This window comes from Pinus tabuliformis, chromosome 9 (genome assembly GCF_031772625.1).
Source record: "Pinus tabuliformis cultivar Carrire ecotype Pingquan chromosome 9, CPIR1, whole genome shotgun sequence".
NCBI lineage: Eukaryota > Viridiplantae > Streptophyta > Pinopsida > Pinales > Pinaceae > Pinus > Pinus tabuliformis.
The window spans coordinates 1031565046-1031637134 of record NC_142307.1 but is presented as its reverse complement, the minus strand read 5'-3'; the positions used below and the strand labels follow the sequence as shown (position 1 = coordinate 1031637134).

The 72089-nt window shown below is 39.0% G+C and overlaps 1 pseudogene; it reads right to left on the bottom strand.

Moving 5' to 3' along the window:
- Nucleotides 1–30167: 30167 nt before the first annotated feature.
- On the bottom strand, nucleotides 30168–64928 carry LOC149152213 (chaperonin-like RbcX protein 2, chloroplastic; annotated as a pseudogene).
- Between the last annotated feature and the right edge of the window lie 7161 nt (nucleotides 64929–72089).

Genomic DNA, 72089 nt, shown 5'->3' with positions numbered 1-72089 from the left:
ATTCTAGACTTTCACTGGAATCATTAACCTTTAGGAACATGGCAATTCAATTCTATGTGGTGTGGCCTTGGTATGGTATTCCATATGATGCCAATAGAGACCCATGAGTTCACACACATAAATATAAATCCTTTGCATGTTAATAGTAGTGGGCACTATGTAACATAACCTATCATATTGTGTTGTGCCTTGTACATATGTATTTTAGTTTTGGTTTGGTTTGTGATGTGAACACCTTTTATTTTCTAGTGTGGGTTTCTTCAGTTCAATACTTATCATCCTTGGTGCTTGATTTCCATTTGCTAGGCACATGCTCTTGGCTTGTCATAGGCACTCCCACGGTGTGACCAACAAGTTACATATAATATTCCTCTAGTTATTTTGACATTTTCCATAATAATTGAACATTTCTATAATCATACATGTCCAAAAAATATGGATTTTGAATCACATATTTCAAACTCATAAGAGCCGAACCCAATGTAGATAGTACATCATATCTAAAAATACCAAAATAATAAAATACAAAAAACTAAAGAAAATATAGTTATGCTTTTACTTTATCCATGTTTTACTATTTTCATTATGTGAATTAAGCATGGATCTAGTATTTTTGGATGGTTTTTACAGGATATGGGTGATGACTTTATTGTGATATACATTTTATCTTAGGTTTGGTTTTCTTGATATTGACATATAGGTGTAGTTATTTCCCTATCATCATGAATGCATCATTTATTGTTGATGCCATATTCATTACACCTTAAGTTTGATCTCGTCAAGTTGCAACAGTAACCCTTCATTATTTTCACATTGTAACTGGTATGGTAGAGCCCTCCTCTTCTTGGATGCCCTAGTTTAGCACTTGTTTTCTATTTTCATGTCCATTATGCATCATTTTATACCCATAATCCCTCCTTTATACCCATAATGACTTTCAACTTGAGCCTCATTTTCTCTCTTCTCCATCGTATTCTGACCATACTCCAAGGAGGATTCCAAACAAACATTTATTACCTTTTTATTGCTGGTATGCATTGTCTCACTCTCTTATGCATGCTAATCTACCATAGTCTAACTTATCACCATTTAAATCACATTGCCATTGCCCCCATTATTATCTTTCATTTGATGCTTCTACCTTTCTTGGAGAGACTATTGTGATGAGTGGGTTTCCTTGGCTAGCCTCTCTTTTTCTATTTTCTTAGGGAAGTTCTATGATCTTAAAACAAATTTCTACCCTTTACACTACTTGTTTCTCTAGGACAGAATTTTTTGTAGTCTTCTTGTGCCCCTCAAACACTAAAGAGTATTGATCATCCTTTTAACTCTTTTCTGGGCTCAATAAAACCTCACAAAAAAGACACCTTTTATCGAGCACACTACTACCTCTTCTTTGAGCCCATTAAGCCATTAAGAAAACACCCTATTGATTATCCTTTTACCTATTTTTTGGGCTTGTTAAAAATGAATTAAAAAGACCCTATGACACTTACTTGTGTTTTCTTTTGTTCTTGTCAAACAATGAAGGAGATACCAAAACAAAACAAAATTGGGGGGGGGGGGGGGGGGGGGGGGAATATTTTGGTAATCTATCATTCAAAAATTGAACCGTTAATGGTTTTATGTTCCTATACCAATACGAGTCGTGATTTTTGAATGGCTGAGGTCAAATCTGTAATATGTACATACCTTTTCTTTCTGCAAATGTTTTCTATATTCAAAAAATCAAAAAAATTAAGAAATGTAAAGAGGGTATGCCCTAAAAGAAAAATCAAAGGACAAAAAGAATGAAAAGGTCAAAAAGATGAAAAAATGAACCCCAAGGAAAAATAAAAAGACCATGAAAGTGTGCAAGTCAAAATGCCACTACCATTTACTTTGATGTAGAATAAAAAGATTGTGTGCAGCTTGTTACTTTTGCCACAATCCATGGATAGTCAAAATGTTAAAACTTGGCTATTTCATGCTTATAGATAGAGAAATAAAATCAGACCAAACAATGTAATCTTGGCAGATAAGTAGATAGGTAGAGTTAATAAAAGGAGCTCAACTGTTTAATCTGAGCCCTTGGATGTAATAAGGTTAGACTTAGATAGCTTACTTTTGTAAAAGAAAAGGAAAAGTTTTGATAAAGGGTTTTCTAGCGTAAGCATAAGAAAGAGTAGAAAAAATCGTAGGATGAGTTGATGGGTAAGTAGTTGAATGGTTACAGAATTGTAATGATTGATTAGACAAGATCATATCATTTACCTTCATCATCAAATTTCTGAAGTATGGATGATAATTGAGCATTTACCAAAGTACACAAAGTAAATAGATTAACCTCCCTCATTCATTACATTTTTCACTTAACTAATTCCCAAGGAAAATATTAAAGTACCTAAAACCTTAAGTTAAAGGGTCTCAGAGCATTTCTCTGAATTCTGGAGGGACCGGACCCTCAGCCTAATAACTTATAGGTCCTATGTAGTAAATTCCCCTCACAAGCATTAACCCCCTCCATAATTCACTCATTTTCCCTAAAAAAACCCTTCTCCCTAAGGATAAAACCTTAGAAAAGCGATCACCCCCCAAGCAAACCCCTTTTCCCAAGAAAACCCATAAAAATGCACTTAGCCTACGTTATAATGTTCTATATGAAAAGAAAAATTACGAAAACACATTATGCTTAGTGCACTTTGTTTATTCCGCCTCCATTTCATATTAACTTTTAATTTTATTTATATATTTCCAAAAAATACCCCCTCTCGTATGTATTTATTAAATCCCTTTAATTTTAATATCCTGTCCCCAAAGTTTGAAAGATAAAATTTATTAATAAATAATTAATTGGTTAATTAAGTCGATCAACAGCTAATTAATAACCAAAACCCTTTGTCGAATAAAAGAGATTAATTAATCAATCAGTGGTTAATTAATAATCTATCCCCGCTAATGAAATCACCCCCGATGTCATTAAATCTCCATAATCCACAACTAATTAATCCCACCAGATTTAAACCTCTGCTGGGCCCCTCCATTAAATTTCATATCAAATCCCTACCCCAATCACCATACAATCTGGCCCCTTTTGATCCAACGGTCGATGATCATATTGGGTGGCCTCCGAAGGCCAACCTTTACCCACCCGATATGGGTGGTTTCACTATTCACTCTGTTGCTACATGGAGCCTGATGAATGGCATCGGACAACCTCCCCCCAAAACTGCTCTAGCCCAAAAGCAGTGCGATATGAACCCGCTTACTGCCTCCCGCTAGACGAAAAAACGTCTCATCCCCCGCTTAATGCCAAATGTACCTTTCCCCCTATGCCTACCAAAATAGTTGACTTTGTGAATAAAACTAAAAAACTCATTGTTTTTAGTTTGAGTGTGAAAAAGACTGTTGAAACCTCCATGCAAGCACCAAAGTACGTGCAACTGTCAACCGACGTCCAACTGCCAACCTACTGAAGCCACTGAAATTCCAGACCACCTTTCAGTCACGTGCACTTCCTGCAAACCGTGCATAGTGGCCCATTACTCTGTTCAAAGCTGAAACTAGGTATTTACCCAAATTTGCTGAGAAACCATGTTTTATTCCTAAACCTTGACTCAATTGCTTCAAATTACTAAGTAATTCAGTAAGAATAGTTGCCCAATGACTCCAAAATACTCTGAATTAGATTAGGTTTCCCCAATTTCACTGAAAACCCTTCGCCCCCATCCTTGAATCCACAAGAATCAAGGATGGTTGCTCCCATTACGTTGAATGTCCTACCAATTTCTACTCCCCACAGGGATTTAGACCATCTACCATTGGTAGATAAGGACTTTCAAATTAAAGATGCCTCTGTCCAAGAATCCCCATTGAAACTATACTGCAGCTACAAAGACCAGTACCTGAACCATGTAGACAAAATAGGCCTTTGGGAGTCAAGCTTACCCAAATACCAATTCCCCAAAGTTCACATCTTCCCAAAGATTATCTACTATTGCCATATGAATTATAGCCCTAGCCAAAGAGCAATGATGACTCCTGACTAGTCTGTATTATTTACCATCACTACTGATTCGATAAATGAAATGCTGCAGTTACAACCAGGACAAAACCTGACCCCTCTTTCTGTTGGAGATTTGCTTAACAGATTCCCCACACTCACCTCCATCAAACATGCTCAGTTATTCCAAACCTTCATCATGGAAGAGCAATACATTCCAAAGGATCCTCCACCATATATGTCTACCATATTCTTTGATCTTGGATGAGACATCATAGAAATGATATCTAGTTTGTTAGGCCAGACTACAAGTGAATTTGTTGAGGAAATTATTATAGCCTTTATGTCCATTTACACTCCTGGAAAACCCCCTGCCATCATGTTTTACTATGCCAAGCTCATTGCTGATAAGATGCATGATCAATTCATGAAGATGGACAATGAAAGAGTGTTCAAATATTCTTCAGTCTTATATCATCTTTTCCTGTACTATCAAGCTGATAAATTACCATTCACACTCCAAAAGCTTGATACCAGAGGCAACCCTAGATCAGTGGTCTTCTGGACTTCATTAATCCACCTATATGATTCTTCATATTCCTATACAGATTTCATAGATCTCTTTGTGCACCCAGTGGAAACTATGTTATTAGGACGTCCTCCCCCCAGAATCAGTGCATATATTAGGAGGGTCCTAGAGTTGTCCAAACAATATAGAGTGGGAGATTGGTACTTATACCAAAACCACACTGAGATCAGAATATATGGATGTGAGTTGGCTCCCTACAAATTGCCAAAATACCTCCCCATGAGATTGTTTGCTCTGGAGTACTACAGGCAAATGATTAATTTAGATGACGTGCATTTTGTGAAGAAATCTCAACTTAGGATAAAATATCAGCTTGGCCCCTTCATATGTAATAGTAGGGAAGCAGGAAAGGAAACAGAAGAAATCCTCCAAAGGCTGAAACTAAAACAATGTTTTATCAGGAGATACGACCCTTTAGAGTTCATTTGCAATAGGAGACAAAAGAACAAATTATCTCCTTATATCCACCATAGAATTCCTAAAATTGAAAAATATGCAAATCAGCTAGAATGGGTGGAAAACACTTTGGTAGACCAAGATAGCATAGAAGTTGCTGTCAATAATGTATTGATTGATTTAGAAAGAAGCCTTGATGAAGATTCATTTGTACAAGTGCTAGGAGAATCTCAATCTCAAAGGCAATCAAAAGAATGTAGTGGGAAAACAGTAGAAGAAATACCTCAAGAGCAAGAGGAATCAGAGCAACCAGAGATATCAGAACAACTTGCTGAGCCAGAACATATCATGAGTAATCCACCTATTTTATAGACTCCTCTAAATGAGGTTAAGAATCCTAAGAGAGATAGAGAGGATGCCACTCCTTCTAGCAGACCTATTGCCCAAACTTATGTCAAGAGGCAAAGGTTGAATCCATTTTCAAAACAAGAGTTTACCGAAGAAACAGATGGAACCATAGGTACAGAAAGAGTAGAAAGCAGGTAGACCACTCCTTCTGGAGGTACACAAGAACCTTCCACTTCACAGGCTCAAATGCTAGAGAGACAACAAAACATGGAAGTATCCTCATTCAGAGCTCCAACCATCCAGAGCCAAGATATTAGGGAGAACTACAAAGAAATGAAGGCTAGGAATGAAATATTGAAGGCCCATAGCTATGCACATTACCTAAAAATGGCTCCTACTAATCAGACAAGGCTAATATCAGCCTTTGATGTGAAAGAGGGTAAAATGCAGATGACTTTCATGAAGCCAACTACACAGCAGCCCAGTTCAATTGCAAATAACTTGAAAACAAACTTTGAATTATTGGCAAAGGATATTCATCCTATTGAACAAATAGAATTACACAAGCAGACTGGGGAAATGGTCTACTCCACCTTGACCAGCAAGGCAATTGCAGCTCACCAGCTCCAAAATTCGTTGAATAACATATCAGCACAATTCTAGTTAGAGAAGGCCTCTTCACAAGCCAAGGATACCAGAATAAAGTCCTTGGAGGACTTAGTCATAGAATTAGGGCATGATCCCAAGGATGTGAAAGTTGCAGAAAAGTTTATTAAAAAGAAAATGATGACATAGTTTCACTGAAAAAGTAGTTTAAAATTCCTCCTCTACGTCATCCTCAAACAACTGAAGTATTGGAAACTTAGAAGGAGGAAGAGCTTATGGACTTAGTCCTTAAGTTGAATGAACAACTGAAAGAAATAGAAAAAGAGATGGATAACACGATATAGTCTAGATAGAGTGAGTTGTCCACCACTCCTCAGACTGTAATTCCTACAGTCTCTACAACAGTATCCTCCACATTGGCTGCTTCCTTAGCACCAATAGTTCCAATTACATCAACAAGCGCAGGGACATCCATAGAAAAGATAGCTGAATTGGTAAAATCCATGCAGGAAATGAGCATCCAGGCTATTGAGCTTAAGAAGCTTAGAGAAAAAGTGTCAAGCTTGGAGACTAATTGCAAACTTGCATAGATACAACAAAAGGAAGAAGTTCAGAAGAATCAAAGAATGGGAGAAAGAATAAAAGTCCTTGAAAAGGACTTGACATTGCAATAGCCACTTGGAGACATGAAGGAAATTCTTTGGGCCAACATCGTTGATTCTATCAATGATGTTTGGCCATCTATTCAAGTAATTTTTGAACAAACTGAACTAGTAAATTTTTTGAAAAAACTGAACTAGTAAAGGTGGCAACAGAAGCAATTCACAAAACAAGAGAAGAGCTGGGAGACAAACCAGAAGAGGCCAACCAATTTATAGAACTTTTGAATAGTAAAAACAGGTATCATCTAGATGAACTAGGAATTGATGATAGAACAGGGACCATTATAGAAATTAAGAAGATTCTCACCAAAAGGAATCTGATGCTCAATCTGGAGAAAAGGTGCCAAAGCATCCAAATTATTATTGACAGATTTATGACAAAGTATGGTATTTTAAGGGAAAAAGGACTCCCCAGTCCTATGGTAATCCATGATAAGATGATGAATCAGGAAGATTACATTGAAAGACTAAACAAGTTAGTCAGCAGCCAAGCTAGTACTTCAGGGGTAAAAGCTCTGCCCACTGGAAAGGTACTATATGATAGTTTGGAAAATCTGTTTTTCATAGAGCATGAGGTAAAGCACTTGTTCGTCAACAGACCAAATTTTTCAAAATATATCGAAGCTGACGAAATATATAGAAAGATGATAAGGATGAAATTACCTGAAAGTGAATGGTGGATGAAACTAACAGATTTACTATAAAGTTACTACAGTAAATCTATATGGTAGCCAGGTAAAACAGATTAAACAGAGTCAAAGTATAGCAGGTAAAGAGTATCAGTAGATTGAAGACAGAAACTGATTCCAGCACACAACTCTAAAGCAACTGAAAGAGCCAAATCTGAATTACAACAGCCAACACAGTCACAATAAAAGGGACAACAAGAAGGCAATTCTCTATCTGTCTCTATCTTTGTGCTGAATATATTTTTGGTTTCCTAGAATAATTCTCATATTGTTATGAGATATTTTGTAACATTTTTTCTGTAAATACTTCATATTTTGAAGTAATTAGGGTGTATTAAAATACATTTCTATAGACATTTTATATTGAGCTAAGGATCTATTATATTCAAGATTGGACTGGTTTTGTTGGATCATGAAATAAAGCTAAGGACATTTCACTGGATTCTTATGCACAGTTGGAACCAAATAAGTATTATCTCTTCATGTTTAAATTTTGTTTTCTTATCATGTTATAAATATTCACGTGTCCCTTATGAAATCTGAAAAGTAAACAAGGAATGATATCTCAGAATTAGCTTTAATGCTCTCTATTTTAACTATTTACTTTCTATACATTTTCTGCTAAACTATCTTGGTCTGGGAATTCTTAATCGCTACCTTACTTCCGTAGTCCCCCCCCCTTTGGTCCATAGTAAAGGATTCTTAGTTTCTTTTGCTATTTATCATCCTTCTTTTCTCATCTTAATCCCAGTTAAGGATTCTTCATTTCCCTTTGCCCTGGTTAGGACTACCTCATCCATTTGAACTTTCAAATTTTCTTTTTGTTGTGCTAGCTTGCACTGTGAACTCTTACTTTAGTGATTGATCTGATCCAGTTAAGCCACTCATTGATTGACTCCATAGCCCAATGACTAAATACTTGTTCTGCCCATCTGTTTTCTTAAGTACACCACCCAATCAAAACCAAATCATCATAAGCACTAAGAACTAGCTTGAAATCCTACTGAAAAAACAAATTTAAATTATGAAGAGAGAGCCGTCTCTGGACTTAGGTTGGCTAGAACCTGAGTCTAAAAGACTAGGTTTGTGGTTACCTTGAACTATTCCTTCTTTGATAACTTCTAGGGAAAACATCTGAGTGATAACATAGTGGCAACCATACCGGGGAATCAAACCCCCACTCTTAATAAACCTTTGAGAAATTCAAATTTTTATTTTTAAGCCTCTTAAAGGGTTTATTAGAAGTTATTTCAAAAATTCATAAAAAAGAAAATAATTAGAAAAAGCTCAAAATTTGGCTTCCGAGAGAACTCACTATACCAAGGCCAACCCTGATCCACATCCTCCCCCTGTATTTGACAATCCCAACCTTATTCTAAGAATATTCAGAAGACAAGAAAGTTCAGTAAGCCCAAGATTTTATTTGGATCCAATTTCTATCCCAGTGTGTGGTTGTTCATACAAGACCTCCATTTTGACGATAATTTTGACCATTCCATATTTAGAACCAAGTATGAGAGTGAACTTGAGGACATAGTTCTAGATCCATAATTTACAGTAGAACTTGAAGTCAAAAGGGGCAAGCTTGTCAATTGATTAGTACCTTCTGAACTCCCCTCAGTCATCCCTTACTACTGATAGAATCCCTAAACTTTCTGAAACAACTTCAACTTCTTTTAGCTCACCATCATTTCCCCACACTTTTGAAGTTCATCCCTCATCTCCGTTCATACCTTTGCTTCCCCTTCAACCTATCATTACCCATCGAATACCCATTACCCCTATTACTCCAAATCCCCCTGTTGTCCCAAATCCTCCTGTTACCCCAACTCCTATTCTCAATCCTGTACAACTTAGAGCTATGGCACTCAGATATGCCCCTCTTGTGATGCCTGCTCCTCAAGGCGCCTTACCAGTAGATTATCAGAGTAAAATTGTCTTATTCGATGGCACTGGATCTTACAAAGCACAACAACACACAAAGAAAATGAAAGATTATTTTGAACTGCATGAACTTGACATAGGAGATGTCCAAATGAGAATTTTTACCGAAACTCTAATTAGAGATGTGAGAACATGGTTTAGATCTCTGCCTCCTAATTGTATAGATAGTTTAGAAGCTTTTTACCAACAATTTTTACATAGGTGGGAGAAGAAAAATAACCCTCTTCAAATTCTTTCTGAATATGAAAACCTCAAGATGGGACCGAATGAAACCATTCAGGACTACTGTACTAGTTTAACAATGTATATAACGCATTTCCACTTGACCTTAGGCCTCCACCTGGCTTAGCCCTGATTAAGTTTCCATACGGGTTCAACACTGACATGGCTTTTCAACTTAGAGAAAGGAATCCCCCTACAGTAGAAGATATGTAAAGTGTTGCAATTTGCGTAGAAGCTAATCTGCTATCCAAAAGAGCTAGGGTTAGAAACGAAAGAAGAACACCCCTGAAAGATGAAACTTCACCCTGTGATCAAAAAATGGATGCTTTAGCTAAAGGAATGGAAAAATTGATGGACATAATAGAAAACATTGAAAGGAAACCTCACTGGAATAGCCAACAGGTACCTCCAGTGAGGAATCTAAATTTAAGGAAGAACCAGAACCAAAACACTGGTAAAAATGGTCCTGATGAGAACATTAGACCTCATTTCCAAGAGAATTATGCTGAAACTTCCCATCAAGAAGACCTTGAGCTAGACACCCAAATCAACTTAATGGGATTAGATGATGAAGAAATTTTCTTTCTGACTCAAGATGATTGGGAATTATACATGCTTCAATAGTTACAAACCAAAATTGAAGAATATTTTGATTACAAGCAAGGGTATGACTCTGATATCTTCGAAGTGCATAAACAGTACAATTTGAGGAGCAAAAAGAAAATTGATGTTCGGACCTAAACAAGAAAGTAGTACCTAATCAACCTAAGAAAGTGAACGCTGCAAATCAGAATCCTCTAGTTACAAAAACTCTACAAATCCTTTCTAGATCAAACCAAAACCCTCTCAGACCCCCCATTGAAAATATAACCGATGACCAACCTTCTAATGAGGAACCTTCCACTTTTGTTCCCCTCAAGGAAACAGTGGAATGATCTCCAGAGATTATATTAGAAAATCCAATTAAGAAGACTCCGAACACTGAAAAAGAAGAACAAACTACTCCAAACCCTGTTGTTAAGATTTCAAATGTTCAAATAGAAAAATCCCCTTTGCCTTTCAATTTGGGAGCAGAGGTGGCAAACTCAAAATCTTGGTTCCTTTAATATAACTTGTTAAACATGAAACTTACAGATCTCAAATAAGAAAATCTTTAAATTTCATTGAAAATAAAGACACTGTTACCTTATTTGATGATCAACCTGAGTTAATTTTTGGTCCTAATGTTAATGGAAAACCAGTGGAAGGAGGGAAACCACCCTTCTACATTAGCCTTAACATCCACGATAAAATCTTATATAATGCCATACTAGACTCTGGGGCTTCACACAATCTTATGCCTAAATCTCTTATGGAGAAGCTAAACTTGGATATCGCTAGACCTTATAAGGACCTGTTTTCATTTGATTCAAGCCAAGTTAAGTGCCTAGGACTTATAAAATACCTGTGTGTTTCCCTAGTGCAGTACCCTGCTAAGATCATTCTTATGGACATAGTTGTTGCTGATATACCATCCAAGTATGGTATGCTGTTGTCTAGATCGTGGGGTGCCAAACTATAGGGATATCTGCAACTTGACATGTCATATGCTACCATATCAGTCTTTGGACATCCTAAGAAATTGTATAGAGAGACTCTGATGAAGTATGTAGTGAGTACCCAGGAGAGGCCTCAAAACTTTCCTATATATTCAATGCATTCTGATATTGATTCTTTTATTCTCTACAATTTTAAATCTAACCAAGAAAATACTTTATATAGCATCATGGCAGAACCAAAAGAAATTACAGTAATAGAAGAAAATCGAAGTGTCCAAATTCATGAGATTTCAGATAATAAAGATGACCTAGATACTTTAGTAAAAGAATATTTTATTCCCCTACACAGTAAGAATTATGAACATGAAATTCTATGGCATCTTGAATTCAATGGGTCAGTAAACAAACTAGGTGCAGGAGCAGGAGTATGGATTTACAACTTAGAAAATGATCATTCAGAGGGTCATGCCTACAGATTGAACTTTAAATGTACAAACAACATGGCCGAATATGAAGCACTTCTGTTAGGTCTGAAATTGGTCAAAAGGTTAGGAGCCATAAGAGTCTCTATTATGGGAGATTCAGAGTTGGTAATAAAACAAATTAACGCTATTTATATGACTACAGATCCTAGGTTAGTACTTTATAGCGAAATAGTTGTAGAAATACTAAATACTTTTCTAGAAACCAAGCTTGTTGTTATTCCAAGAAAACACCATATGCAAGCTTACAGTTTAGCGATGTTTTCCAGTACTTGCAAGTTTCCATTTCAGCCCAACCATCAGTACACTGCTGAGGTTAGGCATAGACCTGCTATTCCTGACAACTTAAAGAACTGGCAAGTGTTCTGTTGAGCCTCGAACCTGCACCTTCCTATACACCCTCTCAGCCTTCTTTTTCCACTCATTTCATCCACCAAGTTGATTAAATCATTGCATTTTAGTTTAAAAAAGATCTTTTGACATGGTTTTCTAACTACGCTGATGACTGTTGTTTGGTTTAGAATTTTGTTCAGATAGCTGCGGAAGCTTCTCAGTTTCCGAAGCCGACACAGGTTTTCGCAGCCGACCCAGGTTTCGGCAGCCAGCACAGGATTCCACAGCCGTTTTGTCAAACACCATGCTATAGGTGTCCTCTGAAGAAACGAGCCACATGGGCACGTTACAAGAGTCAAGGACATGGAACGTGTCCCTCCAGATCATCCAGCACGCCCATAAAAGCCCGCGGTCAAACAAGGGGCAAAGGATAGTCAACGGAAGTGTTCAGCGGTGGCACGGCTCTGCGTAGCTCTGTTTTTGAGCACGTGAAGCTACGTGGCACAGTCCTTAGCCACGAAGACATCCTGATAGCGTGAATCCAACAGCCATACCTCTCAGATTTAATAAACATCATGACAGTTACCTAGATCCGGGCTGAAAGAGGATTTACGTGTCTCTAGCAGCGTGGTTAATAACGTAGATTTAGTTAATTTGTTTAGCTTTCTTTCCTTATAAATAACGCATCCATGAACGCTGTAAAAGTTAATCTCGGGTAATGTAATTCGAATTTGTTGTATTTCCCCACTGCACTTTTACGTTGCTGTTTAATATATGAGAAGACTGGTTTAAACTTAAGCTTGTAGTTGTTCGTTGAATTGGCTGAAGTGGTAGAGGGCCCCTGCTCACTAAAGCCTTGTACAGTTGTCCTTTAACTCTTGCATTACTTTTTTCCTGTTCATGTATATTCGCTGTACAGTTGTCATTTAAATGTTGCGTTTTATTTCATCATGTATATTAGTTGTACATAACAAAGCTTTTTGATTTCTGTTGATTTACATTTTCATTGCTGCTCTTTTATGGTTACAACTGATCAGTGTTTTCTGCAGGTTTTCTTAGGTAGCCCGGGGCAATTTTTCACCTTTTCTTTTTATAACTATTGGCATACGAGATCATCTTGTCTTTGTCGCTGACTCTTGTTTTCTGAAGTTTGATTTCCAGTACTGTCATTTCCATAAGTTGTACATTTATTTTTTGCTCTTAGATATCATGCTATTCATCTGTCAACGGTTTCTTTATATAATCAAATAACTTTATTATGAACCAGAATATCACTCATTATAGCTTGATTTAGTTTGCTTTAGATCTCACATTGCTTGACTTGTTCATGATTGTTTCTCACAGGGTAAATTAAGCTGAAAGGCAAAAGGTCAAGAGAGTTAAAGTAGTGTGATTAGTGTCTTTTATGCAGTTTAACTTCTTTTAGATTTCACATTGCTTAACATTTCATGATATCTTTTCACAAGGAAGATTGAGTTGAAGAGTTGAAATAGTGTGGATTAGTTGTTCTTATTTTTAATTGAGTTTAGTGTAGATTTCACTTTCATTTTCATTCAGAAACAAAGATACTGGGCCGATGTCATTAGTTCATTGTTTGATGTCTTTATTTCTTTTTAAGAATTGATTTCATTGCAGTTATTTTAAAAGATTTCTTTCTTTTAAGTTTTGAAAAACCACTTAGAGATCACCATAATCATCCATATTTCACTTGCTCTATCACCTTTTCATCATCTCACATTAGGGAAAGATAAATCCAAAAACAAACTTAAAAAAAACTAAAAACGACAAAAGACTAAGGAAATGGTTATCTAGTACATATAGTACACTTCACTTCGTCAGTTTACGAACCCCGGGTTGACATTATAAATAGAAATTTAGATCACACTAAATTGACCAAACATGTTCGATAATGATCAACAAATTAACAATTTTCTAACTTTAGATGATGAATTTGTAAATAGCAACATAAACACAGACATAACATTATATTTTGATTACACTGATAAAGTAGAAATTAACGAAGTAGAATATGAAAAGATAGATAATTTCCATCCAACAAAGTTTACAAAATCAGATATTCGAAACCTAAAACAAATGGAAATTGATGAAGTAATCGATGAAGAATCTGAAGTCATCAATCTTAAAGATAATTTTTTGCCCAAAGGATTAACTTCTTTGGAGGACTTATTTGATTCAAACGATGTCCCTAAAAAGCCGAAAATGGAACCTTTAAAATCAGACATTGAGGAATGTAACATAGGCTTTGAAGAAGATCCCATACTGATAAAACTTTTAAAGTCTTTACCTCCCAATGAAAAAGTGAAATACATAGAACTGCTAAAGGAATTCCAGGACGTTTTTGCTTGGAATTATGAGGACCTTAAGTCCTATGATACCAGCATAATAAAGCACACCATTCCCTTAAAAGAAAAGCAGAAGCCTTTTAGACAGAAGCTTAGAAGGATTAACCTAGTTCTATTTCCTTCCATTGAAAAAGAGATCAAAAGAATGTATGAAGCTAAGATTATTGCACCAATTAGATTCTCAGATTGGGTCTCTAATTTGGTACCTACAAGAATGAAAACTGGTGAAATTAGATTGTGTGGTGACCGTAGGAATTTAAATAAAGTTTCACTCAAGGATAACTACCATCTTCCTAAATGGATCATATATTACAGAGGGTAGTAGTTTCAACCAGAATCTCACTACTAGATGGGTTTTCTGGTTATAACCAGATCCTAGTCCACCCAGATGATCAGGCAAAAAATGTATTCACTACTCCATGGGGCACTTTCATGTATGTGAAAATGCCTTTTCGGTTAAAAAACGCATGGGCCACCCTTCAAAGAGCAATGGACATAGCCTTTGCTAAGGAAATCCATGACTTTCTGGTAATATACCTAGATGATATCATAGTATTCTCTAAATTAGATCAACAACACTTGGATCATCTCAAGCAGGTCTTCACCAAGTGTAGGAAGTATGGAATTTCTCTGAATCCTAAAAAATATTTATTTGGGTTGGAAGAGGGAAAATTACTAGGCCACATAATCTCCAAAGATGGTATCCAGATCAACCCAACGAGAATTGAAGCCATTTTGCAGATACGACAATGTAGGAACATCAGAGAACTACAAGCATTTTTAGGTAAAATAAACTTTTTGAGAAGATTTATCTCTAACTTAGCTGAACTAATTAGATTACTAAACAACATGTTAAAGAAAGATTTGACTATTAAATGGACTCTAGAGGCTAAAAGGTCTTTTGAAGATATAAAGTGAGCCTTAACACAAACACCAGTTCTCATCAGTCCAATGTTTGATAGGGATTTCATCATTTTTTCTTTCGCCTCAGAACATACAATTGCTGCAGTCCTACTGCAAAAAAATGATCAGGGTTTTGAACAACCAATAGCCTTCTTTAGTAAAGCCCTAAGAGATGCACCTTTAAAATATAATATAATGGAAAGGCAAGCTTTTTCTCTAGTTAAAGCTATTAAAGATTTTAGAGTTTATATCTTGTATTCTCAGATAGTAGCTTATGTTCCCAATGTTGTAGTCAAAGACATTCTAACACAGGATGGACCAAATGGAAAGAGAGGGAAGTGGATAGCTACCGTATTAGAATATGACTTATAAATTAAACCTACAAAATTGATCAAAGGCCAAGGTTTAGCCACACTCATGGTTGAATCGAACTGCCAGGCCCTAGACATAAATTTCATTGCAGAATTGGATAACGAAGAGGAGATGGTGACTCCACAAATCAGCCAGGCCTTTACTGATTCACCATGGCATGCTGACATTATATACGTTTTACAAAATCTTCAAGCTCCTCCTAAGTTGTCCAGAACTAAAAGTAGTTTCTTAAAAATGAAATCTTTGAAGTTTTGCATAATTGACAATGCTTTATTTTCGAAAAATCATGAAGGCATCATTCTTAATTTTTTTTTAAAGGAAGAATATGAAAAAGTATTATAGGAGTTTCATGTAGGTGACTGTGGGGGACATCTTTACTGGAAGACCATAGCTGATAAGATCTTAAGCGCTGGTTTTTAATGGCCCACTCTTTTTTCTTATGTAAAGAAATTTGTAACCTCATGTCACAAATGTCAAATTTTTGAAGGAGAAAGAAAACTATTAACATTACCTTTGAAGCCAATATCGAATAAAACAACATTTCAATAGTGTGGTCTTAACTTCATTGGTGAAATTCATCCCCCTTCCTCTGCACAACATAGATGGATCTTGACTGCCACAGATTATTTTACAAAGTGGATAGAAGCCATACCCTCAAGAAAAGCTACAGATACTGTCATAATAGGTTTCCTTGAGGCCAACATTCTGTCTAGATTCGGTTGTCCAGCCAAAATCATCACAGGCAATGCAGTAGCTTTTAAATCAAGGAGGATGATTGATTTCTGTAAAAAATATCAAATAACCCTGGGTTACTCTACAGCTTCCTATCCCCAAGGAAATGGACTAGCAAATTCTTCCAACAAGAGCTTAGTGAATATCATCAAAAAAGTGTTGAAAGACAACAAGAAAACCTGGAGCAAGAAGCTAGTAAATGTCTTGTGTGCAGATAGGCTGACCACAAAGAAATCCATTGGAACTAGTCCTTATCGGCTAGTCTATGGAATGGAGGTTGTTATCCCATCTTCCTTGGGAACACCAGTGATGAAATTGCTCCAAGAAGCACAGGTTGAGCCAAAAGATACTAAAAGGAGGATCAACCAGACAATTGACTTGCAACAAACTAGGGAAGAAGTGTATATCATATCCCAATTTGTGCAGGACAGAATCAAGAAAGCTTTTGACAAAAGGACTAAGGCAGAAGATTTCTATCTAGGAGATAAAGTTTTTAAAAGGGACTCAAGAAGGGAGGAAAAAGGTAAACATGGGAAATTTGACTCCTATGGAAAGGCCCTTACATCATCTATGCTTTCAGAGGTAATAATGCTTATTTCCTCAAAGAATTGGATGGTGCAGAAGTAGAAGGAGGACCATTTAATGGTCGAATTCTTAAGCACTATATAGATCCGAGTCACTAATTTAACTAATCACTTGTAAATTTTTTATATTTCACAAAGTTTAGTGGTAATTGGATGGTAATTTTGGAGTTGAAGCCCGGAGAGAAGGTCCTAAGATTCAAAAGTTTCACTGACATAAATATCAATGAAGAAACAAAGTAAAAGGGAAAAAAGTTGCAGAGTAAAGTCATAGTAATTCAGAAGGCCATTGATCTACTTGTTCTTAACATTTCACCAAGAAATGCCATCCCCAAGTGGAGCCACTGTTATGTTCCTATAACAATAGGAGTCATAATTTTTGAATGGTTGAGGTCAAATTTGTAATATGTACATACCTTTGCTTTTTACAAATGTTTTCTATATTCAAAAAATCAAAAAATTAAAAAATGTAAAGAGGGTATGTCCTAAAAGAAAAATCAAATGACAAAAAGAATGAAAGGGTTGAAAATATGAAAAAATGAACCCCAAGGAAAAAGAAAAAGACCATGAAAGTGTGCAAGTCAAAATGCCACTACCATTTACTTTGATGTAGAATAAGAAGATTGTGTGCAGCTTGTTACTTTTGCCATAATCCATGGATAGTCAAAATGTTAAAACTTGGCTATTTCATGCTTTCAATTTCATGCTTATAGATAGAGAAATAAAACTGTACGAAACAATGTAATCTTGGCAGAAAAGTAGATAGGTAGAGTTAATAAAAGGAGCTCAACTATTTAATCTGAGCCCTTGGATGTAGTAAGGTTGGAATTAGATAGATTACTTTTGTAAAAGAAAAGGAAAAGTTTTGATAAAGGCTTTTCCAGCTTAAGTGCACCGCAATAAAGAGTAGAAAAAATCGTAGGATGAGGAGATGGGTAAGTAGTTGAATGGTTGCAGAATTGTGATGATTGATTACACAAGATCATATCATTTACCTTCATTATCAAATTTCTGAAGTATGGATGATAATTGAGAATTTACCAAAGTACACAAAGTAAATTGATTAACCTCCCTCATTCATTACATTTTTCACTTAACTAATTCGTAAGGAAAATCGTAAAGTACCTAAAACCTTAAGTTAAAGGGGATCAGAGCATTTCTCTGACTTCTGTAGGGACTGAACTCTCGGCCCAATAACTTATAGGTCCTAAGTACTAAAATTCCCCTCACAAGCATTCACCCCCTCCATAATTCACTCATTTTCCCTAAAAACCCCTTTTTACCTAAAGGATAAAACCTTAGAAAAGTGATCACCCCCCAAGCAAACCCCTTTTCCTAAGAAAACCCACAAAAATGCACTTAGCCTAAGTTATAATGTTCTATGTAAAAAGAAAAATTACAAAAACACATTATGCTTAGCGCACTTCGTTTATTCCACCTCCATTTCATATTAAATTTTAATTTTATTTATATATTTCCCAAAAATACCCCCTCTCTTATGTATTTATTAAATCCCTTCAATTTTAATATCCCGTCCTCGAATTTTGAAACATAAACTTTATTAATAAATAATTAATTGCTTAATTAATTCGATCGGTGGCTAATTAATAACCAAAACCCTCCACCGAATAAAAGAGATTAATTAATCAATTAGTGGTTGATTAATAATCTATCCTCGCTAATGAAATCACCCCCGATGTCATTAAACCTCCATAATCCACAACCAATTAATCCCACCAGGTTTAAACCTCTGTCGAGCCCCTCCATTAAATTTCATATCAAATCCCCGCCCTGATCACCATACAATCTGGCTCCTTTTGATCCAACGGTCGACGATCATATTGGGAGGCCTCCGAAGGCCGACCTTTACCCACCTAATATGGGTGGTTTCACTATTCACTCTGCTGCTACGTGGCACCTGATGAATGGCATCGGGTGCCCTCCCCCCAAAACCGCTCTAGCCCAAAAGTAGTGAGATATGAACCTGCTTACCACTTCTCGCTTGACGACAAAATGTCTCATCCCCCGCACAATGTGAAATGTACCTTTCCCCGTGTACCTGCCAAAATGGTTGACTTTGTGAATAAAACTAAAAAACTCATTGTTTTTAGTTTTATCATGAAAAAGACTGGTCAGACCTCCATGCAAGCACCAGAGTACGTGCAATCGTCAACCCACATCCAGCTGCCAACCTGCTGAAGCTGTTGAAACTCCATACCACCTTTGAGTCATGTGGGTTTCCTGCAAACCATGCACAGTCGTCCATTACTTTGTTCAAAGTTGAAACCAGGTATTTACCCAAATTCGCTGAGAAACCCTGTTTTATTCCCAAACCTTGACTCAGTTGCTTCAAATTACTAAGTAATTCAGTAAGAATAGTTGCCCAGTGACTCAAAGATACTATGAATTAGACCAGTTTTCCCCAATTTCACTGAAAACCCTTTGCTCCCGCCCTTGAATCCATAAGAACCAAGTATGGCTGCTTCCATTGCATTGAACGTCCTACCAATTTCTACTCCCCATAGGGATTTAGACCATCTACCATTGGTAGATAAAGACTTTGAAATTAAAGATAGCTCTGTCCAAGAATCCCCATTGAAATTATACTATAGGTACAGAGACCACTACCTGAACCATGCAGACAAAATAGGCCTTTGGGAGTCAGGTTTACCCAAATACCAATTCCCTTGAGTTCACATCTTCCCAGAGATTATCCACTATTGCCATATGAACTATAGCCCTAGACAAAGAGTAGTGATGACTCCTGACCAGTCTATATTATTTACCATCACTACTGATTCCATAAATGAAATGTTGCAGTTACAACCATGCCAAAACCTGACCCCTCTTTTTGTTGGAGATTTTCTTAACAGATTCCCCACACTCACCTCCATCAAACATGCTCAGTTATTCCAAACCTTCATCAGGGAAGAGAAATACATTCCAAAGGATCCTCCACCATATATGTCTACCATATTCTTTGATCTTGGCCGAGACATCATAGAAATGATATCTAGTTTGTTAGGCCAGACTACAAGTGAATTTGTTGAGGAAATTATTATAGCCTTTATGTCCATTTACACTCCTGGACAACCCCCTGCCATCATGTTTTACTATGCCAAGTTCATTGTTGATAAGATGCATGATCAATTCATGAAGATGGAAAATGAAAGAGTGTTCAAATATTCTTCAGTATTATATCATCTTTTCCTATACTATCAGGTTGATAAATTCCCATTCACACTCCAAAAGCTTGATATCTGAGGCAACCCTAGATCAGTGGTCTTCTGGACTTCATTAATCCACCTGTATGATTCTTCATATTCCTATACAGATTTCATAGATCTCTTTGTGAACCTAATGGCAATATGTTATTATGATGTCCTCCCCCCAGAACTAGTGCAGATATCAAGAGGGTCCTATAGTTGTCCAAACAATATAGAGTGGGAGATTGGTACTTATACCAAAACCACACTGAAATCAGAATATATGGATGTGAGTTGGCTCCCTACAAATTGCCAAAATACCTCCCCATGAGATTGTTTGCTCTAGATTACTATAGGCAAATGATTAATTCAGATGAGGTGCATTTTGTGAAAGCCAAGAAGAAAGCTCAACTTAGGATAAAAGATCAGCTTGGTCCCTTCATATTTAACAGTAGGGAAGTAGGAAAGGAAGTAGAAGAAATCCTCCAAAGGCTGAAACTGAAGCAAAGTCTTATCTGGAGATATGACCCTTTAGATTTCATTTGCAATAGGATACAAAAGAACAAATTATCTACTTATATCCACCATAGAATTCCTGAAATTTATTAGTATGCAAATCAACTAGAATGGGTGGAAAACACTTTGGTAGACCAAGATAGCACAAAAGTTGATGTCAATAATGTATTGGTTGATTTAGGAAAGAAGACTTGATGAAGATTCATTTGTACAAGTGCCAAGATAATCACAATCTCAAAGGCAATCACAGGAACATAGTGGGCAAATAGCAGAAGAAAGACCTCAAGAGCAAGAGGAATCAGAGTAGCCAGAGATATCAAAAGAACTTGCTCAACGAGAACATATCATGAGTAATCCACCTATTTTACAGAATCCTCTAAATGAGGAGAAGAATCCTAAGAGAGATAGAGAGGAGGACACTCCTTCTACCAGACCTGTTGCCCAGACTTATGTCAAGAAGTAAAGGTTGAATCAATTTCAGAACAAGAGTTTACTGAAGAAACGGTTGGAATTGCAGGTACAGAAATAGTATAAAGTAGGCAAAACACTCCTTCTAGAGGTACATAAGAACCTTCCACTTCATAGGCTCAAATTCTAGAGAGACAACAGAGCGTGGAAGTATCCTCATTCAGATCTCCAACTAGCCAGAGCCAAGATATTAGAGAGAAATACAAAGAAACAAAGGCATGAATGAAAGATTGAAGGCCCAAAGCTATGCGCATTACCTAAAAATGGCTCCTATTGATCAGACAAGGCTAATGCTAGCCTTTGATGTGAAAGAGGGTAAAATGCAAATGACTTTCATGAAGCCAACTACACAACAGCCCAGGTCAATTACAGATTACTTGAAAATAGACTTTGAACTATTCGAAAAGGATATTCATCCTATTGACCAAATATAATTACGCAAGCAGACTGGGGAAATGGTCTACTCCACCTTGACCAACAAGGAAATTGTAGCTCACCAACTCAAGAATTCACTGAATAACATATCAACACAATTCTAGTTATAGAAGGCCCCTTCACAGGCCAAGGATACCAAAATAAAGTCCTTAGAGGACTTAGTCATAGAACTAGGGCATGATCCCAAGGATGTGAAAGCTGCAGAAAAGCTTATTAAAAAGAAAAATGATGACATAGTTGCACTGAAAAAGAAGCATAAAATTCCTCCTCTGCATCATCCTCAAACAACTGAAGTATTAGAAACTCAGAAGGAGGAAGAGCTTATGGACTTAATCCTTAAGTTGAATGAACAACTTAAAGAAATAGAAAAAGAGCTGGATAACATGATACAGTCTAGACAGAGTGAGTTGGCCACCACTCCTCAGACTATAATTCCTACAATCTCTAGAGCAGTACTCTCCACATTGGCTGCTTCCTTAGCACCAACAGTTCCACTAGCTACAACTATGCTAATCACAGTTACAGTCACAGGTACATCAACAAGCGCAAGTACATCAACATAAAAGACAACTGAATTGGGAAAATCCATGGAGGAAATGAGCATCCAGGCTACTGAGCTTAAGAAGCTTAGAGAAAAAGTGTCAAGTTTGGAGACTGATTGCAAACTTGCACATATACAACAGAAGGAAGAAGTTTTGAAGAATCAAAGAATGGGAGAAAGAACAAATGTCCTTGAAAAGGACTTGATATTGAAATAGCCACTTGGAGACACGAAGGAAATTCTTTGGGCCAACATCATTGATTCTATCGATGATGTTTGGCCATCTATTCAGGCAATTTTTTAGCAAACTAAACTAGTAAATTTTTTTAACAAATTGAACTAGTAAAGGTGGCAACAGAAGAAATTCACAAAACAAGAGAAGAACTGGGAGACAAAACAAAAGAGGCCAACTAGTTAATAGAACTTTTGAACAGTAAAAATAGGTATCAACTAGATGAACTAGGCATTGAAGATAGAACATGGACCATTATAGAAATTAAGAAGATTCTCACCAAAAGGAATCTGATGCTCAATCTGGAGAAAAGGTGCCAAAGCATCCAAGTTGATATTGACAAATATGACAAAGTATGGTATTTTAAGGGAAAAAGGACTCCCTAGTCCTATGGTAATCCATGACAAGCTGATGACTCAGGAGGATTACATTGAAAGACTAAACAAGTTAGCCAGCAACGAAGCTAGTACTTTGGGGTAAAAGCTCTGGCCACTGGAAAGGTACTCTATAATAGTTTGGAAAATCTATTTTTCATAGAGCATGAGGTAAAGCACTTGTTCGTCAGCAGACCAATTTTTTCCAAATATGTCAAATCTGACGAAATATATAGAAAGATGATAAGGATGAAATTACCTGAAAGTGGATGGTGGATGAAACTAACAGATTTACTATAAAGTTACTGCAGTAAATCTATATGGTAGCCAGGTAAAATAGATTAAACAGAGTCAAAGTATAGCAGGTAAAGAGTATCAGTAGATTGAAGACAGAAACTGATTCTAGCACAAAACTATAAAGCAACTGAAAGAGCCAAATCCGAATTACAACAGCCATCACAGTCACAATAAAAGGGACAACAAGAAGGCAGTTCTCCATCCGTCTCTATCTTCGTGCTGAAGATATTTTTGGTTTCCTAGAATAATTAACTTATTGTTATGAGATATTTTGAAACATTTTTTGTATAAATACTTCATATTTTGAAGTAATTAGGGTAGATTAAAATACATTTATGTAGACATTTTATATTGAGCGAAGGAGCTATTGTATTCGAGACTGGATTGGTTTTGTTGGATCATGAAATAAAGTTAAGGACATTTCACTGGATTCTTGTGCACAGTTGGAACCAAATAAGTTTTATCTCTTCATGTTTAAATATTGTTTTCTTGTCATGTTATAAATATTCACATGTGTCTCTTATGAAATATGAAAAGTAAACAAGGAATGATATCTCATAATTAGCTTTAATGCTCTCTATTTTAACTGTTTACTTTCTATATGTTTTCTGCTAAACTATATTGGTCTGGGAATTCTTAATTTCTCCCTTACTTCCATAGTTTCCCCCCCCCATTGGTCCATAGTAAAGGATTCTTAGTTTCTCTTTGCTACTTATCATCCTTCTTTTCTGCATCTTAATCCCGGTTAAGGATTCTTCATTGCCCTTTGCCCTGTTTAGGACTACCACATCCATTTGAACTTGCAGATTTGATTTTTTCTATGCTAGCCTACCCTGTGAACTCTTACTTTAGTGATTGATCAAATCCAATTAAGCCACTCTTTGATTGACTCCATAGCCCAATGGCCTGAATACTTGTTCTTCCCATCTGTTTTCTTAAGTCCACCACCCAATCAAAACCAAAACATCATAAGCACTAAGAACTAGCCTAAAATCCTACTTAAAAGGCAAAGTTAAATTATAAAGAGAGAGCCCTCTCTGGATTTAGGTTGGCTAGAACCTGAGTCTAAAAGATTAGGTTTGTGGTTACCTTAGATTATTCCTTCTTTGATAACTTCTAGGGAAAACATCTAAGTGATAACAAATGGTATCACCCTTGAACATGGAATTTGTTTGTGTCAATATATTATAGGTTGGTTTTATCTTTCTTAGGAATTGTACCATACATATTTATTTTTACTCCTTTGGGTGGTTACTATTCCAGGCATTATGGAGCGTACTTCATGCCTCCTAGATTGTTGCATGATATCACATGATGCTCATTAGTCAATCCTACAAAGTCACATTTTTATCATGCTGCCATATGTTCAAGAGAAGTTAAACCCTAGTCAACCATATTTAGTCCTTGTTTACCTTTTACATCATCTATCCATGTGTTATTTTTACTTGGTGACTTCATGTATTCACATCATCTATTAATCTATTCTATGTCAGTTCATGGGGGATACATTAAGTTCCTCCTTTGATAGATCTTCTCCTATCAACTTCAGCTCATTATCAAAGAGGAAAATATAGGAACCACTAGTAACTTGGAGCTCATTGTCCTTAGTAGAAAGATTTCTTGTGATCAGAAATGCATTTACCACATTGACTCCATTCTCCCACTCATTCGAGTCCATGAATGTTCCAAGTCAACTTATTTATTCATACTTAATGGATGTTTCTAGGTATCTTTGGGTCCATTTTCATCATTGGTGGGTCCCCTCATGTTTTTAGATGGTATGCCTTAATAAAAAATAATCATATGGTTCCTAAGATTCTCAACATAAAAACATATATTCACATGGCATAGATTCGTACCATAGGCGGTAGTATGAAGACCTTGGATTTGTAGCCACATCGTTCCTATATCACACCCCTCCAAAGTTGTGATGGAGTATATACCATATAATTTACTTTGAGTACTACTCTGGGGCACCTATTTTTTATGTGTCCATGGTCCTACTGATATATACCATGACATAGATCCACATTGTATTTATTGGTGGATATGATCTCTTGAGTTTATTACATGGAGCCATTCTATATTTCCTCATGACCATCTACTAGAATTCCATGTCATGTATATATGGTATATAATTTTGATAACCATGTCCAGTTCTTATTTATGTCAAGCATGAGCATGCCCACCTCAAGGATTATTATTTATGATCTAGACTCGGTTGATAGGGTTTCTGTTGGAAACGAGCTCACTACTAAGGGGGGGGGAGGGTGGTGAATTAGTAGTGCTAGGGTAACTTTTTAAATATTTTTCTCAAGAAAACAAATAGTCAGTTCCCATCATTTAACATGTGAAACCAGCATAAAGTCAATGCATAGAAACACCATGAATAAAATAAAAAACATGCACATAAAAGGACACAAGTGTTCTAATGGAAAACACCCTCCAGGGAAAAAAACCACCCGTTGTTGTTGTTTTTGCTAAAACCTCATATTAAGTTTTGATTTTTTTTTTACATAAAGGAGCTATCACCCACTAACTGGAAGACTCGACTACTATGATAGGCTACTAGAAATCATTGGTTAGAAAGACTCTTCCCTCATGACTCTACAAACAACCATTTGTTCGAATCAACCATGACCAACGAGCCTCACCCAATTCTCCTAGACTCTAGAGAAACTACTTCCCATACTGATATGTTTGCTAGAAGGCCCCTACCTTATCTACACACTACCTTTTATGAAGCCTCAACACCTTCAACACCTCCATGTGAACCACATTTCATGCATTTTCAAACTATGCTCTCAAACCTGCTCAACATGGGAAACCCAACAGCCTCATTGTTTTGAATCTGAAAGTAATATCTAATAAGCACACACTAAACTCATATACAGATGTATAATATGTTATACACAACATTATAGCACGCTCTCACACTCACACACCATCAATCCAACAACTCCCTATTCTCACCCAAGTATATGCCAAAATAATCCCCATAAATCTCCAAACCAATACCATGGTTAGCCAATACCCAAGACACTTGTACCATGGTAATATGCAAGCCAATACCATAGGAAAATACCATAGTTATGTCAATACCTAGCACACATGTAACATGGTAATATCCAAACCAATATGATGAGTAAATACCATGGTTATGCCAATACCCAGAAGACTTTTACCATACTAATATCCAAACCAATACCACATGCCAACCTTCTCCTCACACATACAAATTTCAATGTAATGATATACTCATAATTGAACCCACAACCGAATGCAAAAAACATCAAAAACTGGACTACAATTGCACTCATACAACTGCATATGTGTGGTTAAAATCCTACAACTGCACACATAACACTGACTTCATGGAGTTGGGGTAAAGTATAGGGAAAAGCAAAGAATTCTCAACCCATACCTCTACCAACCTGCTCCACAACCCTTCTAGAACTTGCACAATAGTCAAAACACCCTGCAATTAACAAGCCAAGATACATAACCACAAGCAACATAATCATAACACTGCACGTAAGCCAAGCACTCTCTCATCTACCATAACCACACACAAGCCAAGTTGCGAAAAAATATATCACACACTCAAGCCACCTACAACACAATCATCTACAAAACATGATGCCAACCATTAATCACTATAACTAACAACAACATCATCAATGCACTTGCAACACACACATCTCCATACAAGCTATCATCTTGCTACCAGGTTGACATTAATTCCAACCAACAACACTACATCCAAAAACTACATCATTAACACCAACAATCTTCCCATTTGGCATTGATGAGAACCCTTATTGAACCATCCACCTAATGTTCACCTATGAACAATTGATCTCCTCATGCACTGCCCCTTTGACATCAATAGCAAATGACTAGAAATCATTAATAACATCATAACTCTATTGATTATCAATAAATCCCCCTAGACATGAGCTATATCTAAACACAATACAACTCTATCGCTCCTCATAGCAACATAAAACATATAGTAGCAACAATAAATAAGGAGAACGCGCTCTCTCTCTCTCTCTCTCTCTCTCTCCTGAATCAAAAACAACAAAATCTCCATGACATGGATGTAGCAACAAATTTGAGCACCATCACATAACAACACAATACCAAACTCACTTAGTAGCTCCATCTACCCCAAACATCACTCTCAAGCCAAAGCAACAACAGCATACATATAAGCATCAACAACAAAACCATACCATATCGATCAGCAACAATATAATGTGGGCATCAACACTCTCTCCCTTAACTCAAAAAGTGGCAACACATCCATGGTGACAATGCCAAGGTAAGCAACATGGAAATCAAATATGAGAATCAACCAAGTACTAGACATGCCCCCCTGAGCAACATTATCATTGTCAACCTGTAATGAAATCCTTCTTGTTGAAAGCTACATCTCGTGGACTAGAGGATTGACATTTGGCTTCATTATGAAATACAAGAGTATGAAAATTACATCCAAGCCTACATACATTCTGACTCAACAATTCTCAATGCTAGTACAATCTCCAATACAACAAGAAAAACTTAGTTCAGATGAAAAATACATTAGTCAAGGTAATACATGCAATAGATAGCAACAACCAATGATCAAGACCTCTAATCCTCTCACTCAACCCACTGCAATATATAAATGTAAAAATTCTACAACAGTGTTACAACAAGAATATGAGAATGTGGGTCTCTTTGTTATACACTCAGACTAGTAGGTAAAACTCACTCTCCAAACTGGACAACCATTTAAAAAATATGACCATACAACAACAAATAACAATATATCCATAATCCCTTATCATTACATCAATGAAACGCTTACCTAACAAGCATTCAAACCACTTTCTCAATTTACACAAGCTCTAACAACATGCGATCAATAGTGGCATGTAGACTATGATCAGTTATAAGGCCTAAATGCAACCAACATTAATTACAGGATTCCATGTTCTATCCATTGCAAAGGTAAGAAAATATGACTCAGATCTATCGATGTGTTACTTCAATGTACACTTTATCCATTGCTTTTCATCTCTATGAAATTTCATGAATATATTATATTTCTCACAGGAGCTTCACATTTAAAATTTGATCTAGAGATTAAAATTTTGCTCAAAAATGAAAGTTCCCAGAATATTTTGAAGCTTGAATCAAGTCATAGTGTTCATCATTTTGATTCCAGCGACACTTGAATCGCCTTAATCCAATGTTGTATGCCAAACTTATGATGTTCTGATAGTTTGGCTCAACAGCTAAAAAATTTGTATTTGTGCTAACTGGGTAGTCTATACTGCTGATGTCAGCATGCCTACTGGGTGTATGGTAGGCCAAACAAAACTCCACATTGGATAAAAATTTGTTTATGGGTTTGATGGCCTCGATAGGAATCTAACTCGCGACCTACCGATACACATTCTAGTGTTATGCCAACTCTCCTACAAGGGGGTTCTTAACCATAGGTGGCACCACATCCATTGAAGGCTTATACAATGGCGCATTGGAGGAAGGGGATGGATAGAGAGCCTCGGTCGTTGGTCATTTGCACATCCACATGACCTTGGTGCAATCATAAATAGTGGAGAGGATTTTTGGGACCAGGCCCTGGTCGCTGGTCACAAAATACTCCATGATACAGAGAGCATAAGGGAAAGGTGCTTGGATGAGGGGGCGGGTTGTAGGCCCTAACCCTGGGTCTTATTGCAGTCCACGCCACCAGAGGCAGAGAGGTAAAGACTTAAATGATGAGGGTGGTATTTAAGGCCCAACCCTGTGTCACTTTTCAGGAACGTAACCTTTGACAGAGAATTTTATGGCTATCATGGTAGGGGTGGGTGGTTAGCCTCGAACCATGGCCACATCAACCACATGTGAGCACCATCCCGATAAGAAAGATGCTAAGGCCGACGGGGGCAGACTGTTGGCCCAACACCTGACCTTATGGCATGCCATGTTACCATATTTTTATGCTCATGGGGTTATTGGGAATTTAAACTAAGCAATAATTTACACTAGATGTAGGCAAAATTGTCATGGTTTAAACAATGTATTTGTCGCTCAGTTTGTAGGTTGATCTAATTTGGAGGACACATAGTAGGAGAAACTTGGGAGAGCCATAACTTGATGCTTTTTGGTCTTTTTAATCCCAAGAAAATCCAAGATAGGGGTTTTTGGACTTTATGAATCCAATGGAAGCCATTTTTTACTAATTGGAGCACTTATGGAAGGACTTTTTACAGGGTTGAGTCTTAGGGTGCCAGGTAAAATCAGTGGTTTGAAGTAGTTTTTGAATGCCTTTTAGGATGGAGAGGACCTTTTATGGGTTTTATAGCCTTCATATGTTATCTGTAACAACTGTGACTTCTACGATGCACCTCTTCTTTATCTTTTCTCACTATGTCTTTTTGAGGAAATCTCTTTTTAGTACTTCAATGTGGATTTGTTGTACATGCTATGCTCATTTTCAGATAGATTACAGGGTCTTGATGTGAGAGCCCTTTTCATGATGACTATTTCATAACTGACTGTAGGTGGTCATGGTTTTTAGAGTGATATTTCTTTGCAGGAGAATTTTTCCTTGAAGGGGAAACTAGCCACTCATTTGTCAACACATATCATGTACTATTTTATCATTGAAATCTATGGAGCAGTCTAGCTGTGTTAGCAGGCCCAGAGATGTAGCCTAAGAGGGGTGAACTCTATCACCAAATTTTGTTTTGTCTCTCTTCTTGTTTGCCTTTATGAGTTTCATGATTATATGTTGCTTGTTTAAAGTCCGCATGATAACTAACTCATTATCCTTGAAGAGACCATAAAACTTTTTTTTTTTCCATAAGACCCATTTTTACTTGTAAAGCATCAGAGAATTTCCATAAGACCCATTTTTAGGAATGAGAATTTCTCCTTCAATTTCAGATCAAAATATTTTCCTTGGTTCTTAAGAAAGCACTGCCAAGAAGAACGCGTCCTCGTTGATGTTCATGTTCATGTTTATATCATTTTCTAAGTTAGGTAGACACGTCCAAAAGTATTTATATTTGTTTTTATGCACTACTCTTAATGCATGCCTCATAAGCACCATCTTCGACAAATACAATACACTATGTCACTCTTTAGGAAAGAACACCTTACATTATCAAAGGGATAATGCAGATTCTCAACAATTGAACCTCACTAAATTTTCATATTTCACACTACATTGTTTGGCATTCAAAGATAATTTTTCAATCTATACCTTAATAGTCCCTTAAAGATACATTAAATGGTACCTCCATCTCATAATGTAAAACCGAAATACAAGGAAACACATAAGAATCTCAAGTTTCAACCACTCTTCAAGGAATCGGGATCATTATTATAAGATGGCCATTTCACTATTTCAACAAGTATTTCTCGCATTAACTCCAAGTTCTGGTCAGTAAATGCCCTATGCATTTCCACTTGATTGTACTGATTGACCCATTTGTTGAACAAATGAAGTCAGGTTACAATCACCCTTTCATCCAATTCTTGCCTCTCCTTTATAGGATTATGAAGGAATATTTTTCCATCGTCGGGCTTGCTGTCAACCACATAGTTGTAAAACCACATGTACTGAGTAAAATTCATTTCATAGAGTTGTCCAAGGACAATCTTGAATGCTTTGAATGTAAAATTAGATTCTTGCCAATATCATCAAAATTATCTTCATATTTCCATACAATCTCATCGACCGCTACAAGGGGCCGACAATATCATTGTCTCCTAGAAGAAGCATACACAACTCGTGTGGACACTCTCACACTCAAACACCAAAATTGTCATGCATATGTCAACAAGGGAGCTACTATTATATTGGTAGTCCCTGTTGGGGTTGAGAAACTCCAGTTGTTTAAGTTGCCAGTGTATTCAGCAGCCTCACTCAGGAATTGACCTGTCCAGTGTATTCAGCAACCTCAACAAGCTGTAGCAGGTAGTTCCACAAAAACCAGGACTAACTAAAATAGGTTATGAGTAATGATTGTCATGTATGATGCGTATACATTGTAATAAGAGATTGAAATTAATTTAGTTTAACAACTTTTGAAGTCATCATTTTTAAAATTACTGTACAAATTTCAAAAGAAAAAATATATGTAAACCCATGTCTAAAGAGTTTAAGTAGACCATCATTTTTATATTGTTGTGTGAGCAATTTGTGTTATTTTTCACCAAAAGGAGGTGTTGTTTTCTTTTCAATATACTCGAAAAGAATATACAATTATAATCGATCTTGTCTCATTCTATGTTTTCTCTCGTAAATAAATATTTTGCCAAGAATCTAAAGAACAGTCATACTTGCCCATTGTGATAATATATTGATTTGAAATGCAGAGTCATGGATGCAGTTAAAATAAACTAATATGCATGCAACCAAAGACAAATACATTGGAAATCCACTTGAACCTGCACGTCAAGGCCCTAACAGAATATAAAGTTGATAGTGGAATATTTAACCACTTAGGTTGATAGTGGAATATTTAACCACTCAATCAACGAAAAACTTGTTGGTAAGCATGCAGGGGCTTGCATGAAGCCCACATGCCCCCTCTAGCCAGTGTAGAGTGCAGGTATTTCTAGCATGCACAGTGAATATCTCAATGCCAACTCCATCGTTTTTATATTGTTGTGTGAGCAATTTGTGTTATTTTTCACCAAAACGGAGGTGTTGTTTTCTTTTCAAAATACCCGAAAAGAATATACAATTATGATCGATATTGTCCCATTCTATGATTCTCTTGTAAAAAAATATTGCATCGAGAAACTAAAGAACAGTCATCCTTGCCCATTGTGATAATATATTGCTTTGAAATGTAGAGTCATGGATGCAGTTAAAATACACTAGTATGCATGCAACCAAAGACAAATACCTTCTCTGCAGAAACATTGTAAACATTCATTGTCTTTGCATCGAAAATTGTGACTTGGGCACATGGTGGTTGCTTGGCACACACCATGGGTGACCTGATTGGAATGTAAAATTGGAATCTTAAAAATATTTACTACTAAATCTTAAAGAAATCAAATGAATCAATAATGCAACCGACAACCATATACCTATAAACATCATGATTTGGAGACCATCAACTCTGAAGGGGGCAACAAAGACATATCTAAATTGGGTCGTTGGAAAATACCCTTTTAATAGCCACGATACTCTGTTGGAATTAATCATACCTACTAAACTTAATGCCTGATAGTGCAGCCATACTTGAAGTACATAACAAATCAAACAACAAATTTTTGTTTCAGGCTGAAGGACATAAATGTAAATGAGTTTTTTAACTAGGGTACAAGTTCCTCCATTCGTACACTACAACAAAACAATTAAGATCAAATAAATAACTACATAGAGGAGGTAAATAGTAAATGTCAGGATTTTATTGTGGTTGGAGTATATACCACACAGTATGAAAGTTCAGAAAATTATTTTTTTAGTGTGTGCCCCTATTAAGTTTTGATGTATAACTTGTTATAAAATTAATGTAACAATGAATGATATTTTAGTTATGTCATTAAATATGAAGTTATAATTTTTGTAGCGAACAAGATCGAATGTCTGGAGTTAGATTTCAACAGCAAAAATAGGTAGGTGCATAAAAGAAATTGTCTTTGATTGTGTAAAACAGAGAAACTGTAAATCTCTGTAAAATTTCTAGTTTTATCATGGTGTATGGAGCTAAACCCTATAGTTTATGTTTTGTAAATGTTATCTACCTTCATGAATATATAAACAATAGAATTTCTTTTTGCCATGTTCTGTAAATTCATTTCTCATTTTTACCACACAAACACTATGTTTCACTTCATTTCATACTGCACATGATTTCTAAAATTTTTACAGTGTTTTACTGTCAAGTTAAAATTATTTTTCCTTTGTATAGCACGACGATCTCTATTGTTTTGTCGATTACCTTTTCTGTCAAAACCTGCACGTTAAGGCCCTAACAAAGTATAAATTTGATAGTGGAATATTTAACCACTTAACTTATCTAAAATATTAAAATAACACTACATCAACATGTGGCGTCAATCAATGAAAAACTTGTTGGTAAGCATGCAGGGGCTTGGATGAAACCCACATGCCCCCTCTAGCTGGTGTCGAGGGAGATTCCATATTCCACAGTAGCCCCTGGTGATGAAGCGAAAAGGCACCAGAGAATTCAGTTTGGGATCTACCCGAGCCATAGTTGGGTAAGAATCACACTATGATATCACCTACCGCTTGAGGTTGTCTCATGGCTGGTACGCAGTGTTATAGACATTTTTGTACCTTACAGCATGAAGCATGAAATGTCAATAATCTAAGGGATCCAAAGTCCCTAAACATGTTGTTCCTACCCCTAGAGGAACAAGGTCAGCAAACCACAGCACTGAAAATCAGTTCTCCACCTGAAAACACTCAAAAACAAGCTAATTCTGGATCATGTCAACTGCTCCACTGAGCATCTGCGCTGAATGTCAACTGCTCCACTTTGTACCTGCGCTGAATGTCAAAAGCAATGAAGGCTACCTGCGCTGGACGAGATTGGCCAAGTGGCACAGTCATTCTGCAAGGTGTCAAATGCCCAGGAAGCTTCCAAAATGACACTTGGATCAGGGAATTCGCCTTGTGATGAGTAAGAGGATCTAGATCTCCAAGTGGAAGCAAGAAACTCCAAGTGGACTCAAGAACTGAAGAATAACTGAAGTGGGAGAGGACACTAGTCAGCTTCATGCCAGCCTCAAGCTGACTCATCCTTTCTCCAAAACTCCTATATATAGAGCTCTCTCATGAGGTCTAGGGAGGCTGGAATCTTGTGAATGTAAGGAAGTGTTGTTGGTTTGAGTATAGAACTATTGGGTGATTTGCTTGAAGGAGGTGAAGAGGAGATTTATTTCTGCTGGGAGGTGATGCTGGATTGGGCCTCTTATGGTTGTATCACTTCCTGAACTTTACTTCTTCCATTAATAAAGCATTTGAGGTTCTTCTATATGCATGTGTCTCAATGATGTGTTGTTATACTTGTGTATTTGATTTATTCTAATCCTTGAATCAATTATGAATGTATGCTTCTTGTAGTTTCCCTCTCTTGTTATTTTGCAGGATCTTGGTGTAGCTGGGCCAGTGAAAGAGCAAGGAACTAGGAGCAAGCAGCAAAGAGAGAAGATTGGATCAATCATTAGCGGAAGACATCTGTTAGTGGATCTATTTCTCCCCTCTCTTACATCTCATAAAGAAGTAATCTCAAATAGCTTTGCTTTGATTGTTGCTAAGGTACTATCACCCTTAGAGTGGGATAGGGTCATTCCGTATTGGATACTTTTCCCAACAACAAATTGGTGACTCCGCTGGGGATCGTATCTTGTTGGTTGTTTGTGTTTTTGCTATTCATTTCATAAACAAAGGGAGTACCGAATCGAACTGCGTTTGGATCTTTCAAATGCGAAGTAGAGGGCAGATACTCTAGCTCAGTTTCTCGGCAAGTTTATGATTTGAATAGCTGATCCGCAAGGACTCTAATAAGCTCTTAGTGATAGCTTTTCATCCTCCTTTTCATCCCTTAGTGTGTACTTAACTGATAGCTTCTGATTTGGCCAAAACCTGTGAATTTTTGAGCAATCTGTGACCCGGAAACCAAGAGAAGCGAAAGTTTCGTTCTTCAGTGCAGGCTGTGTGAAGGCTGTCTGCATTTCAGTGCAGTTCCCGAAGGGGCTACCTGCGCTGAAGGTCAAACTGCCTGTGTACCACCTGCGCTGGACCAGTCTTGCCTTGTGCTACTGGGGTTTCCTGCTGTTTCTTGCCCTGTTTTCACTCTTGTTTTTGCTGCCTGTTACCAGTCAATGTGCCTATCTGAAACCAACTTTCCTTGCCACTATTCCGCCTCGGTTGTATAAAGAAACTGTGTTTTTTCTTTGTGTATTTCTTGTATCATTTACAGTTTCCCATAACGAAAGTGAACTAGTCTTGCTGTGGCCTCTTAGATCTAGACCTGTGATTAAGTGTCGTTTTGATCTTAAGAGTTAGTTTGTTTGCTGTTCATAGCTGATTGAGCTTTTGATTTCGTCATTTGGTTTGAATTTATATATTTCTAGTGTCGAAACAAGTAAATCTTAAGGTGTCTTTTGATTTTGGACAAGCTTGTTTGCTTTCACTTGAAATTGAATTCGAAATTATACAACAGCTTTCTTTTTGTGTCGCACAAACATTAAGAAAGAGAAAAGAAATACCTGCATTTTTTGCATTTTGCATATAAGTTTGTATGTTGATTTAGGGAAAAAGTGCATTAGCGAGTGCTCTTTGATCTGTGTGAAAAGATTTTGTCTCTCTTTTCCCTCAGTAGTTAAGATTTTCATAAGTCGAAAAGATTGAAAAAGCTTGCTTCTCATCTTAGACTGCATTTAGGAATTTGTATCAATACATCTCGTGGTGAACCTTGAAAGGCAAACTTTAAAAAAGATCAACTTAAAATATATTGAATGAACCTAACAACGCTTTGAAACATAACGCAAACACATAGAGGTCTAAGCTAGAGACGTGTTCCGGCGTCGTTAAACGTAGTGACTGTCGATCTCGACGAAGGTGGGTGATTCCTCCTGAGAGTCGGTGGCACTAATACGGACTTGTGCTCCCACGTACCGTCGCGTATATATTGGGAGACCCCTATAGGCATACATCTTTTATCCATAGGAAGCCGTGTCGGCCGCCCTACTGATCACAATGCAGTGAACACAGCATTCACGAAGATCGACCACCCGTACCGTAAAACGTATTCTGTGGTTTTGCGAAAGGTTTGGCACACCCTCTGCCTAGATCTCCAGAGCAGTTTCTTTTGGCCTTTTTCAAACTCTATAACTGAAAAAGTCCAACCGAGCATTTGTCACTTCGGGCTCGTTAATACATCGAAGGAGACTAGAGTCATCTTTAGCTTTTTCTCGACTCTTAAAAAGTGAAAAAGCAAGTTGTGTCTAAAAGCGTCTAATAAAATTCATTCAATTCGGAAACACAAATTTCCCTTTTTAATATTTTAGTTGATTGAGTAATCTGCAATCGTGGAAGAAAGTCAATTGAAACCCCGTCGTTCGCGGAGGCTTACGAGTCAACCGTCTTTGTCTCCGGAATCGAAAACAGTACGGACAAAGCGAACTCATTTAACCGGTTCAAAATCTCCTATAAAAGTTAGAACAAGTGTTCCAACTGCATCTGAGGTTCCGGTTACTCCAAACATTTCTGGAAACCCCGCCTCTATAGAAGAAGTTCAACAGCCACAGAAGGACAGTAATACTGATCCTAGTCTGGGGGCAAATACTTGTGTAACTGAACCAGTTCCATCTGTAACCGGTCCAGAGAGTTTTGTTCCTCAAACAACTGTCGCTGTCGAAACAACCACTTCTTCGCCACCAGAAATATTTTACGGACCTGAGGGTCTTCCTCTTCCACCGGGTTTGATTGCGATAGAGGAAATTGCAGAGGACCCACAAGCAAGTACTCCAACTCATTTCGGAGTCGGGGTCACTCTATTTCCTTCGTCAGAAGTTAATCCACCACAAGTGGAAGTTCCTGTAGAATCACTAGGCAATCTATTGGATAGACTTAAGATGTCTGAACAACCGTCATCATCTAGGACTGTGTCAAATGACACAGCGACAGCAGAAGCCCCTGCCGTCACTCCGACGATGTTTGCCGGCATACCAGCTGTCCCAACTAGCTCGCAACAGCTAGAAGGAGTCCACCAAGGGACTATTTCGACAGTATGGTCTGTTCCAGTTTGTTCATCCGGAATAATACCCGGCAACTCTTATGTTGAAACTCGAAAGATTGGTCCTCAGGGAGGTCAATTTGGGCCATCCAGTCCTCAAGGACTAACAATCCCTATGAGTTCCAGGTTGCTACCGTATGGGGGGCAGTATGCCCTTTCATTACCTCCTCCGGGAGGATATCCATATGGCAGTTCTCAACAGTATTCAGGTTATACTGGAATTGCATCAAGTAGTTGGGTACCTATGCTACCTCAACAACCAAGTGTTGTATATTCTATGCAACAGTGTGTACCTATGATGAACATCCCAACCACACCGGCTATTGTAACAGTGTCACAAGTTCAAGCGATGCCTGTTGCATGTCAACCTCAGATTTCTTAGGTTGTAATGCAAAAGCCCCTTGACCATGGGTCACAACCACAATCGCCAACTGGTGGGGCGACACAGGTCCAAATGGGTACAATTACCCCACACCTCGGACCAACGGTTAGCATAGCACAACAGAACATGGCTTCGCAACCATGGCTGGTACAATACCAACAACCGCAATTCCAGCAAGTGTACCAAGATTCTGAGCAGCAGATTTTTGCGAACAGTGGACAACCGTATATCCAAAACGGTCAAAACCAACCACTTTACAGTGGTCAAGTCCACCAACCGTATCAGTCATACCAACATCAATTACATTATGCTGGTATGCAAAGACCCACTGCTCAAGCGATTCCATCGTACCCTGGTTATGCTTCGCCTAACCTGAATCAACAGTTACCACTCGTGGCAACTTTAGAGTTACCAGATTTACACCAGTTAACCAACGATCCGATTGCTTATGCCCCTTGGTGGCCAGCGATTCCTCATAAACTTCCATCTGACATTCCTAAATTCAATGGAAATCCAGGTGAAGACCCATCGAATCACGTGATGACTTTTCATCTGTGGTGTTCGTCGAACACCCTAAACGACGATTCGATAAGGCTTCGCCTTTTTCAGAGGACATTGACAGGTCTAGCGGCTAAATGGTATATTGAATTGCCAAGAGCCTCTTTCGACAATTTTAGTTCCCTAGCCACGACTTTCTTGACCCATTTTCAATTACCGATAAGGTATGAAACGGGAACAGAAATATTAACCAACTTCAAACAGACAACTGCCACCCATATATCTGATCATATACATGAGTGGCGTCGTCATCGTAGGATGGTGAAAACATATGTTCTCGATCAGCTATTAGCTGAATGGTTTATAAAGTCGTTACTTCCTGCTATTACGGAAGATGTGGCCAAGGGGGGAGTCGTAACAGAGGAGCAAGTCATTGCTCGTGCACAGTATTTGGACTTAGTTTATACTCAGTCTGGCACGCTCTACGACAAAATACCTGACGCCCCTAGACCGGAATTTTCAATTCCTCCTCCTCCTAAATCAAATAGTGACTCTCATGCCGGTGATGGCGTGATTGGCACAGCAAACGCGAAATCGATAAAGGCTTCGTCAAATAAAGCCCGTAAGAATTCGGATCAAAATGCAAAAGAAGAAATTCTTGCTTCGGAAGTAAATGCCATATCAGCAGATAAGGGAAAAGAAACCAATCAACCAGGAAGCAAGAAAAAGCAAAACAAAGGGAAGAAGAAGAAACAGGGTGAATCATCTCCTAAGAAAAATTCTTCGAACCCTCCTGGAAAAGGGAAACCAAATAGTCCATGTATGATATGTGACGAGGATCACTGGACAAGGGATTGTCCCTACAAAGCTGAGTTAAAGAGGTTCTTTAAAAGTTCCCAAACCTCAGCTGTGTTAACTGATCCATTTCCCAACCCAGGTCAAAATCTGGTTGATAGTGGAAATGCTTCCCCGTCGCAAGTGCTTATGTTGTCGGTTTCAAAACAGCAGAATGATGCTTTGATTTCGACAAGGAACAAAGATTACGGGAATCCTCAGCTGTCAAACGAAAAAGGTAAAGATCAACCAAGTAGTTCGACAACAACTTAGACAGAAGTTGTACCGCCCATCATTCCTGAATTAACAATAAAACCGCCAAAGGGTGTAGTACACAAGTCGACATTTAATCCTCGCGCCAGAGCGGCGCAGCATTATAACATAGTGGAAGATTTGGCACAATCGCCATCCGCTATGTCGACTCTTGAAGTATTACAAAATTGTCCATCCCAAAGGCAGGCATTGTTATCAGCAATTGGTGGGGTTGATCCTAAGGATTCCAATCTTGTATCCTTTGATCATAAGGGATACGATCCTCAATTACTAGCTCAACTAGCTTTCCTTATTCAAGTGAAAGCCCTCAACAAAACTGTTCACAGAACAATAATTGATGAGGGAGCATCAACATGTATTATGTCGATGAGTTGCTGGAAAACTTTAGGATCTCCAACCTTGTCGCGATCTTCGACGACATTAAAAGCTTTCGACGGAAGGACTTATACCCCTTACGGTATCCTTAATAACTTGAAAGTTGAACTAGGAGGAAAGACAGTAGAAATTGATGTTGAGGTCATTGATGGAAATCTTGACTATAACATCCTACTGGGTAGACCATGGATTTATGCCATGGCAGCTGTTGTGTCGACTTATTTTAGGAAGATCGCATTCCCGTTTGAAGGAGGGATTACGATCGTCGACCAACAGAATTTCCTCCCTAATGGTTCACAAGTTACAGGAAGCATTCCCATGATCCATGAGAGCAACCATTCAATTCAAGATATCGGAGTAGGATTATTGAAAGACCCCACATTGATGGGAACTTTCGCGCTGCCACCTCCTATTTATATGGGAAATATACCATTTGTAGCGACCTGCAACATGATATCTTCCACGAAGGTCGACATGGATCGTTCAATGGTTTTGCCCCCAAGCCCTTTAGAAATATTGTAGCAATCAATGTTTCAAGCATGGGAGGCGAACCCAAATCAACGCTCGTCAAGCGTTTGGGTAGACAGGTCTAGAGAATATGGAACCCCATTAGATCCTTGGTCGAAAGTACATGGGACTGACGAAAGAATCTTACAATCAATGTTGATTGAGGGGGCACCATGGAATGATCACCACCATCGTTCCCTTCTTCCTGAATATGAAGAAGATACTCAGAGTGACCTTTATCACCCTTCAGTTTTTGAATTCCTAACAAATACTGTAAATACGGTGGATTCCGAGCGAAACCTATCCAATATTGAAGAGACTATAGCCATAAATATCTCGACTAACACAGATGTTGTAGAGAATATTTATGTCGGCAAAGGTTGTTCCCCTTCAGAACTGGCATGGAAAATTTTAGGGGCTAATGTTCGCCCAGTGGGCTAATTTTCCATGATTTTTCCACAAAAAAGATTCGCCAATTTCCAATTTTATAAAAGACGATTCGCCCAAATTTTAGAATATAAAATTATTTTACCTTAAAAATCGCCAACATTATATAGAGACTATATATAAAATAATTATAAATTTGAATAATTTTACAAATATATCAATAAACATTTATAATTTGCATATTAGGGATTAATGAGATTCGCCAATGTTTTAAACTTCAAAAAATTTTTCCATCCTTAAAATTTTCCTTGAACTGGAAATATATAATGCTCTTTTTTGCGAATTTAGAGATGTCTTTGCTTGGTCATATGATGAAATGCCAGGCATTGAATCAAGTATCGTTGAACATGAAATTAAAATGTATCCTGATGTCAAACCAGTAAGACAACGACTTTGGCAGGTGCACCCCAAGAAAGCCGCTGCCATTAAGGCAGAAGTCAAAAAACTTCTCCATGCTGGATTCATCTACCCGGTTCCTCTAACCGATTGGGTATCGAATATTGTCCCTGTTATGAAGAAACAAGGGACGATTAGAGTGTGTGTCGATTATAGGGATGTAAACCAAGCTTGTCCAAAGGACAACTACCCTACACCCTTCATCGACCAAATAATTGATGAATGCGCCGGATGTGAAATCTTTTCATTTATGGATGGATTTTTCGGGTATAATCAAATAAATATCCGCCCACAGGACCAGTCAAAGACTGCATTTATTTGTCCGTGGGGCACATTTGCTTATCGAAAATTACCCTTTGGTTTAAAGAACGCAGGGGCGACGTTTCAGAGGGCAATGAATTATGCCTTCCATGACATCAAGAACATTGTTCAACCTTATCTCGACGATCTTCCGGCTCATTCGTGAAAGCGGACTGATCATCCGCAGCATTTAAGAGCAATATTTCTACGTTGCCGACACTACAAGATAAGACTCAATCCGCACAAATGTGTGTTTTGCGTCGGTTCTGGTCGTCTACTTGGCTTTATAGTCTCTAAGGATGGGATTCGTCTCGACCTCTGCAAGGTTCAGGCAATCATTAATTTGCCTCCACCTTCAAATTTGCTTCAGATTCAGAAACTCCAAGGGAAAGCAAACTTTCTGAGGAGGTTCATTCCAAATTACGAAGAACTAGCTAAAGGTTATACTCGTCTTTTGAAAAAGGATGTACCTTTTGTCTGGGACCAGGTGGCGCAAGCTTCCTTTGATGCTCTAAAAGATTGTCTAGTAAAAGCATCATTAATGTACGCCCCGGACTATCAAAGAGATTTTAACCTGTATCTGGCTGCAGCGGATACGACCATTGCAATGGTTTTAGTTCAAGAAGTTGATGGAATTGAACATCTTATTTATTATTTAAGTAAAAACTTAAACGATACAGAAAGTAAATATTCTTATGTTGAAAAACTAGCGCTTGCAGCTGTTCAAGCGATTCAAAGGTTTCGACATTATGTCCTCTTTCGGAAAACTACCATCTTGTCGGATTGCAACCCCATGACTTATATACTGTCGCGACAGTTGCTGGGGGGCAAATATTCAAAATGGATAGCGATCCTTCAAGAGTTTGATCTGGAATTTGTAAAATCCAAATCAAAGAAAGCTCTAGTTTTCGCAGAATTGTTATGCGATCTCCCATCGTTGTCCAACGATGAAACATCGAAAGAGTCAATCGTGGACAAAAGTTTGTTTCTGATATCTGTAAGCGATGAGTGGTATGGAGATATCATAGTTTATCTCTAAACCCAAAAATTCAGGCCAAACACCTCTCGCTCCGAACAAAAACGTATACGATACCAAGCAAAAGACTACATGATCGTCGGTGACACGCTTTACCGTCGTGGTGTCGATACAGTTCTGAGGAGGTGCCTTACCCATGAGGAGGCCAAAAAAGCCCTGAATGATTGTCATTCAGGCGCGTGTGGGGGGCATCAGTCTGGATATGCAACAGCACAAAAAATCTTATGAGCAGGATACTTCTGGCCAACCATGTTCAAAGATTGCATAACCGCAGTCAGAAGTTGCCATGCTTGTCAAATTTTTGATAGCAAAACCAGACGACCACCCGCACCTTTGCAGCCAATAGTTGCTGTTGGGCCCTTCGCCAAGTGGGGCATCGATTTCATGCAATGTAACCCCACCTCAACTGGGGGGCATGGGTATATTATAGTCGTTGTTGACTATTTTACCATTATAGTCGCTGTTGACTATTTTACCAAATGGGCCGAGGCGATGCCTACATTAGCTAACACTGGTGAAACAGCTGCCCTTTTCTTTTGCAATCATGTAGTCGCCAGGTTCGGCGTACCACAGGCTATAGTTACAGATCATGGGTCGCATTTTCGCAATCACATGATGGTCGAATTAGCTGCCAAGCTAGGGCTATCTCACGACAGCTCTACCCCATATTATCCGTAAGCCAACGGACAAGTTGAGGCAATCAACAAGGTCCTGAAGCGTATGTTGCAAAGGATGATTGGGGTTCATAAAAGAAGGTGGCACCTAATCCTTTACTAAGCCTTGTGGGCTTACCGAACGTCGGTAAAGAACGCAACCGGGTTCACACCTTTTCAACTGGTGTATGGCCTGGAAGCAGTCTTGCCAATCCAGTGCGAAATTTCGTCGCTTAAACTCGCAATCGATCTTCTCCCCAGAACTTCAGAAGAAGAGGCTCATTTCTTGGAACTAATCCAATTGGATGAAACCCGTCGTGATGCCGCTTTGGCTAACGAAGCTCATAAGAAACGAGTCAAGGCTCAGTTCGACAAAAATGTCAAACCCCGTGTCTTCTCAGAAGGTGATTTGGTCTTGCTTTATGACCAAGAATCCGATAAATTGGGAGCAGGAAAATTCAAGTCCTTATGGATGGGCCCCTATATTTTTAAAAGGGTGTTAGCGAAAGGAGCCTACGAGTTAATGGATTACGATGGAATTCCACTGGCGCAGCCCCGCAACGGGTTGTACCTCAAGCGTTACTATGCTTAAATAGTAACCTGCATGCTTTTGTTGTATTTTGTTTTCGCTAAAGTGTTTGTTCTGGTCGAGTGATCCACCTTTTCATTCGTTGCAGATGTCGAACCTTCTGGAGACATGTGTTGGATATGCCGACGGAGCGAGTCGTAGTTCGCGGAACCTATCCTCCGCAGCCTGGGCCATTTTTGATCCAAGCTGCGAGTTAGTAAGTTTCAGAGGTGTATGTATTGGGCAATCGACGAATAACATCGCTGAGTATAGCGCGTCGATAGAACTACTCTCTGATGCCATCACACGTGGCATACGCCGACTAATTGTCAGGCTAGACTCACAGCTTGTAATACTACAACTCAATGGTATATATTCTGTTCGCAATCCAGCTATTTATACCATGTTCCTAAGGGTTAAGATCTTGGAAAGATGATTTGATTCAATTCAATATCAACATATTTCAAGAAACTTAAACACATTAACTGACTCATTAGCAAACTATGTGTTAGATAGACATTTGCAACATTTATAAAAAGGACACATCATTAAAGATTGTACATATGGATCACATAAGTCAACCAGAATAAAACTCGAAAATCAAAATACATATAAGCTGTTTATATAAGTTCATACATAATGTTCTGTAACCAAGACAAAATTGGTCATATGACCTAAAAACTCAAAAAGATGCTAGGGGGCACCCTAGCCTAGTGGTGCTCATGATAGTACGTCACGGCCTGTGCAATCATGCGCAAGAGACGAGTCCATCGTCTAGGCACACCAATAGTATGCCGCTGCAGCTGTAAAGGTAACTCGTCAATCTGTACATCCGGAAGACCACGAGTAAGGCTCTCAACCTGCTCCTGCACAGCTGTAAGGGTCTCAGTATCGTCAAGATCGCAAATAACAACTCTCCTAGCAGGCTCCACTGCCGGGGCAGCAGCTGGCGATCTCGGACGAACTGCTGGACGGACAGGACCAATATCTGCATGCACCCAAGAGTACAATTAAAAGTCTTGATAGAATAAAGCACAACAACATTATGAATAAGAATAGTAAACAGTAATATGGTCAAGGAGTTTACCAATGGCGCCCCACTGCTCGCCATCCGGTAGCACCAAATCCGGATCGCCTCGGAAATCCATAGCCACATATGGATACTTGGAAAACGCCATCTCCTGACGCTCGAACCACCTAAAGAAGGCCTCAGTAAAAGTAATCTGAGGTTGACCAGCATGCCTAGACATGTGGTCGACCCACCTCTGCATGCGTGGCTCGGTCGGAGAAGGCAAGTCAAGTATGATGTACTGAGGCTGCATCAGTGGGATTTTCTCCAAGGCAAAGGCAGTCAGAATAGAACCAAATCCAAAGTTCTTCAGCTTCCCGTCCTTTACCTTGGTCAATTGACTTTTCATCTGAACAAGTACTGCATCACACCAGTTGAATACTTTCGGTTGGAGACACTCCAAAGCGTGCTGCATATAAGACCTGTTGGCAACATGTAGAGCTGCACTGCCGGCCATCCTACCAATAGTGAACAGAATGGACCTGAGAGCCCGATCAGTAATCTCACGGATAACAATCTTGCCGTCTCTGCTTGGCTGAGAACCTTCCCTGCAATACTGGCGGACATAATCTCTGGTGGAATCAGTCCCCCGGGCCGTACCTGACAAGGAAATGGGGGCACCTCGTCTTGACAGTCCAGTCAAGAAGTACATGTCCTCTATGGTCAAGGGGATGGCCTTTCCCCTAATCTAGAACACTTGGTTAACAGGATCCCAAGCATCAAGCATGTACTGCAGTAAAGAAATCTGTGCTCTCATGCTAGAGATACGGAAGAACTTCAGCAGGCCACAGTTCCGCAACGCGTTCACCGTGACAGGGTCATGGAGGGCAATCATGTCCTCCTCTTCATGTTCTCGTTCTCGCCACGTAAGAGACATTTTGTTCAAAGTTCCCTGCAAGGCAAACAAGAGAAGGAGTAAGTTCCTGATTTTGATGAGAAACTGGCGAAAAAATCATCAAAAAATGACCTAAAAAACTCAGTTTTTGAGCCCAGCGCAGGCAGAGAGCCTCCCACCTGCATTGAGGGTCAGGCTGCCTTAAGGCAGCTTGACCTTCAGCGTAGGTTTCGAAAGAGGAACCTGCGCTGGAACTAGGGCGATTTTGCAAAACCCCTGGGGCTCAGAAATGCTGGAAAACAGGCATGAAATAGGAAGAAGAAACCATGAAAAGAAAGAGCTAGGGTTTAGATCCTACCTGGTCTAGACGGCGCCGAAAATCGTCCGCAGAATCTCCCGGAATCAGCTAGTGAAAATCAAGGGGGAAGAGGCACCTCCAGAGCTCCAACAAACCAAATGCAAATGAAATGGTAAATGAGAGGTAAAAACACCTTTTAATGGCTTTTTACACAGTTTAAAGTGAAATATTAGGGTTATAATCTCATTTTCATGCAAATATTATTCATTTCTAACAAAGTTTGTTGCAGCAATTGAAAATGCAGTACTATACTTGAAAAGAGAAAAGCTAGTAATGGTAAAAAATCAAAATTTGACCATATAATCGAGCAGTTTTACCGTGGAATTTATGCTCGTTAAAAAATAGAAAAGCGAAGATCGAGCAGTTTTACCGTGGAATTTATGCTCGTTAAAAAATAGAAAAGCGTGAGCAATAGTTTCCTCCAGAGTTTAAGCTCATTAAAAAATGAACCTATTCCGGTAAATAACCATTGTGATCGTAAATTTATTAGCCATAAAAGCCTTGGTCGTGTTTGCACCTGCCACCTCCATTCCATTTGGCCGATCGTTCACCCCCATATGATTGTTTACCCATTTTGAGGAACAACTGCGAAGAGTGATTTCACTTAGCCATCCTTGTGACACTGCCGTGATTGGAAAATTCCAACCTGTACCTGGAATCTGCTGCTATCCCTGTTTATCACTCGTTCCTCAAAAGACGAGTCTTCTTTGAGATATTTTCTCCTGACTCGTAAAATATGAAAAGTTTGCCGAGTTTTGGCCTTCCAGCTCGTTAAAGGGACCGGAAGAGCTATCCCTCCTCTAGATTTTAATCTTTTTGGACCTGAGGGATTATTACACAAAAAGGTCGAGCGCTTGTTTTATTCGGCTCGTTAAAGTTATCGAAAACTCATCCCTTTTATATTGTTTTATACTTTTTCAGACTCAAGGGATTAGATGACGAAAAAGGAATTTTGGAGTTAACTTTATGTACCTTTTCGGACTCTCTAAAAATGAAAAGGACCGAGTTTTCCTTGTCGTTAGACTCGTTAAAATGATTAAATAGCGACAAACTTGTCTTTAGACGAGAACGAGTTTCCCTATCGCTAAGCTCGTTAAAACATAGCGATGGGCTTGCCCGAAGGGCAGGTTATAGAACAAGCATATGTTATCCTCCTCAAGCTTGACAAAAATAAAGAGGTACTGGTCAGAAATGACTGGGGAAAAATTGGGAGAACCTCAAAGCTTTAATGGTAGCAAGTCGCTCTTGAACATGACACTTTTTCCTCCGTATCACATTGGGTTGGGTTGTTTCATTCACCGGTCTCATCACCATGGTCTTCGTCAAACCATCCACATTTGGGGTAATGCTACCAATCCATCACATCAGTGTCGTTATATGTTCAAGAGATGTTGTTCAAAAAGAGTCAACCGTGTCCCATCCACTGCCATACATTATCCTTCATCCACCCATGATCGCCACCCTGAATCATATTTCACAGATTGTTTTCACCTCCACTAAAATTATTAGCTCCGTTCCATGTCACTAATGTGGGATTCATTAAGGCCCTCCTTTGATGGATCGCTTCTTGTCGACTTCAGCTCATTATCCAAGAAGTTGATCTAGGAACAACCCCCCCAGTACTTTGAAGCTTGCATGCCTCAATGGCAAGTTTCTCACTTCCGGCGACAGGTATACATTAATGACCTTCGACCAGAAGATTTTGCGTGGTGTTCGACGCCAAGTCCTTTATTCACACCACGTGAATTGTACTGCAGTACCTTGAGGGTCATTGTCATTATTGGTGATTCCTCTCGCGCTTGTTAACGGTTTACATTATTGACCGGTAATCAAGCGATGTCTTTCCATGTTCGACTTCAGCGCAATTCTCACATGGATCGACTTGTACTTAGAGTGAAGATCGAATGAGTTTTGAAGACCCCGGATCTAGTTTCATCCATCCGGGCTGCGATATATATTCAGGAAATATAAAGACATTTGATATGTACATCATTGCAGCAGATGATCATCCTACTCAAAGGATGATAATTTCAGCAGAGAATTATCAGTCTACCATCAGACGATCGTCTGTCCTATGTACCAAAATGAATTTATAAAGCTGAGCATGGGAATGCCCGCCTCAGCTAGATCATGAAAGCAGAATGAATAATAATGTATTGTATTGTATTTTATTACAGGTCACCTCTCAGCGATTGAATGAACTTCGGATCCTCCTGATAAAGCATTTCACCCGATAAACGACCTCATACTTTAGGGGGCAACTGTTATAGACATTTTTGTGCCTTACAGCATGAAGCATGAAATGTCAATAATATAAGGGATCCAAAGTCCCTAAACATGTTGTTCCTACCCCTAGAGGAACAAGGTCAGCAAACCACAGCACTGAAAATCAGTTCTCCACCTGAAAACACTCAAAAACAAGCTAATTCTGGATCATGTCAACTGCTCCACTGAGCATCTGCGCTGAATGTCAACTGCTCCACTCTGTACCTGTGCTGAATGTCAAAAGCAATGAAGGCTACCTGCGCTGGGCGAGATTGGCCAAGTGGCACAGTCATTCTGCTAGGTGTCAAATGCCCAGGAAGCTTCCAAAATGACACTTGGATCAGGGAATTCGCCTTGTGATGAGTAAGAGGATCTAGATGTCCAAGTGGAAGCAAGAAACTCCAAGTGGACTCAAGAACTGAAGAATAACTGAAGTGGGAGAGGACACTAGTCAGCTTCATGCCAGCCTCAAGCTGACTCATCCTTTCTCCAAAACTCCTATATATAGAGCTCTCTCATGAGGTCTAGGGAGGCTGGAATCTTGTGAATGTAAGGAAGTGCTGTTGGTTTGAGTATAGAACTATTGGGTGATTTGCTTGAAGGAGGTGAAGAGGAGATTTCTTTCTGCTGGGAGGTGATGCTGGATTGGGCCTCTTATGGTTGTATCACTTCCTGAACTTTACTTCTTCCATTAATAAAGCATTTGAGGTTCTTCTATATGCATGTGTCTCAATGATGTGTTGTTATACTTGTGTATTTGATTTATTCTAATCCTTGAATCAATTATGAATGTATGCTTCTTGTAGTTTCCCTCTCTTGTTATTTTGCAGGATCTTGGTGTAGCTGGGCCAGTGAAAGAGGAAGGAACTGGGAGCAAGCAGCAAAGAGAGAAGATTGGATCAATCATTAGCGGAAGACATCGGTCAGTGGATCTCTTTCTCCCCTCTCTTACATCTCATAAAGAAGTAATCTCAAATAGCTTTGCTTTGATTGTTGCTAAGGTACTATCACCCTTAGAGTGGGATAGGGTCATTCCGTATTGGATACTTTTCCCAACAACACGCAGTGAAATACATCCACATTTATAGGTCAATTTTATGGCAGAACTAGACCAATCCACGAGTTTCTATCGAGCGAAACTTCTTTTGGAAAACTAGCTTTAAGAACTTTGTTTTGCCATCATTTTTTATGGTAAAAACTAGTCCCTAGGTTCCAATCTTGATCTGTTGTAGTTCTGAGACATTTATAGAAAATATCCATGATTGCAGGTTCTAGTAATGTTTGCGAAAGAAATTCAAACATCCATCCTAACGTTTTTCGAGTTGGATGCTGACGTAGTGGATTGCTGTAAGAGCTTCTCATTTCTGAGAAAGCCGAAGAAGGAGCTGAAGGTTGATTGCGATTTTTACGGCAGTGATTTCTCGCAAGATAGTCTGTCGAGCGGCCCCTTCGGGTATTCCAGCATTTCGTTTCGAAAAGACAGTATGCTGAGCCTCTATGGCTCTTCATTGAAATGTTCGAATAATGGAGTGTAGCAGGACTATAAGGCCTTGAGCACATCACCCGCGACGTCCAACGTAGTTAATTGTAGAGAGATCCCCATGAAGGAAACCCATAGGGTTGTTTGTACTGAGGTATGCTCCCTTTTCTATTTTTGAATAATTGTGCGCATGGAAGGCATTACAAGATTTCATCTATGTCCCGTTCATTCGAGTCATTAGTATTTTATCCTGAATTAATGTCCCGTTCATTCGAGTCTTCAGTATTTTATCCTGATCAGTGGCAAGAGAAAGTATCAATGAAAAACTTGCCCTCGATCCGTAGCTATAATTTCTGAAATTTTTACAGTGTTTTACTGTCAAGTTAAAACATAGTGTTTGTGTGGTAAAAATGAGAAATGAATTTATAGAACATGGTACAAAAAATGCTATTGTTTATATATTCATGAAGGTAGATAACATTTACAAAACATAAACTAGAGGGTTAAGCTCCATACACCATGATAAAACTGGAAATTTTACAGAGATTTAGAGCTTCTCTATTTTTGGGGTTTTGAAATTTATTGCTCGGTAAGCTTGACTGAGCCCTGTCGAATAAATCTTTTGTTTCAGTTTATGTAGAACTTAAGGGAGAAAATGCCAAAAAATGCATAAAAACATTTAGAAATTTATGGAGAAACATGAAAAAATTACTAAAAAAAAATGTATAGTTGCATTGAATAATAAAGCTCAGAAATTTAGGGATGGTCCTAAATATTAAAGCATAAGCTTACCCACATGTTTTTCTCATTTCTGATAAAGTTGGAAGAATCAGAATAACATGCTTTAGACCTGGACTTTGCCTTTCTTCTTGGAATACTAGCATTTAGACCCAAACTTTGTCTGGTGCTTGCAATAGCAGGCTTTAGATGTGAACTTTGCTGCTTCGGCGCTTCTTCTACAGGTGAGTCTGTAGAAATCCACTGCTTCAGTCACTGGTTAAGGAGTGTTATAGACATTTTTGTGCCTTACAACTATAAGCATGAAATGTCCATAATCTAAGGGATCCAAAGTCCCTAAACATGTTGTTCCTACCCCTAGAGGAACAAGGCTAACAAACCACAGAAATTCACAGAAGTTCTCCACCAGAAACTGCTCAAAAACAAGTCAATTCAGGATCAATTCAGAGGCTCCGCTAGCTATCTGTGCTGAAATGCAAAGTCTGCACTAGCTACCTGCATTGCAACGCAGGTAGAAGCACTACCATGGTGCGCTGAGCGAGAATTGACAAATGGAAAGTTCATTCAACAAGGTGTCAAGACCCTGGAAGCTTCCAGAATCTTCCTGAATGACACTTGCCTCAGTGAATTCGACTAGTGATGAGTAAGAGGTTCTCAATCTCCAAGTGGAAGCAAGAACCTCCAAGTGGAAGCAAGGACTGACAGAGGGAAAGGACACTAGTCAGATCTCAAGCTGACTCATCATCTCTCCAAACATCTATATATGGATCTCTCCTCCATGAGATCTGGAGGCTGGAATGTTTTTATTGCAAAGAATTGCTGTTGGTTTGAGATTGGAATCATTGGGTGCTTAATGCTTTGAGGGAAGGTGAAGATAGGAATTTCATTTGCTGGGAAGGAGATGTTGGATTGGAGCCCTCTGGGTTGTATCTCTTCCTGAACCTTGTTATTCATCAATAAAGCTATCTTGGTTTCTCCTATATACTGATGTATCTTTGATGTATGATTGCATTAGTATGTTTAGTTATTTCTAATCCTGAACTAGTTATGAATATGAATCTATGTCTTGGTGTAGTGTTCTCTTCTTGTGATATTGCAGAAACCTCTTGAAGCTGGGCGAGTGAGAAGACAAGTAGCTGGGAACTCCCAAAGAGAAGAGAAACCGGATCGAGGGACAAACGGAAGACACCGGTTAGTCCATCCATCTCTCTTCATTATTAATTCATAAAGGAAGAATACTAGAATAGCTGTTTCTGTTTGTTGCTAAGGCACTCTCACACCTTAGGTGGATAGGATCGTCCTGCATAGGCATTTTTCCCCACAACAAATTGGCGACTCCGCTGGGGAGATCTGTTTAGTCATTTTATTTGTGTTTCTATCATTGTTTGTTTCATAGACTCAACAGCAACAATCGAACTGCATCTGCTATTCTCAGATGCAAAGTAGACAGCTGCTGCTTTGATCCAATCACTGGATTTGTCTATGATCTGAACAATGGATTCACAAATGATTTGATGATCCTTTGTGATAGATCTTAGCCCTTCCTCAAAGCATCCCTTTGATTGTACCTTGCTTGTTGCTTTGATTTGGCCTGAAACTGTAGATTAAATAGCAAACTGTGACCCACAACCCAGTGAGAAACTCTCATTTCTCCTTCAGCGCAGACCCTGTGAAGAGGTTCTGCATTTCAACGCAGGTCCCGTGAAGGCTACCTGCGCTGAATGTCAAAACCCCTGTGTTGAGGGTGCGCTGATCTAGTTAGGCCTTGTGCAACTGGGGTTCTCTGCTCTGTTTTGCCTTGTTTTGATCTCTGATTTTTGCAACCTATAACCAGCATAGGTACCTGTCTGATAACTCCTTTTCTCTGCTTAAATTCTGCCTCCTTTTGTACAAAAAGACTGTGAGTGTTTTTATGTGTTTGTGGTGTCATTTACAGTTTTCCTTTGCAAGAGTGAAATAGTCATCCTGTAGCCCTTGATTCAGATCTGTTGATTGTGATCTTAGGAGAGAGTTCATTGGCTGTTTGCAGTTGATTATACATTTACTTTTGCTTTTGGTTTGAGTTTGTCTCTTTTAAGTGTCGAAACAAGTGTTCATTTCAAAAGTCGTAAAGTGTTGTATTCTCTTCTACCCTTTCTGGTTTCGAAAAAGTAAACTTGTTTGTATTTGTCATTTAAAAGCAAATTCAAAGTTGTACAAAAAGCTTTCTTTTTAGGCATCAATACTAAGAAAGTGGAAAACAAACACCTGCATTGTGCATTTGCATCTTGATAGTTTGCATGCTTGATTTAGGGAAAGTGCATTAGAGTGTGTTGATTGCTCTTTGAGAAAAGATGGTGTCTTTCTTTTCCCTTTGTAGCTAGGATTTTCATGGTTGAAAAGATATAAAAAGCTTGCTTATCATCTTTAGACTGCATTTAGGAATTGTATCATACATCTCGTGGTGAACCTCAAAAGGAAAACTTCTAAAAAGATCAACCTAAAATAAATTGAATGAACTTAACAACACTTTGCAACATAACGCACAACATAGAGGTCTAGGCTAGAGACGTGTTCCGGCGTCGTAAAGCCTGGTGACTGTCGATCTCGCTGATGGTGGGTGATTCCTCCTGAGGGACGATAACGCCAGTACAGATTGTTCTCCCACGTACCGTTGCGTATATATTGGGAGACCCCTATAGGCATAAAACCTTTATCCTTAGGAAGCCGTGTCAGCCGCCCTGCTGATCGCAATGCACTGAACACAGCATTCAGGAAGATCGACCGCCCGTACCCTAAAAAGTATTCTGTGGTTTTGTGAAAAGTTTGGCACACCCTCTACCTAGAACTTCAGAGCAGTTCCTTTTGGCCTTTTTCAGACTCTATAACGGAAAAAGTCCATCCGAGCATTTTTCACTTCGAGCTCGTTAAAACATCGAAGGAGACTAGAGTCATCTTTAGCTTTTTCTCGACTCTTTAAAAGTGAAAAAGCAAGTTGTGTCTAAAAGCATCTAAAAAATTCATTTAATTCGGAAACACACTTTCCCTTTTCGTATTTTGGTTGATCGAGTAATCCGCAATCGTGGAAGAAAGTCAATTGAAACCCTGTCGTTCGCGGAGGCTTAGGAGTCAACTGTCTTTGTCTCCGGAATCGAAAACAGTACGGACAAAGCGAACTCGTTTAACCGGTTCGAAATCTCCTATCAAAGTTAGAACAAGTGTTCCAACGAGATCTGAGATTCCGGTTACTCCAAACATTTCTGGAAACCCTGCCTCCACAGAAGAAGTTCAACAGCCACAGAGGGACAGTGATACTGATCCTAGTCTGAGAACAAACACTTGTGTTACTGAACCAGTTCCATCTGTAACCGGTTCAGAGAGTCTTGTTCTTCAAACATCTGTCGCTGTTGATTCAACCCCTTCTTCGGCACCAGAAATATTTTACGGACCTGACGGTCTTCCCCTTCCACCTGGTTTGATTGCGATAGAGGAAATTGTAGAAGATCCGCAAGCAAGTACTCCAACACATTTTGGAGTCGGGGTCACTCTATTTCCTTCGACATCAGAAGTTAGTCTACCACCAGTGGAAGTTCCTGTAGAATCGCTAGGTAATCTCTTGGATAGACTCAAAATGTCTGAACAACCGTCAACATCTAGGACTGTGTCGAATGACACAGCGACAGCAGAACTCCCTGCCGTCACTCCGACAATGTTTGCTGGCATACCATCTGTCCCAACTAGCTCACAACCGCTAGAAGGAGTCCACCCAGGGACTATTTCGACAGTGTGGTCCGTTCCAGTTTGTTCCTCCGGAATAATATCCGGCAACTCTTATGCTGAAACTCGCCAGAGTGATCTGTTTGGAGGACAATTTGGGCAATCCAGTCCCCAAGGACAAACAATCCCCTTGAGTTCCGGATTGCCACCGTATGGGGGGCAGTATGCCCTTCATTACCCCCTACGGGAGGGTATCCATACGGGAGTTCACAACAGTATTCAGGTTATACTAGAGTTACATCAAGTGGTTGGGTACCTATGCTACCTCAACAACCAAGGGTTGTGTATTCTATGCAACAATGTGTACCTATGTCGAACATCCCGACCACACCAGCTATTGTGACAGTGTCGCAAGTTCAAACGTTGCCTGTTGTATGTCAACCTCAGATTTCTCAGGTTGTAATGCAACAGCCCCTTGACCCTGTGACTCAACCACAATCGCCTACTGGTGGGGCGACACAGGTCCAAACGGGTAGAATTACCCCACACCGTGGTCCAACGGTTAGTATAGCACAACAGAACATGGCTTCACAACCGTGGCTGGTGCAATATCAACAACCACAATTCCAACAAGTATACCAAGGTTCTGAGCAGCAGATCTTTGCGAACAGTGGACAACCGTACATTCAAAACGGTCAAAATCAACCACTTTACAGTGGTCATGTCCACCAACCGTATCAGTCATACCAACATCAGTTACATTATGCTGGTATGCAAAGGCCAACTGCTCAGGCGATCCCATCATATCCTGGGTATGCTTCACCTAACCTGAATCAACAGTTACCGTTCGTGGCAACTTTAGAGTTACCCGATTTACACCGGTTAACAAACGATCCAATTGCTTACGCCCCTTGGTGGCCAGCGATTCCTCACAAACTTCCTTCAGACATTCCTAAATTTAATGGAAATCTGGGTGAAGATCCATCGAATCACGTGATGACCTTTCATCTATGGTGTTCATCAAACACCTTAAACGATTATTCGATAAGGCTTCGCCTCTTTCAGAGGACGTTAACGGGTCCAGCGGCTAAATGGTATATTGAATTACCTAGAGCTTCGTTCGACAATTTCAGCACCTTAGCCACGACATTCTTAACCCATTTTCAATTACCGATAAGGTATGAAACGGGAACGGAAATCTTAACCAACTTCAAACAGACAACGGCCACTCACATATCTGATCATATACATGAGTGGTGACCTCGTCGTAGGATGGTAAAAACGTACGTTCCCGATCAGTTATTAGCTGAATGGTTTATCAAGTCGTTACTTCCTGCTATAACGGAAGATGTGGCAAAGGGGGGAGTCATAACGGAAGAGCAAGTTATCGTTGTGCGCAGTATCTAGACTTAGTCTATACTCAGTCTGGCATGCTCTATGACAAAATACCTGACGCCCCTAGACCGGAATTTTCAATTCCTCCTCCTCCTAAATCAAACAATGACTCTCATGCCGGCGATGGCATGATTGGCACGAAAAACGCGAAATCGACAAAGGCCAACTCCAAAAAGGCCCGTAAGATTTCAGATCAAAATGCAAAAGAAGAAATTCTTGCTTCGGAAGTAAATTCTGTATCGGCAGATAAAGGCAAAGAAACCAAACAACCAGGGAGCAAGAAAAAGCAAAACAAAGGGAAGAAGAAGAAACAGGGTGAATCATCCCCTGAAAAAACTTCTTCAAACCCTCCTGGAAATAGGAAATATCCATGTCAGATATGCGATGAGGATCACTGGACAAGGGAGTGTCCATACAAAGCTGAGCTGAAGAAATTCTTCAAAAGTTCGCAAACCTCAGCGGTGTTAACTGATCCGTTTCCAAATCCAGGACAAAATCTGGTTGATAGTGGAAATGCTTCCCCGTCGAAAGTGCTTATGTTGTCGGTTTCAAAACAGTAGAATGATGCTTTGATTTCAACAAGGAACAAAGATTACGGAATCCGCAACTGTCGAATGGCAAGGAAAAAGATCAACCAAGTAGTTCGACGACAACTTCGACAGAAGTTGTACCACCCATCATTCCTGAATTAACAATAAAACCGCCAAAGGGAGTAGTACACAAGTCGACATTTAATCCTCGCGCCAGAGCAGCGCAGCATTATAACATAGTGGAAGATTTGGCCCAATCGCCATCCGCTATGTCGACTCTTGAAGTACTACAAAATTGTCCATCCCAAAGGCAGGCTTTGTTATCGACCATTGCTGGGGTTGATCCTAAAGATTCCAATCTTGTATCCTTTGACCACAAAGGATACGATCCTCAGTTACTAGCTCAACTAGCTTTCCTTATCCAAGTGAAAGCCCTCAACAAAACTGTTCACCGAACAATTATTGATGAGGGGGCATCTACATGTATTATGTCGATGAGTTGCTGGAAAACTTTAGGATCTCCAACCTTGTCGCGATCTTCGACAACATTAAAAGCATTCGACGGAAGGACATATACCCTATATGGTATCCTAAACAACTTGAAGGTTGAACTAGGGGGGAAAACGATAGAAATAGATGTTGAAGTCATCGATGGGAATCTTTATTACAACATCCTACTAGGAAGACCGTGGATCTATGCCATGGCAGCTGTTGTGTCGACCTATTTTAGAAAGATTGCATTCCCCTTTCAAGGAGGGATTACAATCATCGACCAACAAAACTTCCTCCCTAATGGTTCTCAAGTTACGGGAAGCATTCCAATGATCCATGGGAGCAACCATTCGCTTCAAGATATTGGAGTAGGCCTACTGAAAGACCCCACATTAATGGGAACTTTCGCACTTCCACCTCCAATCTATATAGGAGAAGTAGCGTTGGTAAGAGCCTGCAACATGATATCTTCCACGAAGATCTCAGAAGACGATATCAACATGGATCATGAAATTGTTTTGCCCCCAAGCCCTATAGAAATATTGTAGCAATCAATGTTTCGGGCATGGGAGGCGAACCCAAATCAACGCTCATCAAGCGTTTGGGTAGATAGGTCTAGAGAATATGGTACCCCATTAGATCCTTGGTCGAGAGTGCATGGAACCGACGAAGGAATCCTACAATCAATGTTGATTGAGGAGGCACCATGGAATGATTTCCACCATCGTTCCCTTCTTCCGGATTATGAAGAAGATACTCAACATGACCTTTACCACCCTTCAGTTTTTGAATTCCTATCAAACACTGTAAATACGGTGGATTCCGAGCGAAACTTATCCAATATTGAAGAGACTATAGCCATAAATATCTCGACTAAAACAAATGTTGTAGAGAATATTTATGTCGGCAAAGGTTGTTCTCCTTTAGAACTGGAAATATATAACGCTCTTTTTCGCGAGTTTAGAGATGTATTTGCTTGGTCATATGATGAAATGCCAGGCATTGACTCGAGTATCGTTGAACACGAAATTAAGATGTATACAGATGTCAAACCGGTAAGACAACGACTCAGGCAGGTGCACCCCAAGAAAGCCGCTGCCATTAAGGCAGAAGTTGAAAAGCTTCTCCATGCTGGTTTCATCTACCGGGTTCCTCTAACTGATTGGGTATCTAATATTGTCCCTGTTATGAAGAAACAAGGGACAATTAGAGTGTGTGTCGATTATAGGGATGTAAACCAAGCTTGTCCGAAAGACAACTACCCTACACCCTTCATCGACCAGATAATTGATGAATGCACCGGATGTGAAATCTTTTCATTTATGGATGGATTTTCTGGGTATAATCAAATAAATATCCGCCCACAGGACCAGTCAAAGACTGCATTCATTTGTCCGTGGGGCACATTCGCTTATCAAAAATTACCCTTTGGTTTAAAGAACGCAGGGGCGACGTTTCAGAGGGCAATGAATTATGCCTTCCATGACATCAAGAACATCGTTCAACCATACCTTGACGACCTTCCGGCTCATTCGCGAAAGCAGACTGATCATCCACAGCATTTAAGAGCGATATTTCTACGTTGCCGACACTACAAGATAAGACTCAATCCGCACAAATGTGTATTTTGCGTCGGTTCTGGTCGTTTACTTGGCTTTGTAGTCTCTAAGGATGGGATTCGTCTTGACCCTTGCAAGGTTCAAGCAATCATTAATCTGCCTCCACCTTCAAATTTGCTTCAGATTCAGAAACTCCAAGGGAAAGTAAACTTTTTGAGGAGGTTCATTCCAAATTACGCAGAACTTGCTAAAGGTTATACTCGTCTTTTGAAAAAGGATGTACCTTTTGTCTAGGATCAGGTGGCGCAAGCTTCTTTTGACGCTCTGAAAGATTCTCTCGTAAAAGCATCATTAATGTATGCCCCGGACTATCAAAGAGATTTTAACCTGTATCTGGCTGCAGCGGATACGACCATTGCAATGGTTTTAGTTCAAGAAGTCGATGGAATTGAACATCCTATATATTATTTAAGTAAAAACTTGAATGATACAGAAAGCAAATATTCTTATGTTGAAAAGCTAGCACTCGCTGCTGTTCAAGCGATACAAAGATTTCGACATTATGTACTCTTTCGGAAAACTACCATTCTATCAGATTGCAACCCTATGACTTATATATTGTCGCGACAGTTGCTGGGGGGCAAATATTCAAAATGGATAGCAATCCTTCAAGAGTTTGATCTGGAATTTGTAAAATCCAAATCAAAGAAAGCTTTAGTTTTCACAGAATTATTGTGCGATCTCCCATCGTCGTCCAACGATGAAACATCCGAAGAATCAGTCGTGGACGAGAATTTGTTTCTGATATCTACAAGCAATGAGTGGTATGGAGATATAATAATTTATCTCCAAACCCAAAAATTCAGGCCTAACACCTCTCACTCAGAACATAAATGTATACGATACCAAGCAAAAGACTACATGATCGTCGGTGATACGCTTTACCGTCGTGGTATCGATACAGTTCTGAGGAGGTGCCTCACCCATGAGGAGGCCGAAAAAGCCCTGAATGAGTGTCATTCAGGCGCGTGTGGGGGGCATCAATTGGGAAATGCTACAACACAGAAAATCTTACGAGCAGGATACTTCTGGCCAACCATGTTCAAAGATTGCATAACCGCAGTCAGAAGTTGCCATGCTTGTCAAATTTTTGATAGCAAAACTAGAAGACCACCCGCACCTTTACAGCCAATAGTTGCTGTTGGGCCTTTCGCCAAATGGGGCATCGATTTCATGACATGTAAACCCACCTCGACCGGGGGGCATGGGTATATTATAGTCGCCGTTGACTATTTTACCAAATGGGCCGAGGCGATGCCTACATTAGATAACACTGGTGAAACAGCTGCCCTTTTCTTTTTCAATCATGTAGTCGCCAGGTTCGGCGTACCACGGGCTATAGTTACGGATCATGGATCGCATTTTTGCAATCACATGATGGTTGAATTAGCTGCCAAGCTAGGGCTATCTCATGACAGCTCTACCCCGTATTATCTGCAAGCCAACAGACAGGTTGAAGCGATCAACAAAGTCCTGAAGCGTATGTTGCAAAGGATGATCAGAGTTCACAAAAGAAGGTGGAACCTAATCCCGTACTCGGCCTTGTGGGCTTACCGAACATCGGTAAGAAATGCGACCGGGTTCACACCTTTCCAACTGGTGTATGGCCTGGAAGCAGTCCTACCAATCCAGTGTGAAATCTCGTCTCTTAAACTCGCAATTGATCTCCTCCCCGGAACTTCAGAAGAAGAGGCCCGTTTCTTGGAATTAATCCAATTAGATGAAACCCGTCGTGATGCCGCTTTGGCTAACGAAGCCCATAAGAAACGAGTCAAGGCGCAGTTTGACAAAAATGTCAAACCCCGTGTCTTCTCAGAAGGTGACTTGGTCTTGCTTTATGACCAAGAATCCGATAAATTGGGAGCAGGTAAATTTAATTCTTTATGGATGGGCCCCTATATTGTTAAACGAGTGTTAGCAAAAGGAGCCTACGAGTTAATGGATTATGACGGAATTCCACTGGCGCAACCCCATAATGGGTTGTACCTCAAGCGTTACTATGCTTAAATAGTAACCTGTATGCTTTTGTTGTATTTTGTTTCCGCTAAAGTGTTTGTTTTGGTCGAGTAATCCACCTTTTTACATTTATTGCAGATGTCAAACCTTTCGAAGATATGTGTTGGATATGCCGACAGAGCGAGTTGTAGTTCGCAGAACCTATCCTCCGCAGCCTGGGCCATTTTTGATCCAAGCGGCGAGTTAGTAAGTTTCAGAGGTGTATGTATCGGGCAATCAACGAATAACATCGCTGAGTATAGCGCGTTGATAGAACTACTCTCCGATGCCATCACCCATGGTATACGCCGACTAATCGTCACGCTAGACTCACAACTCGTAATACTACAACTCAATGGTATATACTCCGTCCGCAACCCAGCTATTTATCACATGTTCCTAAGGGTTAAGATTTTGGAAAGACAATTTGATTTAATTCAATACCAACACATTTCCAGAAACTTAAACACATTAACCGACTCATTAGAAAACTATGTGTTAGATAGACATTTGCGACATTTATAAAAAGAGACACATCATCAATGTTGTACATATGGATCATATAACTCAACCAGAATAAACCCCGAAAATCAAAATATATATATATATATATATATATATATATATATATATATATATATAAGCTGTTTATCGTTTATACATAATGTTCTGTAACCAAGACAAAAATTGGTCGCATGACCCAAAAACTCAAAATGCTAGGGGGCACCCTAGCCTAGTGATGCTCATGGTAACATGTCACGGCCTGTGCAATCATGCGTAAGAGACGAGTCCATCGTCTAGGCACACCAGTAGTATGCCGTTGCAACTGTAGAGGTAACTCATCGATCCTCACATCCGGAATGCCAAGAGTAAGGCTCTCAACCTGCTCCTGCACAGCTGTAAGGGTCTTGGCCACATCAAGGTCATGAAGAATAACCCTCCCAGTAGTCTCCCCTGCTGGGGCAGCGACTGGCACTCTCGGGCGAACTGCTGGACGAACAGGACCAACATCTGCATCCACACATGAGTTTGATTAAAGTCTTGATAGAATAAAGCACAAGGACATTACAAATAAAAACAGTAAACAGTGATATGGTCGAAGATTTTACCAATAGCGCCCCATTGTTCGCCATCCGGCAGTACCAAATCCAGATCACCTCGGAAATCCATGCCAACATATGGATACTCGGAATAGACCATCTCCTGACGCTCGAACCACCTAAAGAAGGTATCAGTGAAAGAAATATGAGAATGACCAGCATGCCTAGAGATGTGATCAACCAGTCTCTGCATATGTGGCTCGGTAGGAGAAGGCAAGTCGAGTGAAATGTACTGAGGCTGCATCAGTGGTATCTTCTCCAAGGCAAAGGCAGTCAAAATAGAACCAAATCCAAAGTTCTTCAACTTCCCGTCCTTTACCTTGGTCAACTGACTTTTCATCTGAAGAAGTACTGCCTCACACCAGTTGAATATTTTCGGTTGGAGGCACTCCAAGGCGTGCTGCACATAGGATCTGTTGGCAACATGAAGAGATACACTACCGGCCATCCTACCAATAGTATACAGAATGGACCTGAGAGACCTGTCAGCAATCTCACGGATAACTATCTTGCCATCTCTGCTCGGCTGAGATCCTTCCGTGCAATACTGGCAGACATAATCTCTCACAGAGTCACTCCCTCGGGCCGAACCTGACAAAGAAATGGGGGCACCCCGCCTCGACAAGCCAGTCAAGAAGTAAATGTCTACCACGGTCAAAGGGATGGATTTGATCCTAATCTGAAATACTTGGTTGATAGGATCCCAAGCATCAAGCATATACTGCAATAAGGAGATCTGCTGTCTCATACTAGAGATATGGAAGAACTTCAGCAGACCACAGTTCCGCAGCGCGTTCACCGTGACAGGGTCATGTAAGGCAATCATGTCCTCTTCTTCATGTTCTCGTTCTCGCCATGTAAGGGTCATTTTTCTCCAATAATCTCTGAAAAAAAACATGAGAGGAGTTAGATCCTGGATTTGATGAGAAACTGGCAAAATTTTCATCAAAAACTGTGCATAAAACTATTTTTCTGTGCCCAGCGCAACTAGCCAATGTTCCACCTGCGTTGAAGGTCAAACTGCCTTCATGCAGCTTGACATTCAGCGCAGGTTTCGAGTGAACCAGGTGCGCTGATGGCAGAGTGACCCAATAAAACCCCAGGAGCTTAGGAAAACAGGAAGACAGGCACAGAATGCAGAAAAGAAACCATGAAATGAAAGAGCTCAAGTTTAGCTCCTACCTGGTCCAGACGGCGCCGAAAATCGTCCGCAAAATCTCCCGGAATCAGCTGCTAACCCGTTTCATCACTCGTTCCTCAAAAGACGAGTCTTCTTTAAGATATTTTCATCTGACTCGTAAAATATGAAAAGATTGCCGAGTTTTGGCCTTCCAGCTCGTTAAAGTGACCGAAAGTGCTATCCCTCCTCTAGATTTTAATCTTTTTGGACTTGAGGGATTATTGCACAAAAATATCGAGCGCTTGTTTTTCTCGGCTCGTTAAAACTATCGAAAACTCATCCCTTCTGTATTGTTTTATACTTTTTCGGACTTAAGGGATTAGATGACGAAAAAGGACTTCCGGAGTTGACTTTACGTACCTTTTCAGACTCTCTAAAAATGAAAAGGACCGAGTTATCTTTGTCGCTAGACTCGTTAAAATCATTAAATAGCGACAAACTTGTCTTTAGACGAGAACGAGTTTCACTATCTCTAGGCTCGTTAAAACATAGCGATGGGCTTGCCCGAAGGTCAAGTTATAGAACAAGCATATGTTATCCTCCTCAAGCTTGACAAAAATAAAGAGGTACTGGTCAGCAATGACTGGGGAAAAATTGGGAGAAACTCAAGAAAACTTTGATGGTAGCAAGTCGCTCTTGAACATGACACTTTTCCTCCATACCACAATTGGGTTGGGTTGTTTCATTCACCAGCCACATCACCATGGTCTTGCCATACCATCCATATTTGGGGTAATGCTACCGATCCATCGCATAAGTGTCGCCATATGTTCAAGAGAAGTCGTTCAGAGAAGTCAGCCGTGTCCCATCCACTGCCGTAAATTATCCTTCATCCTTTCATGACCGCCACCCTGAATCATATGTCATCAGATCGTTTTCACCTCCATCAAAATCATTTGCTCTGTTCCGTGTCACTGATGTGGGATTCATTAAGGCCCTCCTTTGATGGATCGCTTCTTGTCGACATCAGCTCATTATCCAAGAAGTTGATCTAGGAACAACCGCTTCTGTACTTTGAAGCTTGCATGCCTCAATGGCAAGTTTCTCACTTCCGGCGACAGGTGTACATCAATGACCTTCGACCGAGAGATTTTGCGTGGTATTCGACGCCAAGTCCTTTATTCACACCACGTGAATTGTACTGCAGTACCTTGAGGGTCATTATCATTATCGGTGATTCCTCTCACGCTTGTTAACGGTTTACCTCATTGATCGGTAATCAAGCGATGTCTTTCCATGTTCGACTTCAGAACATTTCTCACATGGATTGACTTGTACTTAGAGTGAAGATCGAACGAGTTTGAAGACCACAGATCTAGTTTCATCCATCTGGGCTGCGATATATATTCAGGAAAGATAAAGACATTGACATGTACATCATTGCAGCAGATAATCATCCTACCCAAAGGATGATAATTTCATCAAAATTATCAGTCTACGATCAGACGATTGTCTGTTCTATGTACAGAAAAATGAATTTATAAAGCTGAGCATGGGAATGCCCGCCTCAGCTAGATCATGAAAGCAGTATGAAAAATAATGTATTGTATTGTATTGTATTACAGGTCTCCTCCCAGCAATGAATGAACTTCGGATCCTCCTGATAAATCATTTCACCCGATAAACGGCCTCATACTTTATGGGGCAACTGTTATAGACATTTTTGTGCCTTACAGCTATAAGCATGAAATGTCCATAATCTAAGGGATCCAAAGTCCCTAAACATGTTTTTCCTACCCCTAGAGGAACAAGGCTAACAAACCACAGCAATTCACAGAAGTTCTCCACCAGAAACTGCTCAAAAACAAGTCAATTCAGGATCAATTCAGAGGCTCCACTAGCTGTCTGCGCTGAAATGCAAAGTCTGCGCTGGCGACTTGCACTGCAACGCAGGTAGAAGCACTACCAGGGTGTGCTGAGCGAGAATTGACAAATGGCAAGTTCATTCAATAAGGTGTCAAGACCCTGGAAGCTTCCAGAATCTTCCTCAATGACACTTGCCTCAGTGAATTCGACTAGTGATGAGTAAGAGGTTCTCAATCTCCAAGTGGAAGCAAGAACCTCCAAGTGGAAGCAAGGACTGACAGAGGGAAAGGACACTAGTCAGATCTCAAGCTGACTCATCCTCTCTCCAAACATCTATATATGGATCTCTCCTCCATGAGATCTGGAGGCTGGAATGTTGTTATTGCAAAGAATTGCTGTTGGTTTGAGATTGGAATCATTGGGTGCTTAATTCTTTGAGGGAAGGTGAAGATAGGAATTTCATTTGCTGGGAAGGAGATGCTGGATTGGAGCCCTCTGGGTTGTATCTCTTCCTGAACCTTGTTATTCATCAATAAAGCTATCTTGGTTTCTCCTATATACTGATGTATCTTTGATGTACGATTGCATTAGTATGTTTAGTTTATTTCTAATCCTGAACTAGTTATGAATATGAAACTATGTCTTGATGTAGTGTTCTCTTCTTGTGATCTTGCAGAAACCTCTTGAAGCTGGGTGAGCGAGAAGACAAGTAGCTGGGAACTCCCAAAGAGAAGAGAAACCGGATCGAGGGACAAACGGAAGACACCGGTTAGTCCATCCATCTCTCTTCATTCTTAATTCATAAAGGAAGAATACTAGAATAGCTATTTCTGTTCGTTGCTAAGGCACTGTCACACCTTAGGTGGATAGGATCATCCTGCATAGGCATTTTTCCCCACAACAAAGAGGCAGATTCTTCGTATGCTTCTATCACAGTAGGGTAAGACTACTATTCAGATGCACCTCTTCTTCAGAGCTTGGGAGGTTGTCCAACACTATAAACCTATGGCGAGTTTAAGATGGATGAGCATGTGTGGCAGGTGTAAGCAAGCTGTGTGGCGTGTGGCAAGTGTAAGTGTCAAGTGGCAGTCGATGCATGAGCTTTTTGAAACTTTGGATAAAATAACTTACCCTCACTGAAATAACATCAGGGCATGTCAGGCCGGCAATAAGACGTCCAAACAAAAGCATTGGATAAAAATTTGCTGAGCCGAACATTTTATTTAAAACATTGGTTTAAACTTGAAATGTACCAAATATATCAATCAGTCAAAGTGATTCAATAGGTGGTCAACTCGTATCGAACGCTATAGTCCCTGCTATGCTAGAGGCAGGGACTAATAAGCTACTCAAGGGCCCAAGAAATAGCGCCTCTCTCCGTTGTCTTCTTCCATTTCTACTAAATTTGAAGCTGAATCTAACCTCTAAAATAATTATAGTCCTACATGGCTCTACATGCACATTATTAATTGAGCCTAAGACTGATGCAACTCCCACCATCCTTGAGAGGCTCATGGGTATCTTCAAAAAACTTATGCTAATATCGATGGTTATTGATCTGATGATAATTCTGAGGTCATTGTTAGAGAGGAGTTACTCAAGAAAACTCGGTATCGGGATATTACAACTTACGGTTTCATGCACTGAATAGTTAGAGTAGGGAATTTCATGTGATTCACACAAAAGGGAATAAAAATATTGTCGTGCCTCTTTTATGTCAAGCTTGGATTCCTTGAATCTAATGTATTGCATTTTTTCTTTTGAGCCAAACATTATTATTTTCACCTTGTAGCTTCAAGTGAAATCTCAATAAATGATGATTTGCAATGTGCATTCTTAGCCACAATAATTGCCCTTTTCCTTGAAATTTAGTCTTCGTAAATATATAAACAATGGACTCACATTATCTGTAACACATATCTTAACTTTTTTTTGAATGCACATTGGTATCTTAATTTCCCATAACCTTCATAAAACATGTTTCTAACCTTTAACATTTTGCTCCTCAATTCCAGGTCAATATGCCCTTTGAAAAATTCTTTCTATGACTAAATAAAAAACCAAAACCTATTCATTTATTAATTTTATTCCACACATAGGGTCCAAGACAATACATTTTGGATCTATTCGAGTGATATATGCCATTTTGAATTAAAACGTCAACCTACCAAACCTTTGAGGAGCACATATTCTTGCACGATGATTATCAAGGTTGGAATAAGTGGAAACGATGGTTTCACAGTCCCATGCTTTGTCTTCATTATCATTGTTGTCTTCACAATTTCCTTTTTCTCTTGAGGCTCATTTTCATACATCTCACCATGTGCTTTTCATCTAGAAATCACATCATCTATAAATGTATTCTTATGCATTGTTGCACTACCTTAATTCTTGCTTTAGGTCAATGCATAAATGTTGTAATTTTGAACAATGAATACTCATTTGACTAGGCGATTACCAAAGGAATGGACCAACTTGACATTAATAATCCACTAAGCTAGAGTTCCATCGCTCAAACCAGAGGTTGACCAATACAATGTGCATTGCATGTCTAGACTTTTGGCACACATTGAAATTTTGTTGTGTTAAAAATACTAGATAATCAGAGAACACCATTTGCACAATTTCTAGCACTAGAAAGATCTATCAATTGCAAACATAGTGCACCTCTTTCTTCCCTTGATTTACCAACATCCTTTGCACTGACCTTTTACTGCAATGTGCATTTATGGTTTTGCTTTCTTTTTTTCTAATTGCAGGAACAAGCATTATGAAATTCAAACCCTATTTTTTCTTACCATCAAATCGCTAAATATTTTTACATTGATTGATTAGAAGCACTACCAGATGCTCAAAATTCACAAATCAAACCAACTATATATTATTCGGGCTATATTACCCATGGATGTAGTATTTTCATTAAATTCATTGATTTAACCATTTTTTTCTTTAAACATATCAGAGATGAGCATCAAACAAAACCTTTGAAACAATTGAAACTTGCCAAACCTTATTTTCTTGGAGGAGATTCCCCTGAAGTTATGCACATTCTACTTCATGCTCCCCCTAAGACTAGGTTGGCCTTAGTTATCTTTTTTCTCCTTTATTTTCCAGATTCTCTTGGTTTTCACCTACAAATTTCTTTGATACATGTTCGAAACATTTGCACTAGTATTTCTTCTATATTGTTTGGACTCCATGATTTCTAGAAACAAATTATAGTCTTTGGCTATATGGCTAAGATTATCACAAATAAAACATCTAATATGTCCAAAATATGGGAGAAATTATTGCTTTTTACAATGAGCACCTTTATGGTTGAAATCATTACAGAGAAAACAATACTCATGAAAGAAACTTTTGTTCTTGGAGAATGATGGAATTGCTTGTGAAATCTCCTTATTCAGTTGCAAGTTTTTCTTGGAATGATTTGTCTTCTTACTTCTATAATTTCCTGAAGTGTGCCCAAATTTTTGACAACTGTAACACCTTACATTTCACGTGTTTTTCTTTATCACATTCTTTAGCTTCTGACCTTGATGATGGTTTTCTTGTTTTTTGTTGGAACATTTTTCTTTGAGTTTCTCAATAGTTGCCTAATTTTCTCCTTTTAAGCTCGATCTTCTCTCTTTATTTCCATTTCTAGTTTCTTAAAATTGTTGATTTGATTCTTCAGTTGGTTCTCAACCTCATCCTCATTCTTCTTTTCCTTCTCCAACTAATTTTTCAGATCAGAAATTTCTTAACTTGAATGCAATCTCGCTCTCCTCAAGGATTTGGAGGAATTCCTTCAAATATTTATTCTCCAGTGCGAGCTTCTCTATCAATCTTACTTGATATTTGTTTTCTACTTCAAGGATGATTAGTCTCTTAAGCTCTTCATCTTTAGATTACAGCACTAGAAATACACCTTCCTCACCTATTGAGGAATCAACTTCAAAAATCCGATCGTTATCTTCTTCAATCATTCTAAGATCATCATCACTAGATGGGAAAAAACAAATAAAATGTTCATGACTAAAAATATTGTTTGCCATACCTTTTACTAGGATGATAGGATTTTCTAATATTGCGGCATTCTTAGTTTGTTTTCATCCCTTCTTATTTTGTGATTATTTCCTCTTTTTCTTGGCCATAATCCCATGATCTTCTATCAAGCGATCAATCTTCATCGAGATAACCCTACTCTAACACCAATTGTTGGAAATGAGCTCACTACTGGGGGGGTGAATCAATAGTATTAGGGTTTAATAACTTTTTAAATAGTTTTCTCCAAACAACCAAGAATCAATAAACCATCATCTAACTTATGAAAATAGCATAAAATAAACACATAGAAACACCATGCACAACATAGAAAACATTCACACAAAAGGAGATAAGTGTTCTGGTGGAAAACGGTCCCCTCCAGGGGTAAAAACCACCCGTTGTTGTTGCTACTCAAATCTTCTATTAAGTACTGATTTTTTTTTTACATAGAGGAGCTAGCACCCACTAGCTAGAAGACTCAACTACTATGGTAGTCTACTAGCAATCATCAGTTAGAAAGACTCTTCCGTCACGACTCTATGAAAAAACATATGCTGGAAGCCACCATAGCCAACGAGCCTTGCCTAATTCTACTGAACTTTGGAGAAACTAATTCCCGTACTGATTTGTCTACTAGAAGCCCCCCATCTTATCTACACATTTCCTGTGATGAAGCCTCAATGTCTTCAACACCTCCATGTGAACTAGGTTTCATGCATTTTTAAACTGTGCTCTCAATCCTGCTCAACATGAGCAACCCAGGAGCCTCATTGATATGAATCAGAAAAAAATATATGATAAGCACACACTAGAATTAGTTGTATATATAAAATATACTATACATAACATTGTAGCACACTCTCACACTCTTACACCATCAATCCAAAAAGTCCATATTCTCACCCAAGTACATGCCAAAATAATCTCCATAAATATCCAAACCAATACAATGGGAAAATACCATGGTTATGACAATACTCAGGACACCTATACCCTGGTAATATCCAAACCAATACCAAAGGAAATTACCATGATTATTCCAATACCCAGGACACCTGTACCATGGTAATCTCCAAACCAATACCATGGGCAAATACCATGCGCAGAAAACTTGTACCATAGTAATCTCCAAACCCATACCAGGTGCAAACCTACTCCACACATATACCAACACCAAGGTAATGATCTACTCATAATTTAACCTTAAATCACATGCAGAAAACATCAAAATATTGGTTGCAACCACACTCATAAGACTACATCCGTGAAGTTAAAATCCTACAAACGCACACATAACACTGACTTAGTGCAGTTGGGGTAGAGTATAGGGAAAAATAAAGAATTTGTATCCCAAACCTCTGCCAACCTACTCCATAACTCTTCTAGCACATATAAAACTATCAAATCACCCTGCAACTAACAATCCAAGCAACATAACCACAATCAACATAATAATAAAACCTACACATAATTCATGCACTCACTCAACTGTCATAACCCCAAACAACCCAAGATGATAGCAAGTTTTTCAAACACTTAAGCGAGAAGCAACATAATCATCTGCAATACATGGTTCCAACCACCAATCCCTACAACTAATGAAAACATCTTCAATGCACCTACAACACATGCATTTCCACATAAGCTATCGTCCTACTACCTGGTTGACATCAATTATAACACCCTCCTCCCACATTTACCCAAGTTAACCGGTCCACTAGGCTAAACATGTGATGATAGGCTACTATGATGTGACTCAACTCACCATGTATAGTTAAGGAAGTGGAACCAACAAAACCAACCCAATCTGACCTGCCACACATGCTACAGAACCTTTAGGAGCCAACCAACCCTTCCAGGTGAGTGATCCTTGAGGAAACTTAACATTTAACTAATTTTGACCGCCAATCACTCCCATGAAAAGCCATGCATGCACTTGAAGCCTTCAAGTCACTCCCACAGTAGGTGCATGCCAGTGACTACGAACTTTTTCAATTAGTTCTGTGCTAATGACTCTGAATTATGTGCCACTTTTTCATGACCAGGACTCAGGCCACAACCCAGAACTTCATGAAAATTTCAGGAATAAAAAATGACATTGGAGCAAAGGTGTTAATGTAAACACTTTATCAATGACTTGATTGGACCCCTACTATCCATGATAGGCATTTCGTCAAACATGTCACATATATGCAATCTGTCGGTCATAACTTCATATTCTAGCATAGGGGTCTCATACTTATCTAAGAATTGTAAAGAAGCATTATTTACATATCACAATAGTTTCATTATCATATATTAGGTCATGTATAAATTGTACATTCATTTGAAAATCAAAGCATGATGAGATCCATACATCAAGTCTATCATAAAACATACTCATAACCAACATATAACCAACATAAATAAGAAGGATATAACTGTTAGGTTCCTATACCAATAGGAGTCATAATTTTTGAATGACTAAGATTAAATTTGTAATATGTACATACCTTTGCTTTCTGAAAATGTTTTCCATATTCTAAAAAAAATTAAAAAATGTAAAGAGGGTATGCCCTAAAAGAAAAATCAAAGGGCAAAAAGAATAAAAAAGGTCAGAAAAAAATGAAAAAATGAACCCCAAGAAAAAGACCATGAAAGTGAGCAAGTCCAAATGCCACTCCTAGTTACCTTGGATGTAAAATAAAAGATTGTGTGCAGCTTGTACTTTATGCCACAATCCATGACAGTCAAAGTGTTTAAACTTGGCTAGTTCATGTTTTAAATTTCATGTTGATAGATAGAGAATTAAAATCTGACCAAACTGTTTAATCTTGGCAGATAATTAGATTAGGTAGAGTGAATAAAAGGAGCTCAACTGTTTAATCTAAGCCCTTGGATGTAATAAGGTTAGACTTAGTAATAATGCCATTGTAAAAGAAAAAGAAAAAGGTTTTGATAAGGGTTTGCCAGTTTAAGTGCACCCTAATAAAGAGAAGTAAAAATGGTACTAGGATGAGTAGGTGGGTAAGTAGAAAAATGGTTGCAGAATTATGATGACTATCAGATAAGAGCATAATATTCACTTTCATCATCAAATGTTCTAAGTATGGGTGAAAATCAAGCATGCATCAAAGTTCACAACGTCAAAATGATTAACTTCACTTGCTCATTACATTTTCACTTAACTAATTTCCAAGAAAAAGTCTTAAGTACCTAAAATCTTAAGTCAAAGGGGTTTAGAGCATTTCTCTGACTTCTGGAGGGACTAGACCCTCAGCCCAATGACTTACAGGTCCTAAGTAATTAAAATCCCCTCATAAACAGTCACCCCCTTCAAATCACTCATTTTCGCAAACAAATCCCTTTTCCTAAGAGGAAAAAAAATCATTTTCTCTAAAGAAAATTCATTTCCCCTAATAAACCCCTTTTTCTAAGGATAATACCTTGTTACCTAGGAAAAGTGAATTCCCCCATATAAACCCCTTTCCACTCAAACAACTCATAAAAACCATCTTACCCTAAGTATTTTGTGTATATGAATAAAGTGCACCAATCATGTGTTATACATTAAACTTATGGTAAAAATCCTTTCCACCCATTTCATATTAATTTATTAACTTTATTATCTAAATCCCTATAAAACCCTTTTTCCCGTATATTTATTAAACCCCTATGTAAAATAACCCTACCCTTAGTTTTTATAAAAACTATATTACAACCCCTTACCCTGACAAATCGAATTAATTAATCGATCCGCAATTAATTACAATTAATCCATCCAATTAAATCCCGCCTTAACCCTAAACTAATCCCATACCACCGCAATTAACCCATCGGACCCCTTCCTATTACCCTCCATGCAAATTCGCAGCATAATCGCCATCCGATCTGAAGGTCGACATCCAATGATCATAAGTCATTTTTCACGGGCCCCAAACCCGAACTTTACCCACCTGGGGTTGTTTTCCCTTAGGCCCCCAGTGCTACATGGTGCCCGATGAGTGGAATCGGGCAGCCTTCCCTCAAGACTGCCCATGCCTCATTAGCGGTGTGATGGCCCTTCAATATTGCTTCCCTGCCATTTCAATAAACAACCCGTCCATTCATTTAATTGACTTTCGCGCCATATTTCAAAATTCTGCCCGTTAAACCTTATAACATGAAAACCTGTATTTTCATGGTTTTCACCCGTTCGACTATGTAACCTATGAAACCCTCCAGTACCTCCCTGAACCTCTACAACACGATTTCACCATCTATTTTCCATCCAAAAATCTATTGCGACCCCTTTCCCAGTTATCCCTTTGTCAGAGAGCCATCAAGCACCCTTCATGAAGACATGTGTTCTCTTAAATAATATTGAATTTTTTAGGTTATCAAACTAAGATCAGATCTTGGATAAATAGTTCTGATACTAGTCATAGAACTGGTTTATTCCAATAATCAATAGAAAACCTCATTCAAAACTTGTGCTCAGAGGATGAACACAATTATACAAGGAACAACTACACAAATCATTGACAATCAAAACAGAGCAACCAGATAGAGAATACAGTTACAAGATAAGTGAACAAAATATCCATGCACTTAACCTATATCCACTACCTGATGCTCATATACACAAAAATAAAATTATTTACTGTTGAAGTA